This window comes from Parambassis ranga, chromosome 24 (genome assembly GCF_900634625.1).
Source record: "Parambassis ranga chromosome 24, fParRan2.1, whole genome shotgun sequence".
Classification (NCBI taxonomy): Eukaryota; Metazoa; Chordata; class Actinopteri; family Ambassidae; genus Parambassis; species Parambassis ranga.
Window position 1 is genome coordinate 15,329,467 of NC_041043.1, and position 68,598 is coordinate 15,398,064.

General features: G+C 45.2%; 6 protein-coding genes and 1 long non-coding RNA gene across 8 annotated transcripts in view; 5 read left to right on the plus strand and 2 right to left on the minus strand.

The window, feature by feature from the left end:
• The first annotated feature begins 338 nt into the window (after positions 1–338).
• dse (dermatan sulfate epimerase) lies at positions 339–15,275 on the plus strand. 2 transcript variants are annotated; one of them, XM_028396587.1, is made up of 6 exons: positions 339–508; positions 2,959–3,425; positions 6,778–7,031; positions 9,890–10,129; positions 12,528–12,735; positions 12,917–15,275. In XM_028396587.1, the coding sequence occupies exons 2-6, from the start codon at positions 3,004–3,006 to the stop codon at positions 14,661–14,663; spliced, it is 2,871 nt and encodes a 956-aa protein (XP_028252388.1). In that variant the 5' UTR covers positions 339–508; positions 2,959–3,003; the 3' UTR covers positions 14,664–15,275. The 2 variants fall into 2 exon arrangements, with proteins under 2 accessions (XP_028252388.1, XP_028252389.1); XM_028396588.1 differs by lacking the exon at positions 339–508 and having other exon boundaries at positions 3,289–3,421.
• A 970-nt stretch (positions 15,276–16,245) lies between these two features.
• LOC114428300 (uncharacterized) lies at positions 16,246–17,685 on the plus strand. The gene is made up of 3 exons (XR_003669569.1): positions 16,246–16,463; positions 16,976–17,470; positions 17,545–17,685. It is a non-coding gene; the product is annotated as an uncharacterized LOC114428300 (long non-coding RNA).
• An 818-nt stretch (positions 17,686–18,503) lies between these two features.
• Positions 18,504–19,959, plus strand: LOC114429104 (vicilin-like seed storage protein At2g18540). The gene is made up of 2 exons (XM_028397952.1): positions 18,504–19,270; positions 19,544–19,959. The coding sequence occupies exons 1-2, from the start codon at positions 18,504–18,506 to the stop codon at positions 19,956–19,958; spliced, it is 1,182 nt and encodes a 393-aa protein (XP_028253753.1). The 3' UTR covers position 19,959.
• Positions 19,960–21,750: 1,791 nt separating this feature from the next.
• LOC114429105 (probable serine/threonine-protein kinase kinX) lies at positions 21,751–39,736 on the minus strand. Its single transcript, XM_028397953.1, has 30 exons — positions 39,443–39,736; positions 35,910–36,119; positions 34,243–34,293; positions 33,410–33,535; positions 33,311–33,337; positions 32,616–32,642; positions 31,888–32,510; positions 29,832–31,197; positions 29,592–29,723; positions 28,987–29,196; positions 28,856–28,912; positions 28,398–28,436; positions 28,226–28,267; positions 28,080–28,145; positions 27,934–27,975; positions 27,795–27,842; positions 27,601–27,654; positions 27,476–27,523; positions 27,085–27,384; positions 26,962–27,009; positions 26,836–26,877; positions 26,677–26,709; positions 26,517–26,567; positions 26,371–26,418; positions 26,252–26,293; positions 26,055–26,165; positions 25,631–25,666; positions 25,513–25,539; positions 23,087–23,131; positions 21,751–22,975 (listed from the first exon to the last, which is right to left on the minus strand). Exons 1-30 carry the CDS (start codon positions 39,456–39,458, stop codon positions 22,824–22,826), a joined length of 4,119 nt encoding a protein of 1,372 aa, XP_028253754.1. The 5' UTR covers positions 39,459–39,736; the 3' UTR covers positions 21,751–22,823.
• Positions 39,737–41,414: 1,678 nt separating this feature from the next.
• On the minus strand, positions 41,415–45,729 carry LOC114428963 (uncharacterized). The gene is made up of 6 exons (XM_028397776.1): positions 45,657–45,729; positions 45,506–45,537; positions 44,389–44,586; positions 44,096–44,301; positions 43,981–44,008; positions 41,415–42,344 (listed from the first exon to the last, which is right to left on the minus strand). Exons 2-6 carry the CDS (start codon positions 45,531–45,533, stop codon positions 42,121–42,123), a joined length of 684 nt encoding a protein of 227 aa, XP_028253577.1. The 5' UTR covers positions 45,534–45,537; positions 45,657–45,729; the 3' UTR covers positions 41,415–42,120.
• A 1,241-nt stretch (positions 45,730–46,970) lies between these two features.
• On the plus strand, positions 46,971–56,529 carry znf512 (zinc finger protein 512). Its single transcript, XM_028397416.1, has 16 exons — positions 46,971–47,209; positions 48,420–48,539; positions 48,641–48,696; positions 48,806–48,855; positions 48,962–49,518; positions 49,596–49,685; positions 49,828–49,929; positions 50,072–50,196; positions 50,428–50,514; positions 51,563–51,661; positions 51,741–51,908; positions 51,983–52,183; positions 52,274–52,375; positions 52,465–52,527; positions 52,799–52,897; positions 53,029–56,529. Exons 2-16 carry the CDS (start codon positions 48,440–48,442, stop codon positions 53,752–53,754), a joined length of 2,625 nt encoding a protein of 874 aa, XP_028253217.1. The 5' UTR covers positions 46,971–47,209; positions 48,420–48,439; the 3' UTR covers positions 53,755–56,529.
• An 877-nt stretch (positions 56,530–57,406) lies between these two features.
• The window catches only part of gtf3c2 (general transcription factor IIIC, polypeptide 2, beta), a 22,020-nt gene continuing 10,828 nt past the window's right edge, over positions 57,407–68,598 (plus strand). The window contains exons 1-11 of the mRNA XM_028397415.1: positions 57,407–57,689; positions 58,240–58,322; positions 59,147–59,735; positions 59,839–59,960; positions 60,908–61,116; positions 61,193–61,278; positions 61,437–61,514; positions 62,914–63,015; positions 63,158–63,385; positions 63,504–63,615; positions 63,699–63,816. Coding sequence (XP_028253216.1) covers positions 58,298–58,322; positions 59,147–59,735; positions 59,839–59,960; positions 60,908–61,116; positions 61,193–61,278; positions 61,437–61,514; positions 62,914–63,015; positions 63,158–63,385; positions 63,504–63,615; positions 63,699–63,816 — 1,669 coding nt within the window. The 5' untranslated portion in view covers positions 57,407–57,689; positions 58,240–58,297. The remainder of the gene's footprint in view (positions 57,690–58,239; positions 58,323–59,146; positions 59,736–59,838; positions 59,961–60,907; positions 61,117–61,192; positions 61,279–61,436; positions 61,515–62,913; positions 63,016–63,157; positions 63,386–63,503; positions 63,616–63,698; positions 63,817–68,598) is intronic.

Consider the following 68,598-nt stretch of genomic DNA (forward strand, 5'->3'; position numbering starts at 1 on the left):
TTGCGATCAATCATTACCTTACATCGTCCAGGGGTCCCATAATCTGTCCCTTGCCTTTAGGCTTTGAATTTGATAATCCAGATAATCCAGGGTGTTCTATAAATAAATACATATTTATATAGTTTCACTTACAGGATGAGAGCCTCACTTTTATTTCTATTATTATACACACAGATAGACCAAAAAGCATGATGTGTTTGACGTGTGCATGTTGTTTCAGAGCAACGTGTCTGTGCTGCCTGTCAGCCGAGCTGAGAGGGGAGGAGGGCGGCCACTTAATTCATTAGGTCCCCTTTAAGTCTCCCTCCGCTCGGCTGCCCCTCCTCACTCGCCAGCATGATGACGCTCCCTCCGCAAACACACACGCACTCTTCCCTCCGCTCTCAAACTTTGCTCGTCCTTAATCAAGAATAATCAATAAAAAAACGTATTGATCATCTTTCTCGACGCCGTCCTGACAGAGCAGGAGATGACGGGGACCCGGGGATCTGATCGGCGCTTCTGACAGGTAAGCAGCGTTTTCTCTGCATGTTTTTCTAACTTCACTTTCACCCCCCGAAGTCTCCTCGACAGGAACAAGGCTACTTTTGTGCGCAGATTTCGCTTATCAATACTATCGATGACTGATGTGCCAACTGAAGCCGGCATATCGAGTGGAAAATAGCTTCCTTTAAGCAAGACATCGCATAATAAAAGCGACGGGGAAAAGTCCATGATGCTAGCTTAAAGTTAGGAAACGAAAAGGCAGCATCTTCTTGAAGCAGGAGGGAGGGACGGACACAATCACGACTCTTTCTGCTGGTTTGTGCTGTTTAACCTGCTAATAACTTCACTGACACGTAGAACTGTTTATTTTACCGGCACCACGTTGTTTTGTTTTTAGCCGGTAACACGGAATTAGCTTGTTTAAATGGTTTTATTCCACATTTATATGAAAGAATAATAACACAACATTAAGTTATATGTTTTCGGTTATTGGTAATTAATACAAGAAGAACAAGAACAAGAGTTTTAGTTCAGGAAATTCAAAAGTACAGGAAGACTTTAAAGTGTGCTGGTTATTAGCATAAAAAAAGGAAGAGATTAAGCTAATGTTTATGAAATGATACTGAAATGATTCTTAAATATGTAGAAGAATTAGAACATCGTTAAAAGTAAACGAGTAAATGAAAATAAGTGACTATGTACCAAAGTTGTGTTATATACAGTATGTTTTATTTCAATTAGCTACATTTTTTTTTAGCTAGGAGCTATATTTAGCTGGTAGCTTGGACGTTTACGAATCTCTCGTTGCCAAATCTCGCGAGAGTACAGCGCTAAAACGCAGACTAACGTCAAACAAAGTCAATTTTCCCCTGATTAGTTTGGTTGAAAAACAACAATGTTGGTGTCAACATGTTCAGAAGATTTGTAATTTATAACAAATGGGTCAAATATTTCTAATCCGGGAAGAAGAAGGAACAGAATCAGTCAGAATCTGAGATCACGTTCACGTCTCCCATTATGAGAAATGATGAAAAGATGTAAAAAAGTAAAAAAAAAATTACACAGATACAGGAAATAACCGCTCCGCTTTGACAGCGTTGTCTTATCACAGATCATAAAAGCGGTTTTGCTGTGTGAAGGATTTCTTGCTGCACAAAATGTTTTTACATTTGTTCCTTAAAGAGCTTATTCTCTGTAATAGTCGGGTTATTGTTGAAGGAACCCATAAGATGATGCCGATGATCTCTGCTCCACCCTCTAGAAAGGCGAAGTCATGACCCAACCAGTGGACCCCAATGGAGCATGAACAATAGTTCAATGGCAAATGCAGCATCATTAAATATTATTCTGGGAAAATAGAAGATAATCAGCTACAACGCTGGAGTGTTAGTGTGTGAAAAAAGGGGGCTACTGTGTGTTATTAGTATGCTTGTATCTTTGATCATATTTAGCGTACAAAATCATACAAGGGGTGCTCATTTCTGACTAATATCTAGCTTAAAATGTGTTAGTATTAAAGATATTTGTGTGATGTTGTGCGAGGGCTACAAAAATGGGTCGTTCCTGCAGCAGTGATGTATTCTAATAGGTCACTACAATGTCACACCACTTTTTGTGAAATAACCTGCAGCAGGTTGTTTCAGATCAATCTACCTCAGGAGAAATAGCTTTACTCTACTGAATTAGTCGAGAACTGTCTTGATGGTTTGGTCTCAGCGATGAGTCTTCCTCTCTGCTCAGAGGAATGTGACACCTCATGGGGTCAAATCGTCAAAATTAACTTAAGGAGGAAACGCAGCTTTACATCCCAGCTTGAGCTTCTCTTGTTTATCAAATACAACACATGTAGAGCCGTTAGCATGAACTCCGGTCTAGACGTCCTTTTAAATCAGTACCAAATGCTTTTCCACCAGTGGGCTTTGCCAACACCTCCTCCAGGTCATGGAATGTACTCTCACATGTTCAGAGCGGAGACGCCGGCCCGCTCGTGCCTCTCTGTTAAAAGCAGCAGAGCTTGTTTCAGTGGACCAGACTAATGTCACTGCCGTAATGGGTCATTTATGACCTCCAGGCCTGCTCGTCTGGCCACCTGGGTGTGCATGGCTAGACTTGTCTGACAACAGAAATAAAGGCAGAAGGTAACGCAGCGTGCAGAGGTGCAAAGATTTTGTGGAAGGAGTGTATCGTTCTTTTCTTGGGAACTGTGACAAATTTAGATAAATGTGAATCATCCGTCTTTGCTGTGACTCCAGCTTTATCAGGCAACACTGATCAGCTCCAAACAGTGCTGCTCAACAGTGGCGTCCATCAGTATGGAAAGCCTGCATCATCAGGCCTACAGCTGTATCTAATTATTCAAGGAATGCAGGGCTTTTGTGAAAAAGACTGTGCAGAATATGGGCTGGCTTTCCTAAATCCTTCTCCCCCCTCCTCCCGCCCCTCTCTCTCTCTCTCTCTCTCTCTCTCTCTCAGCTGAGCTCCTTCGGCAATGCCACAGTTCCCCTCTCTGATGAGACGATGAGAACCCACACTCGTGGGGCCCCTACAGTCTTCTTCATAAGTCTGCTGTGGCCCCTGCTCTCTCCTGCGGTCGCAGCGGAAGTGGACCCCAGTGGAGGAATTCCCTTCATGGGAGGAAACTACGATGGTCACCCCATGCTGTACTTCAGTCGAGGGCACGTGGAGGAGCTGCAGTATGCTGCCGCGGGGACTCACCGGGACATGGCGAAGAGAATCCGTGAGGCCGGAGAAACCATGCTGGAGCACCCAGAGGAGTACCTGCCCCCCTGGAGCCCCGCTGAGTTCAGCGCCCGCTGGAACGAGGTTTATGGAAACAACCTGGGCGTGCTGTCCATGTTCTGCCTCCTGTACCCGCACAGGGCCGGCGCCATCAACCTAGCCAGGGACTACATGGAGAGGATGGCGGCTCAGCCTAGTTGGTAGATTTTCTGTCTTTTATTATTTCATCTCTTTAAGCTCAGATTTTCATTTCGCCTGGTTCTCTTCTGTTCAGGGGTTTTTTCAGATGGTATCTCATATCTCATTTCCTCCCCCATGTATTCATCAAGTGGGCATTAATACTAAGTCCTTCCTTTCAGAAGCTGTGCACCCACCTCCAGAGTGTTCTCCTCTTTCTCTCTGGTAAAGATGCATTGCTGTCCGATAAGTCTGTAGTCCAGGAAATATGTTTAGCAGCTGTTTGCTGAACATGCCCCCTCCCACCCCTACACCCATGCAGTGAAAGGAAATGAAATGTTCAGATGTGAGCTGAATGGGTTGAGACTGAAGCTCAGAATGTAGGTGACCTGAAGAAGGTTACACACATTGTGTGATGTTCTGTTGCATGTATTGCTGTTTATAAGTATCCAAACACAGCTGCTCATACTCAATAAGTCTTAATTTATTGTTGTCCCTACTAACCATGTAGAATGAATTGCTGTTCTGTCACTGCTGGTTGTTAAGGGAGGCAATCATAGCGTCCTAGCTGAGCTGGAGAGTGCAGAAAATCTATTGCACGCAGGGTGTTTCAAACCTTGCCACTGGCTTTGGGTTTCTGAGGGTTAAACATTTTACCTTCCCGTTGGAATTATTATATAACTGAAAGCATTCCTCTGCCATCATCATGTCGCTCCCCTCTGACTTCTCCTTACTCTGGGCTGTGACTTGTGGCGGCTTCCTCACATGCTAACTGCTACTTGCTAGCTTTCAAACATTCCTTCAGAGAATCATCGTGTTTCCTCTTCTGTGCCTGATTTGACTGTTAGAAGTAGGTGAGTGAGAGATGGGCAATATATATTGATCAATATATGTGTCCAAAACTGCAACACAGACAACCACAGGGCGTCTAAACTGTGTATGTTGAAATGACTAATTGAGTCCTCCATCATGTGAAAGTGCAGCTTTAATCCGGCTGCTTCCTCTGCGCGGCTGCTGCTGTGTCGCCTCCAGCCTCAGAACACGAGGAAGGGGATTTTCCAGCGGCTTGTTTCTGGGGGAGGGGGTTTTACCCAGTGTGGCCTTAGTGCAGTTTGCAGGGCATTTTTACACAAAACGCGTGCCACAGTGCAGAAACGAAAAGCCACTGAGCATGTGTTTTCACGTCTTCAGAGCACACTGTGAGTTTTCTCGTTGGCCGCACTTTTATTATGGTCACTGAACCTCTTAGGGCTTCTGCAGAGTGGCTCCAGGAATCAGTCAGCTGTGGTATTCATGACCTTCAATTATGTCTGCAACAAGTCTGGGAACCACGTTCCGATGAGACTTTCTACTTTGTGGCAGCTTGGTGCCTGCTTCAGGTTTTTTTTTTCTCTCTCTCTCTCTTTTTACACAGTCTGAGCAAACATACAGAAGTGAGGCCTTGTGTGCTTTGGCATAATTCAATATACAGTCCAACAGTGACTTGGCAGTCAGGTTTTTTTTGCAGGTTTCCTTTTTGCCATATGGACAAACTGCGACTTAAAGAAGCTGTTATTTTCATATAAATCTCAGCTGCCACTTAACATGTGGGAGTCGTGTTTTAGCATCCAGCTGATATGTTCTATCGTGTGTGAAGTGACACAGCTGAGAGACTCATGGGAACCTGAAGTCACACCAAAACTAACTAAGGCTACGTTCACACTGCAGGCTGAAGTGACCCAGATCCGATTTTTTTTTTTTTGCACGAATGTGATCTGTATCTGATATCGTCATGACCGATGTCCGATTTTTTTATATCTGACCCAGGCCACTTTCATATGTGGTCCTAAATCAGATACGTATCCAATTTTTTTGCAATGCAACCTCAGTCTAAACGGTTATATATCCGACTTTTGCGTCGGGAAGTAGAGCCCGACTCCAACACGCTTGCTCACAGATGAGGGAGATGTCGACTCTCTTGCTGTGAAAGTGACACAGAAAGCCGCTCGCAGACGCATTCAAAGGTTCTCGTCATTATGAAATTATGAATGAAGTCAGTGTCACTAAAAGCAGTCACATGACTATCCCACCACTCTGCACCCACACACATCTCTGTACAGACGCTGCAGCTGCTCCTCTCTTCCTTCTCAGCGTTCTTCTTAATATTATTTGGTTGTAATTATGTTGGCTACGATCGGACATTAGCGTAAACAAAGCCACACAAGCACACACTGTGTGACGCTGTGTCCTCTTCTGTGCATGCGGGTCACTTCAGGGCCGCAGTCCGTTCACACAGGAGAGTGGTAGCAGTCGCATATTATTTTGTAAACACCAAAAAATCGGATTTCACCAAAAAATCCGAATTGAGCATTAAGACCTGCAGTCCGAACAAAGCCTAAGGTTAACATTGTCAACATAACTCACACACCCTTTAGAGAATGTGTAGGATTCTAATATTATTAGTTGGTTCCTAAGATAAAGATTAACTCTTAATTTCCATATGGAAATTAGGGTGTTGAGGCAACATTTTGCAAAAAAATAAGACAATATATACACAGCAACAGTTTGAAGTGCTCCAGAGATGAGGCTTCAGTCCAGGCTGGTGAGCACAGCTCTGACAGATGAATTAAAAAGAACTTGACTTCCTGCAGGAGTCTGTTGCTGAAGCTGCTTCTCAGTCTGTCCACAGTGTTGTGGAGACGGTGGAATGGACTGTCCATGATTGTCAGCAGTTTTTCCAGCATTCTGTTCTCACCACCTCCTCCAGGAGGGCGAGTTTAAAGGACTCCGCCTTTTTAATGAGTCCAGTCTGTTGGCGTCCTTTGCTTTGATGCCAGCTTCAAAGAAGATGGCGGTCGCCATGACAGACTGGTAAAACACGCGGAGCATCCCGCTGCAAACAGCGCAGGACCTGAGCCTCCTCAGGAAGTACGGTCTACTCGTGCCCTTCTTGCATTCTTCATCATCACAAGGACAGAGATCTGAGTGTGTAAATGAAGTCCTGATAGAAACACCTTTGCTGAGAGGTGATGTCATGTGTCTGTGGAATTAATGAATGTACAACAGGTTTATGTCTTTGTAATGACCCTGAACAGGAGCGTTATGAAACACCTTTTCATCAGCAGTCTGCAGAGATTCTGCCCATGCTTGTTCTTTTTTAGCTTCTCTTTTATTGCTGCAGCTGTAATTTGGTGTGAAACGCTGCTTTATTTTTACTTTCAACGTGATTAGATATTTTACAGCTGCGTTAATGCTAATTGAAAGGCTTTACAGAGGAAAGGTGTTAAGCCAGAACTTTATTGAAAAGACTAAAACTTTCACAGTTGCTTACCACCGAATGTTTTTTCCACATGCGCCTCACCCTGACTTTTTGGCTCGCTGCGTCTTGTTTTGCAGGCTGGTCAAAGACGCACCGTGGGACGAGGTGCCGTTGGCGCACTCGTTGGTCGGGTTCGCCACTGCTTACGACTTCCTGTACGAGTACCTGAACAAGGATCAACAGGAGCGCTTCCTGCAGGTGATCGGCAACGCGTCGCGCCTAATGTACGAGAAGTCCTACGTTCGAGGGTGGGGGTTCCAGTACCTGCACAACCACCAGCCCACCAACTGTGTGGCTCTGCTCACAGGAAGTCTGGTTTACATGACCCAAGGTAAGTGTGCGGCGATTTATGTCTTTACAACGTAAAAGGCTGTGTCTGTGCTCCTACCGGCTGCAGAGCCAAGAACTCACATTTGGCAAAGAAGTCATAGAAAACATCACAACTCTGCATTATATTTATGTGTTGTTTTTTCTTTGGGGTCATATTTTTGTTGCCTTTAAGCTTTTCATCAAAAACGGGGAGGCTATGTGCCAGCTCAGCCTCATTCCACCTCTGCGTGGGAGAAGTTTAGAGTTAAAACCTGGAGCTCAGCTAAAGGAATTTCATTAGTCTGGATTTCACTGGGGAGGTTTAGTCTCACATGGTCTAAATGCTGATTCAGAGGCTTTTCCAAAGAAAAGGTGGGTTTATTGTAAAAACAAAACAAGTCATGTTTGAGATGAGCACAAGATTTGGAGACAGTTGCTGTCTTATGTTGAATTTTCCTCTTTTAAGTCACATTTACTTGCTCTGGCTTGCCGCTCACTCACTCACTCACTGCCTCCCGGGCCCATCGTAGGGGAAACACTCCACAGTTTATTTAATCCAAACATGCTTGTTCCGGAGTTACAAGCAGCAAAGAAGCCGTTCTATGACAGTTATCATAGTGAGCAATTGGTTATCGAGTGATTTCAGTTACTCAGTTGTGTGTGTGTTTGGTTTCTTCTTGTCAAAGATGTTTAGTTTAGCCCTCTGACCCTGTGTCATTTTTATATTTAAGCTATTCAAAAAGCTAAAAGCTACTTTGAAGGGGGCCCTTCATGTTGATGTTATATTAATTCTACATGACTATTAGTGTGTTTCTTAGTTTGAGTGAACTGATGTGATGTGGAGACCTTCTCTGTACCAGCTGAGGAAGTGAAGGCCTGCCGTGCAGCTTGCTTTGCTTAGAGGATTTTGAATTCTGGTACAAATGATCTGGTCCTGATGTGAACTAAATGACGGCTGGATTACTGAAACCCGCTGCGGTCACAGTGGTTTTATTTGGGGCTGTCTTTTTGTAGAGGCTTTGTGAAGCCTCAGGAGTCTTCCCACCTGACCTCCATTTGCTTTGTCTCATTCTGTGTGGAGCTCAGGGGAAACGGTGAGCGTGCTCCGGCTCTGCCACTGCTTGGGTGTTTTGTTTATGACACATTTTATTTGCTAAAGAGGGGGCTTTACAGGAGACGCCATGCAGAGATGATAGCTTCAAACCTAGCAGGGGTGAGAAAATAGCCTTTTCATAGATTGCTAACACATGATCTGTGTTTGCACCGATCAAACACAAAAACACTCATTTCAGCTGCTTCATTTAGCAGCTTTACTCAGGCGTCATGTCTAATGATGTGCAGAGAGCTGACACTAACCCGTTATCATAGATGGATCACTCATGGAAACAAACACCTCAAGATATTCGGATGTTTTTCTTTTCCTCACCAGTTTTCTCTAAGCAGAGAGCTGACAGTTTGGGAATTAGTTTTTATTTCGTGTCCTATGGTGAGTTATCATGTTGCTACGTTGACTAGACCCATCATGTGTTTATTTAAAGTAAATATAGTGAGAAATAACATTGATTTGTGTGTTTAGATCAGAATATTTTTCAGTCCAAATAATCCAGCTAATTTTATTTTATTTGATGATAAAGCCTCACAGCTCCTGCGGCCATGTACTGCCAATGATTAACACCTCAGGTGAAGTTCATAATACAACAAACAGAGGACGTTACCTCAGAGGAATGTGAGCAAAGCGCAGCTTTGAAGCCTGGCGTCGGACTTTGTGAGCACTGTTGGAGCGCTGGTTTTGTAAATGTGGTCTTTGTGTGTGCGCAGAGTTCATCTTTAATAGTAAATACCTGCTCTGTGTAGACCAGCGGTCCCCAAACCAAACACCACACTCTGTGTGCGTGTCACTCTGTGTGTGTGATCCACTCTGTGTGTGTGTGTGTGTGTGTGATCCACTCTGTGTGTGTCTGTGTCATCACTATAGGCTGTTCCATACTCCGCGAGACAAAGAGCGCTCCACGGGTGGTAAGAGAAAAAGGTCTTTTCCGCACTGAGGTACCATACTCCGCGAGACGCGTGTGCGCAGAACTCCTCATACTCCTCACTCCACTAAACTATAAGGAAAGACTTTACTGAGTTTTTTAACACACCACAAGGACGTGTGCCATGGCAAGAGGGCATTATACAGAGAGGGGGCCTGCAACAGCGTGAGATGTCCGGCGATGAGTTGTGAAAATGCGACATTAAAAGTAACAACAGCAAAGATTCAGTGTTTGTGCCTTTATGACCACATTTGCACATCTACTGTGTTCCAATGTGCCTGCGATACTTCAAACTGTCCGGTGATGAGCTGTGAAGATGCGACATTAAAAGTAACAATAGCAAAGATATACAGACATTGTTAACGAGCCTATTATGCCCGGGTATGTAGGAGTATATAGAATGGTAATAACAGTCACCATCTGGTATGTGTGAACGGCTGTCTGGAGTTATTGGTGACAAATCACCCTGACTTGCCTTTCTTTCTTTCTTTTATTGCTCATCATGCAAAACCGGTATGGTCTTATCTAAATCTGTTGAATCAGTGCTGTTTATACACCTACCTATATACCTGGACGGCCACAATAAATTCCGACCAATCACAGCATGGTTGCCGCACAGCCTTGAAAGACAAAGTTCGGCCCGGACCCTGCGCACAAGAGTGCGGAACAGTGGGCAGTCAGAGACAAAAAAATGACGTCATTTTGTGGGCGTAACGTCTGCACGGGGGGAAAAATGTCTTTGTCTCACGGAGTATGGATCCAGCTTATCACAGAAGGATCGTGTCTCTCAGAAGCAGTATGACATCATGTGGGAATCTTGAGCTGGTCTGTGCTCCCTGTCTTCCAGGTTACCTTCAGGAGGCCTACCTCTGGACCAAGCAGGTCCTGTCCATCATGGAGAAGTCCATGGTGCTTCTGCAGGATGTGACAGACGGCTCTCTGTATGAAGGAGTGGCCTACGGGACTTACACCACCCGCTCCCTGTTCCAGTACATGTTCCTGGTGCAGCGTCACTTTGCCATCGGCCACTTCGACCACCCCTGGCTGCTGAAACACTTCGCCTTCCTCTACAGGACCATCCTGCCAGGTACCTCTCCCACACACTTTTTTAAAGCTGTTTATGTTTTTATGAAAATGATACATTTGGCTGCCAAATACAGAGCAAGTCAACAGTCCATGAGGAAGTGTTTACTTAGCTATGAATGGCCGTCCCTAATTCTTCCTGCCAAAACCTTGATTCTATTAGATTAGGCATGAAAATCTCCTCAGGCTGCCACAGTGGAGAGAAGCGTCTCCTCTGGGCTGGATATGGGTTATGCATGCGTGCAGTTATTACCTTCCTGGATGCCTTTCAAAGCTGTGCTCAGACCTGCAGGGATCTGTGCTGTCCGGGGAGTTCTGTCTGAAGGGTCAGGGGCAGGGCAGCAATCGGGTGGGTGAGGGGCCCACCAACCCCAGTTTTTCTGTTCTGTGGCTGCACCCTGAAAGCACCTCTAATTATATCAGCGGGGAAAGCTGCAGAGCCACAATAGAAGCTTTTCTCCTCGCAGCAGACACAAAGACAAGGCCGGATTATTTTAAACTGCCCAGATGATCGCTGCTCCCTCACTGGATGTGTTGTGTTCTCTGTGTGTGTGAGAGACGCTCACAGAGCTAACACACCTTGTTTGTTTACCTTAGTAGTTGCCAGTGTTTTCTGTTTTGTTGAATGAGCCTCACGATGTATGGCAGCTTTCATCCAAACTTTTCTGGGAGTTCTTGGCATAAATGGCTCTTGTGGCTCCATGTGGCATTTCCTTGCATTACAGAGAGATGCATTAAAAACAGTGTTATACAGCCTGAATGGCAGAAATGTCTGCTACCACAACTAGTGAGTGTCGCTGGTTTAATAAGAAAATGTTGCTGATCTTGATCTTTTCTGGATCTAGTGGTTATATTTTTTAGTATTACCGTATTTTCACGACCATAAGGCGCATGGTATTATAAGTATGCTACGCTAAAACATACGTAAATAACAAGGTAACGGGAGCAAAAAAGCGAGTTAAGTCGGACTTGATTACAACAATGTACAATAAACAGGAAACAACTGTGCGAGTTAAAACTTGCAGCTTCCCTCTCATCACTGTCAGAGTCACTGTCGCTGTCGTTGCCGGCTGGCTGTTCGGAAATTATGCCGGCTTTCGGAAAAGCTCGGACAACAGTCAATGCAGAAACATTAGTCCACGCATCCACGGGCGTAACTTGCCCGGCGCTGCCTCCCAGTAAAGCTGTGCTCGCCGTCTGCCACCCATGGCTCCCACGCCGCTCACAACTTCACTTTGAACGCCGTGTTTACGCCAATGTCTGGCAGTTGGAGTTCTTTTGTTAACCCTCCCGGGATTACGGCAAGCTCTGAATTCATCTGCTTCACCTGGTGTTTTACACCGGCGGTGTGACGGGCGCGCTTGAAGTCGCAGATCAGCAGGGACAGTGATGGTCTCTTTACATAAGCCACTCTCAGCCCTTTAGATCGGCCTTTCCTGCTGGAAACTTTTCTTTTGGCAGCATCTTCCTCTTACAAATGACCATAGGCGGAAGTTTCTGCCCATTACCATAGCAACCAAGAACAACAGTGAAAGCCGACGCTGCCAGCATACGTAGTTTACGTATCACGTCCCCTGTGTCGGGTACTCAACCCATACACAAGGCGCACCGGATTATTAGGCGCACGGCTGACTTTTGAGAAAATGTTAGGCTTTTAGGTGCGCCTTATAAAAATACGTTATATCCTTTTTATCTCCAGTCTGCATTGTGGAGTTCCCTCAGCTCTGCTAGAGATGATTTTATCGTCCTCTCTGACCTGCATTCCAGGATATTTAGATCACAGTGTTTCTTTACATTTACAAACCAACCAACGATTTATATATAGTAATATATTGTACCTTTGTACAGCGTTCATCTGAGATAGAAGATCTCAATTAAATATGTATTATACATAAAATATGTATTATATGAGCAGCGCCCACACCTTAACGTGTGGTAAAAATCAGTTTATTTACAATTTCACAATCAGTAATTCAATCAATCTTTAAATGATCAGTTTATATATTTAATAACTCGTTTCCACAGATTAATTTTATATTGCAGTGAACAATAAGAAAGAATGTTCCTGCTGCGAGTTGTGTTCGTGCTGACAAATGATTGAGTGTGATTACATGCTGCAGTAAGTGTAGCTGGTTTCTAAGAACCCTCAGAGCAGCGGAGTGAACGGTATTCCTGACATCATTACAGACAACAAAACAGCGTCAACACTCGGTGTGGGACTGAGTGGGGTCACAGGGGTTCGTGTTGGAGGGACACTTTTATTGCCCTGGGTAATGCTGAATGTTGATAAATGAAGTGACACACACACACACATGCATCTGGTCACACAACTCATGCATGTTTGTCTTGTTATTTATGATGTGTGAGAGTCAGACGTTTTCCCGTCTGTGTTTTCTCACCAGGATTTCAGCGCACTGTCGCCATCGCAGACTCCAACTATAACTGGTTCTACGGACCGGAGAGCCAGCTGGTCTTTCTGGATCGCTACGTGTTGCGTAACGGCAGTGGAAACTGGCTGGCAGAGCTGATTCATCAGAACAGGGTGATGGAGGGGCCAGGGCAGGCTGGGAAAGGCCAGCGCTGGTGCACTCTGCACACAGAGTTCATCTGGTGAGCTTCCAGGTTCCAGGATAAGAATATAAGCATGCAAAACCTTTATTCCAAGGTTAAAACCTATACCTACGGTGTGGTCAGAACTGTTTGTCACAGTTTTTCTAGGCTGGCAGGAGGAGCTTTGTGTGTTTATCTTATGTCAAACATTTTCAGTGTCTGTCTCCATTTTGTCCTGCAGGTATGACCCCGACCTGATCCCCAAACCCCCTTCAGATTTTGGAACACCCCGACTCCACTTCTTTGAAGACTGGGGCGTGGTGACGTACGGCAGCGCTTTACCTGCAGGCACCAACTCCTCCTTCCTCTCCTTCAAGTCTGGGAAGCTGGGTGGACGCGCCATCTTCGACATCGTTCACAGGAACAAGTACAAAGAGTGGATCAAGGGGTGGAGGAACTTCAACGCCGGTCACGAGCACCCCGATCAGAACACTTTCACCTTTGCACCCAATGGTGTCCCCTTCGTCACCGAGGCACTGTACGGACCCAAGTACACTTTGCTCAACAACGCCGTGTTGTTTAGCTCAGGCTTTTCAGGGAGCTGCTTCAAGCCGTGGGCCGGACAGGTCACAGAAGCCTGCGACTCCAAGTGGTTGAAGTACAAAGTCGGGTATGCGGCTGATGCTCAGGGACGAGTGGAAGCTGCTATAGAGAGACAGGGAATGGTCTTTATTCGAGGGGAGGGACATTCCGCTTATAACCCAGAACTGAAGATCAGGAACTTCCAGAGGAACTTGCTCCTCCTTCACCCACAGCTGCTGCTCCTCGTGGACCACATCCACCTGGATCCAGACAGCCCAGCGAGGGCCGTGAGTGCCTTCTTTCACAACATGGAGCTGCCATTCCAGAGTACAAAGGTCGACGGTGTTCATGGGGCGTTTGTGTTGCACGGAGAGGACCAATATAAGATGTTCTGGATGGATGACACGAGCCACAGTAACAAAGGGGTGCTGGGTTACTGGAATTACCCCCGAGGGTACCCCTATAATGGCTCTAACTATGTGAACGTTACAACGCCGCTGAGGTACCCTCACACCAGGGTGGCCTACATTTTCTTTGGACCGGGTGTGGATGTACAGAGCTTCAGCCTGCGTGGAGACGATCAGAGGGTGGATATTTACCTGGCCACCAAGGACCACACCTACACCGTCTACCTGCTGACCGGAGAAGTGACCAGCAAGCCTCTATTCGCCATGGTGCTACTGGACCACAAGAAAGTTGTATTCGAGAAGGCGGCAGCCGCGGTAGACGGTTCGCCAGAGGAAGTGGAGGAATACGTCAATGTGATGGAGGACAACCTCCAGCACGTCAAGCCCGTCTTCCAGCAGATGGAGAGGCACATCCTGGGACAGGTCCTCAACACTGCCAGCTTCCGTAAGACTGCAGAGCGCCTCCTCCAGTTCTCTGACAAGAGGAAGACGGAGGAGGTCATCGAGAAGATGTTCGCCATGTCCAAGAAACAGGGCAAGGGTAAAGGGGGGAAGAAGGTGAACCTCGGGGACAAACTCTCTGAGAGTCTGCCAGACATTTTTGCACAGATCGAAGTGAATGAGAAGAAGGAGAGACAGAGGACTTCAAAGCGTACATATGAGGACAGTCCGGAGGAGGGGGACGCAGACTCACGAGCCTTTATGGATTACACAGATGGCCGCAGGAACAGAAAAGGCGGCTTCGTCAAGGGCCGTAAATTCAAGGAGGTCCACATGGTGGCCACAGCAGGGAGCGAGAGTCTCCCCAGCACTGCTTCCTACATCAGACTGTTCCTCCTCCTGAACACCGCCACCTTCTTTTTACTGCTGGCTGTGCTCCTGACTCGCTTTCAGAGGGGGCGGAGCCTGCACACACAGAGATGCTTCTACACCATCCTTCTGATCGACTGCTTCATCCTACTGTACCTCTACTCCTCCTGCTCTCACACACAGTGCTAACATCAGGAGCATGTGACACCCCACACTTCACTCTGAGCCAGGTCTAATGACAGAATATTAGAGCCACTGTTTAATAAAACTGTTTTTTAGACTCACAAATTGGACCTTAACGGTTAGACAGCACTCTTCAACCTGCAGCTCCACAATAGTAAGAAAAAAAGGAAAACAAAGGATGTGTTTTAAGTGGTAAGTCAGTGCTGTGGATTTTCTGATGCCTACATTTTAAACCTTTATTTATGAAAAAAAAAAAAGATTTTATGACATGTAACTCGAACTCTTTGGCTGTTTGTGTAACAGTGGCTCTAATCCTGCTAAGATCTACCTAATGGGTGTTTGTTTAGGGAAGAAAAAAAAACAAGTGATTCCAAATAGGAATTGATGAATTGATCGGTGAGACGGAACCAGGCCACCTCTGATGTAATGAGCTTCTGTGGAGCTTTAGAACTGAGTCTTTTGTTCAGAGGTCCCACCTTGTATCACGGTTGTCACCACATCTGAGATCGGACATGCTACATACAGCATATAGTGACACATGTAAATGTATATATGTTAAAGCAAGATATATTTTTTGGTCTCTTTTTTTTTTTACTCTTTGTAAATAAAATGACAACATGACAGCAGAGGTGTGCGGTCAGTGTGTGTGTAGTGATTTGTTGGATGTCCATTTACTTTGGTTTCTATGACAACGAGTAAGATATGTGCTGACCAGAAAAGGTCAAACTTGCATGAATTTTAGAATATAAACATGTTTTTCTTGCCTCCGAGATGTTTCGTTGTTGTAACATCCACATGGTGAATGTGACTGGATACAAATAATGAACAGTAATAAGAGCCCTCCATGGAGAAACTCAGTGGGTCTTATGTTTCAGTGAGTCAGGGACCCTCGCTGTGTGCAGGGCTGTGATGTAACTGTGAGGCATCACTGGCTGGCCTTTTGTTGACTTCAGGCTCCTAACTTCTCACAAATTATGAGTAGATAATCATTTCCAGATGTGCTCCGCTGCAGCTTCCTTTATATGAAATATGACCTGCGTCGTCTGCTTTAAACGCCCATTTCCTGCACCAAACGCATAACCAGTGAAACCTCACTGTGCCAAACAGACAGATGCTCAGTCAGTCTGACTGAAACCGCTCCGATTAAACTTTAAAAAGAGGTCAGCCATTTCCTGGAGTTCCTTGTCGTCCTCCTTCAAGGGTGTTAGAAAATGAAAGGCTGCCACCTGCTGCACGTTTCTGCACATCTCACATCAACCTTCATGCATTTATTCCATCAGTCATAGCCTCACCTTCTCATGATGTGTGTACATTTTTTTATTGCACATTGTCCTAAATGACAGAAAATATCTGTCAAGGATATTCAGGGGGCAACAGTGGCGCAGTGGGATAGCAGGGTTGTCCAATAACCGGAAGGTTGGTGGTTCGATCCCAACTCCTCCCTAGTCACTGTTGTGTGTTCTTGGGCAAGACACTTCACCCTAGCCTGTGGCGCGCCTTGCTAGTCATTGTATGACCCGTAACGTAACGAATTTCCCTCTGGGATTAATACAGTATCTAAAATAAAAAAAAAAAAAAATAAGTCTTTCAGACTCTGACAAACACTCTGACACTGTTTTCCTCTTGACTGTTTACTTCAGTGATGTGAAGAGCTGATCGCCTCCATCTGAAGGACCAGGGACTCACTGAAGAAGAGAAGGTTCGAAGCAGTCCTGACATCCGTCCTCTGGAAGTTTCTGCAGGAACACACTGGGACATCACCACTCTTTAAGACTCTCTGATGTTTAACCCCTCCACTCTCATACAGTGAGTGTGACTCGCATCATTTTAACACCCACTTTAACTGGGCGGGTTTCTTACAGCTCCTCCTTCCCTCCAGTCCATCCTGCTTGGTAAGAAGTCGGTCTGGGACAGGCGGCGGTAGCTTTGGATGCTGAACTTTCCGTCTGGGCCTCTGTGTAGTAGCAGTAGTTCCACAGCGCTGTGGTGTCACAGAACCAGGAGATGTTGATGGGTGAGGGGGCTGAAGTTAGAGACCAGGCACATGAGCTCATTGAAACCCTGGAGCAGGAAGCCTGAGGGTTTGCTGTAGGTCACTGAGGCTGTAGATCAGAGGAAGACAACAGAGAAGCTAAATGATTCATAAAATATAAAATAGCTCACCATAGACATCAGTGATTTCAGATGAGTATGTTGACCCTTTGTCCTCAGCTTTGGTCAAAGTCACTCTGCTGCTCACTGAGTAAGAGCTGCTCCCTGTGTGCTTCCATGCAGGACTGCTGATGTAATCAGACACTGTCTCTCCATCCTTTGTCCAGCTCACCAGGATGTTTGATGGGAAGAATCCAGACACCAGGCAAACAGCTCGGAGTCAGAGGGCTGCACAATCTTCACTGATGGTGGGTACATGACTGGAAAGGAGAGAAATATGGTTCATATATTTGTATTATTGTTATTATTTTTAGCACTTTCCCCTGAGATACAGACTGCACCTCTGTGCTCTGGTTTTTACATAACATTTTACATTGTTTGTATATTGAGTTGTGTCTTTACTCAGCCATACTGCAGATATTCAGGCCATCATCACACCGTCTTCCAGGCTGAGAAGAGCTTCAGCATCAAAGAAAAAAAGCAAAAACATCACCTGGTGCCAGCGGTGACAGGGGGTTGGACACCTTGGGGATGGATCTGGGTGGGTGAGGGCTGGCAATGTCAGGGTCTGCCTCTGTTTTCCAGGCCTGTAGGCGATGCGGTGAAGGGCTACAAGGGGCGTCTCCAGCAGCATCAGCACCTCTACTGCTTCGGCCATGGATGTAACTATGACCCCCTCCTGTACCACTGCTGCTGTTGGAGGGTGCTCCTTCATGTTCATGTTCATCTGTTTTAGGAAACGCCACCACCAGAAAACGGCTTGATGCAGAAAGATGTGAGACGAGTGGTTATCGACACGACTTGAGAGCAGAAGCGGCTACAGAGTGCTGCTGTGGTGGGCACGGTTCTTCCGTACAGGTAGGCAGCTTTCACCAGGCTACGTTTGCTAACCTGATGCTAACATCATGCTAACAGGCTGCGATTGGCAGATTTCTGCGTTTCAAAGCAGGTTTTATTCCATTTACTGGTTTTTCTAAGCTCCTCTCTGATGATCAGACTGATCAGACAACATTTGTTGTTTATATTTGTTATAATGACGTTACGTGTTTTTCACCTGTAAATGAGATCCGGCTGATGCAGGTCGCGGTTGCCGACCACAGACGTCTTCTGTGAACACATACTGCACGTCTCTGTGATTAGGAGGCGTGGCTTCAGGGTGGGCCCAGAGAGAAGGTGGTGGGAGTGTATTTTCAAATTCTGGCTGTTACTGAGTTTTCAAGATCTCCTACCCTACATTTAACTGTACACTTCGTCCACTCGGCCATGACCCCAACACATCTGCATTCTCCGCCCATCGTAGCGTCCTCATGGCAAACACGGAAATGACGCAAGCATAGAACGTATCTGACGCTCTGGAATTCAAACGTGTTTTGAAAGGGGGCGTGGCCTTTTGAAAATATGACAGCACTAATAATAACGACATCATAAACTGTCACAGGTCAATATGACCTGTGATGATGTCATAAAGTGCCCTTATAAAGCCTATATATGCACCTCAGGTATTGATACATCATTGTTCACTGGAACACTTACAGAGCTACACATAGCGAGACTCGGAATTGTTCAGGACTTTATTCACAATCTTCTTTTATCACCACAACACACAGCAAAAAGCAAAAAACAGTGAGACGCACTCAGAGATTTCTGAACAAAAAGGAAGTCATCAGCACACTCCCGTCAATGAGCCTTCAAGACATGGAGGAGGAGATGAGGCCGCAAATGACTGAAAAGATGGAGCGCCAAGAACGAGAGAAGCGCGAAAAGATGGAGCGCCAAGAACAAGAGAAGCACGAAAATAAAGAGCGCAAAGAGTTAGAGAAGCGCCAAGAAATGGAGCGCCAAGAACGAGAGAAGCGCGAAAAGAAAGAGTGCCAAGAACGGGAGAAGCGCGAAAAGAAAGAGCGCCAAGAACGGGAGAAGCGTGAAAAGAAGGAGCGCCAAGAACGGGAGAAGCGCGAAAAGAAGGAGCGCCAAGAACGGGAGAAGCGCGAAAAGAAAGAGCACAAAGAGCTAGAGAAGCACGAAGAGATGGAGCGTCAAGAACGAGAGAAGCGCGAAAAGAAAGGACAGAAGCGTCCTCCATATGAGGAGTTGGCCACTGAAGTTTCCACACTGGAAAGCCAGCTACAACTGGTGAACAAGATTGTGGAGGAAAACAGCTTGACCACTACACTGGTTGAGGAACTAGAGAAACAACTTGCAGAGAAGACAGCAGACATCATCCGTCTTCAACAGTCTCTGGTTCGCCAGCAAACAGAGACACTGGAGTTAAAGTCAAGGTGTGACCAGGTCACAGAAGAAAATGAAAACCTCAGAAAGGCTGCCGAAGAACATAACCAATGTTCCAAGTGTGAGAAGCTGGCCAATGAGGTTTGCACTCTGAGAAGTGACCTAGAGAAGGTCAATGGCCGCGTCCAGGAAAAAGACAGTAAGATCAACCAACTGTCAGAGGACAGGTCCTCTTCAAAAGATCAGCTGAAACTTTGTCAGGAAGCAAAAGAAAGCCTCAAGAAAACGCTGCCAGAACAGTTCAAGCAACCTAACAGCAACCTTGTTTCAATGGTGCTTCATCAGAGCAACATCATCGATGGCCTGTCTGCTGAAAACAAGGATCTCTTCGACCAACTGTCCAAGGGCAACGCCAAAGTCACACAGTTGGAGGACGAAGAGCTGGAAAACAATATTGAGCCAACATTGATAAGTTTACACCAGTCTCTGACTCTGAAGATCTCTGACTTAGAAGATCAGCTGAAACGTGAGCAGGAGGCAAAAGAAAGCCTTCAGAAAGAGCTGCAACGAAACAGCAACCTTGGTTCAATGGTGCTTCATCAGAGCAACGTCATCGACGCCCTGTCTGCTGAAAACAAGGATCTCTTCAACCAACTGTCAAAGAGCAACACCAGGGTCAGACAGTTGGAGGATGTAGAGCTGGAAAACCAGAGTGAGCCAACACAGAAACCTGGACAACCTGGACAGCCTAGACAACCTGGACAGCCTAGTCCGCTTAGACAGCCTAGCCAGCTTAGACAACCAGGACAACCTGGACAGCCTAGACAACCTGGACAACCTAGACAACCAGGAAAGCCTAGCCAGCTTAGACAGCCTAGCCAGCTTAGACAGCCTAGCCAGCTTAGACAGCCTGTACACTGAAGATTAGGGGAAAGTTCTACAGAAAATTAAGTAGACCTAAGTCTTTGAATGTAACCTGTTTTTTCAAAAAATGGGAGATTATTTGTTTCTGAAGAGCCGTTTTGAGGCTCGGTGGGAGGTTCCAAAACTCCAAATATGGACAAAGAGGGGGAGCACGAGCGGAGTTTAGGGTGGGCGGGCGATCGTGGAAGCATCGTGGGCGACTCTGCGACTGTCTGTCGCTCAAGCAGCAACGGCCATAGTTATGCGTAATTTTAAGTCCGAATACAATTGAAACGAGTGAGTTGTAAAAAAAATTCACCCCCCCTACAATTACACTAGAAACACTAGAAGAGAACCTATAATTTGAGAGCAGAGTGTTTTTTTGTACCAGGCTGTAAACATGTTCATTTCTGCTGTGAAGTCGGCCATTTTAACATGGGAGTCTATAGGAAATTACCCGCTTTTGGAGCCAGCCCCCAGCGGCTGCAGCGTGAATTACAGGTTTTGACACTGGGCTTCAACTTTGAGCCCCGAAGGTTGCCGCTTGATCAAACCAAACAAAAAATGTTCTTTATTTGTCATCTCTATGTACCAGGATTTTAAGAGGACCCATCAGTGTGGACCCAGACTGCACAACACATTCACATTGTGGTCTCAGCTGGAAACAAAAAACAAATGTCAATCTGCGCCGAGCACAGAAATATACTGCGTTATAATCAATACTTGAAGACACAATAAATATCTGCAAATGTTTTTATTCAGCTGCACTGTGGTGAATCACACACACAGCGCTCTGCTCTATGATACATGCAAACATACAGCAGTGAAAGCCACTGCAACCCAACCACCACAACACACAGTGTCCTCATTCACAAAGAAGCAGAGAAGTGTGAGACCTGACGAGTGCAGCAGATGAACTATCAGCATCCGACTGACTGTTTAGTGTCACACAGCAAAGTGACCCTTGTGTGGAAATTACAAGTCAAAAAAGAAAAAAAATGCATCATCATGCAAAAAGGATCCTTCTAAAACAAACATTAAAGCGTCTTCAACTTTCAGCCGCTGATCACCATTCATTAAATCCACAGGGTTCCACGGACCAACACAACCCACTGGTGCCTATGTGAGGCCCCGCCGGAGCCTTCAGTGGCCCTTCAGTGTAAATCAGAGAAAACGTCTGTATGCCACACATTCAACACACACACACACACACACACACACATGAACGACAGCTGTTGCTGTCCTAGACCTGAACCTGAAGCAGGACTCTGAGCTTCATGTGCGGCTGTTGTGGTTTAGTTCAGTGTAGTGGTTTAGTCGGCTGTTTGCAGTCAGCCTGACTGAGTCTGTGGCCCTGAAGTATCACTTGTTGTTCCGGTGAGGACGGAGCAGCTATGAAGCAGCGTGTGCAGCAGTGATATTCTTCTTCGGCTCTTTACATTTGCTTAAAATGTCATTCTCTGAGCGAGCGCTCGGTCTCACACAGCCAAGTGATACGTGCAGAAATGAGCCCAGAAAGGACAAAACCTCCAAAACAAACTGTTTGCTGTGGATAAACCCAAACACATGAACATGTCTTCAGCTACCAGTAAAATCCAAATCTATAAAGTGTCACTGATTCTCATGAGTGAACGTTACATCCATTGTTTTCTATAAATTGTGCTCACTTGAGGAGCCAGATTTTCACTCGGTCATCATTTCTTAGCCCCGCATAGTAGAAACCATCACCTAGAAACATCATGTAGAAACCTTAGGGCTCAAAATGTCTGCCCAGATCGATCCCCCCCCCCCCCCCCCCCCCCCCCCCCGATAGGTGTTAAAAAAAAAACATCGACTTTGTGCGTCACCTGTTAATCCAGGTTAAAACTGCAGCTCAGTCTGGATCGTGTGCCGGGAATAAAAACACTCTTTGGCTCCTGTAAGGTCAGGTTTCCGTTCAGTAAGACGAGAGCAAAATGGCCGGATACGGCTCCGTTGCTAAGTAACAAAGCCAGAGCTGTGAAGAGTTGAGGTAAATGAACATAAACGGCGAGCTGGTGATCATCATCATCATCACAGCGTCTCATGAGTTGGTCACATCAAAGTAGCTGATTCCCCGTCTCTGAACTTTTTGTTTAAGTTTCTGATGAACTAATGAGGCAACTTTAACTCTTAAAAGGTCGTCGTCAGCGGGGATTATTTACACCTGACATTAAAACTAACACTTTATCCAGCATTCCCTTCTTTTTGTTTGCAAAGATGCATGTGTTTCTTCTTTTCAGGCAGTATGTACAGCACTTTTATTCAGCTTTCCATACTGGCCACGTCATCTTTAGAAGAATATGCCAGAAAAGTGTGTCAGAAAAAGCCTTTAAATGAAAAACTATGAGTCTGCACTGGATATAACACGAGTAGATGTGAAGGTGAACCGGCAGCCTGATAAATCTCAGGGAGCATCTCTTCAGCATGCGGCGGTGCATTGCTGTTCAGAGACGGGGACGCAGCAGGGATCAATGTGGGAGCTCCTGGGATTTGACCCTCCAGCATTAGCATGCTAATCTGTCGCAGCTAAGCAGCAGAAAACAAGCTCGTCAATAGAAATCATTTCTTCACAAATGTTTTCATAAATACGTCACCTATAACATTATAATGTAAATGTAAAATCCAAAGGATGTCATGGAGAGAACATGGAAACACCAACTGGCCTATGTACATTATGACAGATTAAGGATGCATGCTGAGAGATTAACGACAATCCCAGGAGCTCAACCACTAAATAAATACATCAATAAATTAAAGACACTATAGTTTTTCTGTCTGTGGTCGTCCTCTGGCCGTGCCACAGATTCAGGGAACATCGCCCCCTGCTGGACAGAGAGCTGCGGTGCGATCAGAGGTGAGGTCTTATTGCCCTGCCGCCCTGGCCGCCCTCTGCTGCTCCAACATGGACCTGAGTGCCGGGGACAGCATGGTGGGGGCCATGGCTGGGCTGAAGGGGCGTAAAGGGTAGTGAGCATGTTTCCCTGGGACGTAGACACACTGGAAGTATCTTTGGCCTGTAAGGAGAATAAAACGAGCACATAAGGGACAAATAAGTCTGTATTTATATATCAGACTATGAAGAACCTGCAGAACCAGTCTGGGACTGTACTTTCAGCCTGTCTCACCTGGTTTCTTCTTCTCTGTGATGTTCTCTTCAGTCTGAGGCTCTTCTGCAAAAAACAATCAAATAAGCTGAGATATAATGTTCAGCTGTATCATGTGAGGAAGAAAGCAGAGTGTGTGCATGCATAAGAGAGGGAAAGGACGGTGATGTCTCTGTAAAGAAGACTCTGCACTAAGTTTAGAGAAATTTTACATTTACGCATTTAATCTGCAAACATTTGTGAAGAAGCCTTTCAGTAACTGAGGGTGTTTATTATGGAGACATGGAGAATATGGAGTGGAAACTTCACGTAGTTGATCAAGTTGATCACACATGAATTAATTTCACACTGAACTCACAACGGCTTCATTTTTAAATCTGATGCTGCAGATTAAAAGAAAACTTTGATTTTCCTTTTGTTTGGGTGAGTAGTATGCCAAACCACAAGGGGGCAGTGATGTTTTACTTCCTCTTGTGTTCCCTCCCTGTGTGACTACCAAGCGGCAACCTTCGGGGCTCAAAGTTGAAGCCCATGCGGAAGTGTCAAAACTTGTAATTCACGCTGCAACAGCTGGGGGTTGGCTCCAAAAGCGAGTAATTTCCCATAGACTCCCATGTTAAAATGGCCGATTTCACAGCAGAAAAGAACATGTTTACGGCCTGGTACAAAAAATCGCTGTGGTCTCAGATGATAGGTTCTCTTCTAGTGTCAATTGTAGGGGGGGTGAATTTTTTTACAACTCACTCGTTTCAATTGTATTCGGACTTAAAATTACGCCTAATTATGGGCGTTGCCGCTTGAGTGACAGACAGTTGACGTATCACAGCGTGAGTTTCCTGCTTCCACGATCGCCCGAACCCCTAAACCCCGCTCGTGCCCCCCCTCTTTGTCCATATTCGGAGTTTTAGTTGACGTGAAGCTGCCAACATGGCGGCGGTCATCACGTCCCGGAACCTCCCACTGAGACTCAAAACGGCTCTTCAGAAACAAACGGGTGACGTCACGGAGGCTCTGTCCATAGTTTTTACTGTCAATGGTGACTACCTGCCCTGCTCTGATTATGTTCACCTGTGTCTCCTGTGTCTTCCTTCTTTGTTTTCTTTGTCAGTTTGCATTTATGTTCTTTGGGTCTTTTGTTTGAACTTTGCTTTTGGGTTTTGTTTAATGTCTCTGTCTTTGTGGTCTGTGTGCTCTTTAAACTAAACTTAACACAACACATGATGCTACACAATCAATGGAACTCCTAAACTATCTTTAACTTCAGCCCTTCAAACCAAAGAAGTGATTTTTCTTAGAGAAAGAGGAGGTTCTGTGTCAGAAGTCAGGAAAATGTGAAGTCACTCGGGGCAGTGGGAGGACAGGGGAGGGTGTTGATAATCCACCGGATGACTCGATATGAAGTGAACGCTAATACCCCAATTCAATGTATTTGGGTTCATGGATTGAATCAATCCACTTAAGTATTATTGTTGCCGTATCCATCAAAGGCCGTAATCTCCTCCAGTAATTTCAGGCAGCCCAAAAGGCCAGTAATCTGCTCTCAATCAGCTCATCTCATTAAAAACTATTTACTTATTAATGTCATTAAAATGAACGTCTCTTCATATTGACTGAACCGGTGGAAAGATGGTGGAAATGAACTGAATACCTCAGGCCTTACAGGAAGCTCTTTTCCCAATCTCTATTAACAACAAGTATTAGAGATTAAACATGAAGTGTGTCATTTAACTTAGCTGCTCAAACAAACACTGAGAACTCATTTACTGATTCATCCACAAGGCTTCATCAGTTCATTCAAATGCCTGCAAGTGTTGCTCACACTTAAGTGACAGGATATCACTCCTAAAGTGTGTAAGTAGCACTGTTGGCTTGTGAATAGGTCCAACTGGCTGTAGCTACTGCTCTCAGTGTAAACAGTATTGTAGACCATACTGTTTGATCCTTGACTCTGTCACCCTACAGCTAAGGTGTAAGTAGCACCCTTGTTTATTTCTAATTAGCATTTTTGCTAACACACCCCTGGGTCCTTTGTCTCTCCCATGCTATAACCACTGTGTAAATAGGATCCATTTTTATTCCACTACTTGTGAACACAGGTTTTGGCCATTTACACCTGGGTCGACCTCTTTATAGTGAGGGTGTAAATAGCACCATTTGATATTCCATCCAAACAGCAAATAGCATTGTTGGCTGTAAACACATGGTCCTATATATATATATACACAGTCCATGGCTGTGCCACTCTGTAGTCAGGGTGTGAATAGCATCCTTGGTTATTCTGCTTTGGGTGCAAATTGCATTCCTGTCTATGGACACCAAGGAGTGACCATAACACTGTACATGTGGAAAATACTCCACTAAAGACCTGATGAAGCCTCTTAAAAATCTGCAGACAGTGTTTGTAAGTCTTCAAGTCTAACTGGAAACATTCATGTGTTCACACTTACGAGCCAGTGGTGGTTGCTTCCCTTTATCTGTCATTTGAGAGAAAAGAGAATCTGATCAGTGTCAAACGCACACATCAAAACATTCCATTCACTTCCTAACATCACTCTGAATCTGTACCTTTAGTCTCTTTGGCAGATTTCTTTTCAGCCTTGCCTGTGAAAGAGGAGACATCCCTGTTACAACCTGTCAAATAGCTCGCTTTACGTGTGGTGTACATTCAATGTTCCTGCCATATTATTCGCCTCTCAGTGTAATACCGCTCAACGTCTTTTTACAATAAAACCTCACCTGGCATGCAGTATCCTGCCTGCGCCTGAGTCCTCATTCTACATTTCCTGACAGTACTGTAGAGTACTGAGTACTTCAAGCACTCCAGTCCTTGTCTCCTGCAACTTTATATCCACTGTGTAACTAACACCACTGATTATTGTTGAGTATATACATACACCTGTGTCCAAAACAAGGGTGCAAATAGCACCATTAGCTATTTCATCCCAGGTCCCTTAACAAATGTGTAATGACAGCATCGGCGCTCAGTCACCTGACTCTGGTCTGGCAGGTTTCTTGTCTCCAGCCTCAGAGGTCACGTTCGCCTTCCTCGCAGTGTCCGGTCTGCTCCTCAGTCTGATTGGCTGTGGACGTGGTTCTGCTTCTGGTTGACACAAATGACACTGAACCAAACTGTGGTGCAGCACAGACACGCACACAAACACTAGGAATGCCTGTACGGGGGTTCACCTGTCTTTGCCGTCTTCACTTTGCTCTTGACGGGCGACGCTGCTGAGGTGCAGAAATCATTGGTTTCTGGTCATAAATGATGTTTGACTTCATGCAAATGGAGGAACCTCAGCTGTTACCTGTCTTTTCTGGAGCTGGTTTCATCTTCTGTCTTACGGCTGCTGGTGCTAACACAATGAGAGAAGAGGATTTGTTTTCTTAGTCCAATATAAGCTTCTCCTTCACACCAAAGAGGCGGAGTCTGAGTTTTGAAAGATCTTCTGACCTGTTTTACTTCTCCTGGGAGCTGCAGCTTTCTCTTTCTTTGCAGCTGCCTCTGCACAAACACACACATTATATTTAGTAAAACTGTGTGCGTATTTTCAGCAAAGCCTGCATTATTGTTCACATCATTGTGAGTGTGAGCACGTGTAAACATGAAGTACCTTTCTTGGTTTTCTCTTCAGCCGCTGCTGCCTCTGAGGGGATAAATGCAGAGAAATATTCATCAGATTTAATTTTCCTTAGTTCAAGCGTTCATATAGCACATAGTGTGATTGTACATCAGCATTATGTTGCTAAGTGCTTAATGGATCTAACAGTACCTTTATCTGCAGCAGCAGCAACTTTGCTTTTCTTCTTTTCAGCTGCAGATGATGATGATGATGATGATGATGAGCATTAATGATGGTTTAGAAATACTTTGTATGCACTCATGAAATAATCTGTACCTTTCTTGGTGGACACAGGCTTCACTTCTTCCTCGACAGCCTCTGATTCTTAAAGGAGAAAATTATTTTTTTTATTTTATACAAATATTTTACAATTCAATAAACAATAAAACGTCTCCTCACCCTCAGCTGGTGCTGCAGCGGCCTCAGCATCGACAGCTGGAGCTTCAGCAGCTTCAACAGCTGCAGCGGCCTCAGCTTCGGCAGGTGGAGCTGGGACCTGGGGCTGAAGTGGGGCCTCTTGTTCTGGGTGCTCGGCCGGTTGTTCTGGCTGAGCTGGTGCTGGCGGAGGCGCCATCGCCGGCTGCATTGGTGGATATGGCTGATAATGAGCAAACAGCGGAGGTGGAGGTGGCTGCTGCTGATACACAGGCTGAGGGGGAGGAGCTGACGGGTGGACGGTCAAGACGGGAGCAGCCGGAGCTGAAAATAAGAACAATGTAATGTTTATCTTCCCAACTCAAGATGAAGGAAAATATGAAAGGAACAGCTGATGTGGAAGAAAATGGGACACCTGACACGGTTGGAGGAGGGTACGGACTGTCAGTGACAATGTGATGAACTGAAAGACAAACAGGTCCGGCAGGTAAACAGCAGAGGACACACATCCACGCAGCACACTGTGGTGATGTTACTCACCATACCAGCCAGGTGGCGCTGGGCAGTAGACCGGTGCAGGTCTGCACGGGCCGACTGCAACAAAATAAGACCCACATAGGAAGTTAATAAGAGCTTAATAAGAGGTTAATAAGAGCTTAATAAGGGGTTGATAAGAGCTTAATAAGCGGTTAATAAGTTTTATATTGTAATGATAAAAATGTGCTGGTTGTTACCGTCTTGGGCAGATTCTGTGACCTGTTCTGTGTGTTTGGTTTCTGGTTCTGTCAATAGAGTTAGCATCAATGATCAGTGATCATTACTGTTGATTATTGATAATACTTTATGTGACGTATGGCAGAATGGAACACGTACCTACTTTTGGGGTCTTGGTCTGAGTCTTCTTCTCTTTCTTGGCTTTTGGGAGTTAAACCATTAAAATCATGATAAAACTGTAAATGACAGACAGCTCTCCTGGTTCGTGAACTCAGCACTCGAGTGATGCTAATTTTACATCGTACCTTTGAAAACAGGGAACTTCCTGATCCTCCTCATCTTTGTCTCCAATCCTGTGATTCTTGGAAGAGCTGAACACGATGCAGGTGAATGTTAATAAATGCAGCAGGTTTTTTTATGACAATGATGATATAAAGAAGATAAATGTTACCTTGGATTTTAGGCTTGTCAGAAGACGTCACAGCTTTTGGCTCTGGAAATAAAATGCATTAAAAAAATGGCTGCTCAGCGAATTAAATGAACTCTACTTCAACACATCACAATGCTTCATTAAAGGTAGTTTGGTGGTTTTAAATTCTAATCATACAAAAACTTCATGTTACCTTTTTTCCTTCTCACTGCAGAAACTCTTCTGGGACCCTCTGGAAAATTGAATAATTTAATTATTTAATTCATTATGTACTACAAAATGGTGAACTTCTAGAATGTTACAACTGACAGAAGGACACAAACCTGCATCTACAACACCATCATAAAATTAAACATCATTTTATTACAAGGTCCCAAAAACCTGCAAAAAAAGGCGTCCCACATTTCTTAAACCGCCGTGCTGATCCAGGGCACTATGACATGACATAAAACTACATGACACAATAACGCATGATGAAATGCAACGCAATACACAACAGGACAACACGATACAGCGTGACGTAACAATCTTTTGATAAGACAGTAAGCTAAAGAACGATACGATACGATACGATACGATACGATACGATACGATACGATACGATACGATACGATACGATAAAAAGAGTAACATTAGAGGACGAGCACCAACCTTTTTTCTCTGCAGCCTTGGACTCTGTGGCCTTTGCTTCCTGCACGCAGGTACACACTGAAACCACAAAGAATAACATTAGTGCTACTCTGAACTCACAATAACACAACGGCCCGCCCACCCGCTCTGACCCGTGCTGTCAATCTCCGGTGCCTCCTCTTCTGGCTCAGGCACCGGTTTGATCACATCCACCGTCGCCTTCTCCTCCTCATCGTCTTCTTCATCATACTCCTCTGTCTTATCTTCAGGTTCTTCTACAGACTTCTGGGACTCGGCTGTTGGCTCTTTGTCTTCTCCTTCCTCATCTTCCTCCTCCTCAGGAGCAGCAGGTTGACTAGAGACTGACATGAGAAAGTGGCTCTAATACAGATTACAGCATTATTTCTATGGTTACTATTTTCAGTTTTGTTTTATTGGATGTTCCAAGTCATGTGACGCAGGTGTACTTATAGATTTAAAGGCCAGTTTCAGCTGATGTGAGACTTGGTTAGCATGCACCTCCAGATAACATCCCTCCTTTGTAAGTTGTGTTTACAGCTCATTACAGCAGCATTGTTATCATCTTCATCATCTTCACCTACAGCCCCTGCCTTCTCTTCTTCTCCCTCCTCCTTGTCATCATCTTCATCAACCTCTACTGCAGATGATGCTGGTTTGTAATTGTTGCTGCTAATAGCTAAACAGCTAGCAGCAGCTAGTCTGTGTCACCAGTGTCTTTATTAGTAATAAACCTCACCACTTTCAGCCTCTTCAGTCTCATCTTCCTCATCATCATCATCATCAGGCTGTTTAAGCTCCTCTTCTTCCTCATCCTTGTCTGCCTCAGTCTCTGCTGCCTCCTCCTGGACAGAGACTGTAGCTGCAGCTGCTACAAATACACAATGACAGTATCACCACACTCTGTGATAATGATAATGATAAATGATAAACACCTGTCAATCAATCAGTAATTCTTGTAATCAATGCTGGACTTTACCTGCCAGCAAGACTTCATCAACTCCATCATCATCCTCCTCGTCTTCATCCTCATCGTCGTCTTCATCATCTTCTTCCTCAATGGTGATGGACTCAGGTGAGATCTCAACGTTAGGCTCATCTTCATCAGTGATCATTTGATCTTGATCAACAGTGAACTCAAATGAGCTTGTGTCAACACCTTCATCATCATCATCATCTTCATCTTCATCATCATCAGAGGTGTCACTGAAGACAGATTCTTCATCTGTTTTCAAAGCAATGTCATCATCTTCATCACCTAAGACTCCACTGTCTGTGCTCTCAAAAAGAGGAACCTCTTCCTCCTCCTCTTCCTCTTTTTCATCAACACCATCATCATCTTCATCATCATCGATGCCCTCTTCAGTGACATCATCAAGTTTGGCATCTTCAACGAGATCAGAGAGGACGTCTTTGTCAAGGTCGCTGTCAAAGTCTTCCTCGTCATCTTCATCGTCTGCAAAGTGTTCCGAAGAGGCTACAGAGATGTCCTCGTCTGATTGGTCCAGATCATCGTCATCCTCATCAGTTTCCTCGGTAACTTGTACGTCCTTTTCCAGGTCTTCATCCTCATCATCTTCAACAGCAGGCAGAGGAGGTAGCTCTTCCTCTTCTGCAAGTTTCAGAACATCTTCCTCTTCATCGCTAACAGCTCCAACAGGAGGAAGATCCAGGTCATCTTCACTGTCTTCTGCAATGACATCATCGCTGTCAGATGTCACATCTTCAGCTTCATCCTCCTCCTCCTCCTCCTCACTAGAAAGAAGTTCTGACTCACTGACGTCTGAGGTGTCGGTGAACTCATCATCACTGGTTTCATCTTCCTCTTCATCTTCCTCTTCATTTTCATCAGACAGAGTTACATCTTCATCGCTGTCTTTGCTGTCAGCAAGAACATCAGATCCAGAATCAGGAGACGCAGCCGACTCTTCATCCTCTGAGCTGGAGATAGGTTCAGGAGAATCTTCATCTTCATCTTCATCTTCATCGCCATCTTCAGCATCGTCTTCATCATCTTCAGCATCTTTAGCAGCTACAGGTTCCTGAGCAGACTCCTCTTCATCTTCATCATCTTCACCTACAGCCCCTGCCTTCTCTTCTTCTCCCTCCTCCTCATCATCATCTTCATCAACCTCTGCTGCAGATGATACTGGTTCTTTCTCATCTTCTGCTGCCTCAGCAGCTTCCTCCTCCTCGTCTTCAGTTTCTGCCTCTTCTTCAGCTGCCCCTTCCTCCTCTTCTTCCAGCGTTAATGCCTCCTCCTCCTCCTCCTGAGCATGTTCTGCTTTCTCTTCTGCAGCTGCTTCTGCCTCCTCTTCCTCGTCCTCAGCTGCTCCCGCTTTCTCCTCCTCCTGTTCTTCTTCCTCTGTGACTTCTGCCTGCTCTTCCTCCTCATCAGCTTCCTCTGTCTCCTCCTCCTCTTCCTCAACTGCTCCTACTACTACCTCCTCCTCCTCTTCCCCAGGTGTTTCTGCCACCTCTGCCCCCTCCTCTTCCTCAGCTGCTCCTGCCAACTCTTCTTCCTCCTCTTTAGCAGGTGCTGCCTCTTCCTCCTCCTTCTCCTCCTCAGCTGCCTCTGCCACCACTTCCTCTTCTTCAGCCGCTGATTCTTCCTCCTCCTCATCTTCAGCTGCACCTGCCACCTCTTCCTCTTCTTCCACAGCTGCTGCCCCCTCCTCTTCTTCCTCTTCATCTGCTGCTCCCTCCTCCTCTTCTTCCTCCTCCTCAGCTGCTCCTGCCACCACTTCCTCCTGTTCATCTGCTGCTCCCTCTTCCTCCTCCTCCTCCTCCCCCTTTTCTTCCTCCTCCTCAGCTGCTCCTGCCACCTCGTCCTCTTCTTCTTCATCATCCTCCTCAGATGCTCCTGCCACCTCTTCCTCTTCTTCAGCAGCCGCTGCCTCCTCCTCCTCTTCCTCCTCCTCAGCTGCTCCTGCCTCCTCCTCCTCTTCCTCCTCCTCAGCTGCTCCTGCCTCCTCTTCCTCTTCTTCTGCAGCTGCTGCCTCCTCTTCTTCATCTTCATCTGCTGTTCCCTCCTCCCCCTCTTCCTCCTCAGTTGCTCCTGCCTCCTCCTCCTCATCCTCCCCTTCCTCCTCTTCAACTTCTCCTGCCTCTTCTTCCTCCTCTTCAGCAACTGCTGCCTCTTCCTCCTCCTCCCCATCTTCCTCGTCCTCATCTTCAGCTGCTCCTGCTATCTCTTCCTCTTCTTCAGCAGCTGCTTCCTCCTCTCCCTGTTCTTCCTCCTCATCTTCAGCAGTTCCTGCCACCTCCTCTTCTTCTTCCACAGCTGTTTCCTCCTCCTCTTCTTCCTCCTCCTCCTCCTCTCCCTCCAACTCTTCCTCCTCCTCCCCCTCCTCCACTTCCTCCTCTTCAAATACTCCTGCCTCCTCCACTTCTTCCTCGTCCTCCTCCTCCTCTCCTTCCACCTCTTCCTCCTCCTCCTCTCCTTCCACCTCTTCCTCCTCCTCATATTCCTCCTCATATTCCTCCTCATATTCCTCATCTTCATACTCCTCGTCCTCATCCTCTTCTACCTCTTCATCTGCTGCATACTCTTCCTCCACTTCATCTCCTTCTTCCTCTGCTTCCTCCTCTTGCAGCTCCTCACCTTCCTCTACAACTTCAATCACAGGTAATTTCTTTTGGGCTTGCATCCCTACGACTGAAAGAAACAGGACGAAGCAGGATGAAGTATTCTTTCTTTTGTAATCATATAAGGTCATCGTCCTCATAATCTAAATGTGAAGCAGTGAATGGAGTTACACACCTTTATTTCGAGATGGTAGAAACTCGCCTGTATGAAAAAACAGAAAGAAATTCAGAATCAGCGCAGATAAATAACACAAGAACTGAGCGTGCTCTAATTCAACAACCAACAACTTAAGTTTAGGTTAGTAACTTTAGGGTTTAGGTTAGTAGCAGCAGAGAGTTGGTTAGAAACAGACAACCTTTCAATAGGTTTATTATATTAGAGCAGCTGAATGATTTCTTCTGTTATTACCTCTATTAGTCGACTGTTACAGGGGGCAGGACTCATCAGTCATCATCCAATAAATATGTATAATATAATACCTTTTGTTTTCTTACTCGTCACCTCCACTTCCTCCTCCTCCTCCTCCTCCTCCAACCAACGTGCATCTTTGAGATGGTTCACAGATAAAGTCAGCCAGCAGAGTAATAATCACGTCTCTGATCCATGTTTCAAAAGTCCCTCAGCCACAGATTTAAATAAAACTGAGAGTGTTCTCTTTGACTTGTCTTCATACAGTCAGAGCAAATACAAATACAGTACATGTGTTGTCCTTAGTCAGCAGAATGCCACTTTATAACTGCAGGAAATTATAATTACACCTGAAATGAGCAACACATGTAGTGCAGAGCAACACAAAGAAGCAGCAAGCAAAGCTGTTCGTACATCAGCATGAACTGTGCAACAGGAAGTACATCCAAAAGCTGCTTTACCTTTTTTCCTCACTGCATAAAGAGATCCTGGAGAAGAAGACGAAGACATTACTACAAGCACTGAAACCTCTGCATGTCAGCATGTGTGTGTTCCTGTACCTTCATCTTCATCAGGAGCAATCAGGTTGGCTGCAAACTTCAATATGACACCAATCACGTTCGCTGACTCCTCCACCGCGTCGTTCACCGCCTTTATGGGGTCTGAACCAATCTTAGTGATGCCTCCTGGTGGAGAGTGAATGTACGCACACACACAAAAAACAATGTTTAGTTTGAGTGGAGAGCTCCTGGATGGTGATGACACATCCACATGTGCTTAGTGCAGACACAGCTGTCATCCCCCAAGACTGAAGGGAAAACTGGTTAAACTGGAACAGAGGCTCACAGGTAATCCACCTTCCAGCTTAACCGCCTCACTGGACCTTCTGCAGAGCAGCAAGCAGTCCAAGCCCTCATTCAACAATCTGTAATCAAACTGATACAAATAATGTTTGCTTGAAGATTTAAAAAACGTGTTTAACTGCATGTGATTTTTAATTTTGGACTTATATTTGATGAAAGAGGGCCTGTGTTCTCTGAACACCTGCAAAAACCCTGGCTGCACAAAGCCGAGTATACACAATATGGACAGGAGAGCTAATTTAGAGACACGATGCCTGATGTTTGTGCGAATCTGTTCAAGTTCAAGCATTCCAAGACATTTTTTTCAATCCTGCTGTTGATTTGTCCAAGATTTTTTTCAGGAAATAGGCAGGAAACATTGAAAAATACACATCACGGTACATCCGAACATCTACAATACTGACAGCACTTTAGCAACCTTCTTCCTCTGAAGGACCACTGCTAACATTAGCAGGCAATGTTAGCTGGTTAGTATATATTGTAATCAGCTGCTTTGCTGAGGGGTTAGTAGCCAATAAGGTGCATCTTGCCTCTACGCCCTGAATCCTTTAAAACCTTCCTGATGCCAGGAGGTGGGCGACCTGGTTGGATGAGAAACACAGTAAGCAAAAACTTTAAGCACAGTGGGTGAGGCAACAACAAAGAAAGAAAGGAAGTGGGTGCATGAGGAGGGACGGGTGAGTTAACATGTTCATCATGGGATGATGAGGGATGAGGGAAGATGTCACAGACTATGAGAGGGTGCTCAGTTTGAAGATGAGGTGATTGATTGGATGTGAAATCATATGATAACAAGCCTCCTCCCACATTTACACAGAATGGCAGCCTGGACGAACAGCCTGGGTGTTGGAGGTAAACAATGATTAACAGAGGACCCAAGACTGAACCTTAAGGAACTCCACTTGTAACAGGAGAGGATTCTGAGCTGGAGATGTTAAATATCTCAACATTCCACCTTTAAAATGGCAGATTTTTCTCCTGAAGTCAAGGACCCAGTGAGCTGACAGCTTAGGCCCTGTTCACACTGAAGTTAATCCAGCTAGAGTAGGATTGTATCTGTATAGCCTTTAAACTGGATACGTTGAGACCTATTTTCAAATCTGGCTCTCACACACGTGTGTCCACGCTCAATCCATCTTAATCTGGCTTGTTTGAGGTCCTCCAAACCGCTAGGTGGCGCCTCGTAGTATACAGTCTGTCTGTTCAGGCCACGGTGGAAAATAAACTCGGGGAAAAGCTGTCGTAGTTCGACGGTTGTTTACATACGGCTTTTGTACGCGACCCGGACACTGTCCCGGTGAACCGGAAGTATCACGTCGTAGCCGGATTCGCTAGCTGCATTTGCATTCAGACCTGAGCCACATTTGAGCCAATCCAGCTAGATCCACCTCCGAGAGGTGGATTGAAATCAAGCTGGATATAGCCGGATTCGCGGTGTTCACAATATTACAGTATATGCAACGAGAGCTGCTCATCAACGGTCATAAATTAGCAGGTAAGGGAGGGATGAAGGGGATTGTTTATGGGGTTAAACAGATGAGTGGTAGAAGTGAAATTACATATTCATGCAGTGCTGTGTTTTTAATATAATGGAGTGAAACTAAGCCTTCGCCTACAACGTAACGATGTTACTGAATCATACAGAGAAGTCACGTTAGTACAGGTTTATACCAAAACATGAGGCGCCTCCACTGTAGACGGTGTTACGTGACATTTAGGATCAGAGTGAAATAAACAGACTGATAAATAAATATGTTGCATGTGAACAGATGGAGGAGGAATGAGCCTCATTTCTGCTTATTTTCATCTTTTACCTGGAACACCTGCAGCAGCGGTCCAGCCGACCTCCTTGTAATGCTGCAGGATTAAAGTGTGTGCTGGGAATAATCTGGTCAGATTAATGTTCTGCATGGTTAGACAGCAAACTGTGACCCAAAAGGCTTTTTGTAATGTTATCGTACATAAAGATAATTTCCAATTTGTTCTGATCTACAGACATCTGATCCTTAATTCCACTGATTCTTTATTTTTTTTGATTATTGTGACCTGAGTTTGGAGTCTCGGGTATCAAATGATGTTGTGGCTGGACCTAATTAGCCAAAGTAGCTCAAATAATGCTAATGGATGAGCCAGAGCAGCCACAGGTCTGTGTTTGCTTCATGATCAGTACTGGTTAAATGAGGTGTTACTTCTGTACCTGAAATGGTCTTGTAGTCTGTTAGATCAAACATGATGACGAAAACACAAGTCCAGGTAATAATGAGAGCCAGGACTAAGATCCAGGCCAGCGGGGAGCTGAAGGTGGAGTACAGCTCATCTGTAAAGGTTTTCTTGGACGTCCGCGCAGCCGCTGACCCAACGTCTCCGTTCTTACTGTCGATGACCATGGTGGTGGTCAACGACCGCCCTGAAGGGGAGAAAAACAGGACAGACAATGATTCGGGTGGACAGCATTAAAACAAACAAATCATGACCTTACTTCTTACTTCTATTCTCTAAAACAGTTTTTTTAAAGGCAACAATTCTTTGACTTAGTGTTTTGCAAACACATTTTAGAGAAATGATGGAGTATGTAAATTAATTTTCTGGTTACAGACTCGTAAGTTAAAGGTAGGGGAGGAGATTTTGAAAACTCAGCGAGAGTCAGCCAGATTTGGAAAGTAAACACACACCCCTTTCTCTCGGAGCTCACCCCGAACCCACGCCTCCCAATCACATGGACGTGCATCACCTGAAGACGAGCTGCGGTCTGTGACTTCGGCCATCATGCACGTACCTCTCTGGTGCGCGCAGAGCAGGAAGAGAGTGACAACCAGCCAATACTCCGCGCAGGGTCGTTTGATGTTTTTAGTGTTTTATAGCTTCCACAGATGATTCATATTCTTCGTTTTAATGTGAAACTGCCGAACTAATTGGTTGCTATTGGATTGTAAAGAGAAGTTACACTAATTTAACAAAAAGTGCATCAGAATGAAATCTCGTAAACACAAGATTGGATGACATCCTGCTTTCATAAAGTCAACAAGAAACAGGCTGGGGAATGCAGGTAATTAAAGCTAGCTTAGTTATCTTGTATAAAACAAGCCGGAGTGATAAAGCTAGTAGTGGCTAAATTATAATGAATCCACAGGCTACGTTGCATTTTAAACCATGTGTTTTTAGTCTTTTGTTGTTGACTGTTTGATGAGGACACAACATAAAGAGTTAAAGAGTCACAGTCTGATGGTTAAAGTCACTGCGGCTGCATCAGAGCACCTGCTCGCTCTCTTCAGCCTGCTGTTGGCAGCTACTGTAGGCTGCTGTTACTGCTGACTCAAACAGCTTAGCAGCACACACACATAGTCCCTGTTTAACCACAGTGCTTTGATTCCAACAGGTCCTTTCCTGCAGAGCTGCTATACGTTTCAGTAAGTGTGACTAAATACATCTTTTTTTCATATTGCAATAGGTGCTCCTCTCCTGAACCACAGTATGATTACATTACATGCTGAATATGTGCACAGTACCACAGCAAAACTAACCAGTGTATAAGTAAACACACTCACAGTAACGTGCAAAACAATACAATAAAAGTCAGTAAATATGTCAAATTCAATATATAAAATAACCCCTGCATATGAGTCTAACTGTTATGCGGTAGCTCCATGGTTCAAACTAAGATCAGCAGTGTGTGTCGAGGCTAAAAGTGATCACCAAACAGTCAGAGGTAGCAGCTAGCTGTCACCCAGCTCAGCTTGCAGCTAAAGGAAGAACATCTTTTGAAAGTAACAACAAACAAAACAGCTGCTGTATTATCAGGATGATCTGAGATACACATGTCCAAGTTATGATTCTATATAAACAAACAAAGATTCTGAAGTGTGTAGTAGAAGTAGGGAGCACTGGCTACTAGGCAGGCGGGCTAACAACAAGACATAAAGTTTATGCAGCACCTGAAATCCACAAAAACACAGAGGCCCTTAAATATGTGACATCTTGTGTAATTTGTCAGTCTAGTGATGGTGTCTACTGACCCACAGTCACAGTGATCCTTAGAAACCCTCGTCTTAACCCATGGAAAAATACACAGAGGATGTGACAGTTGCCTTTTTCAGAAGAAACTCTCTGTAAATGGCCTGATCGTCCATCCAGGCACAATTCCTCCTTTTATGGCGGACCCTGTCTTTGCACTGTTGCTCTCACTCGGTATCCATGACAGCTCGGCTTAGTGCAGTTATTAGGAGCCACTGGTTGCTGTTAGGTCAGAATACAGTGAAGTGTAGTCTTAACATTTGCCTAATGAACGCACAGCGCTGAACTAAGCAGAGTAGAGACCTTTAAAAGTCGGATGGGACGAGCGGACACAGCGGACTGTACATTTCCTAGAAGGTCGCGCTGAACGTGAGGAAGTGGCTCAATACTAAGAAGACACAAGCAGAATTTACAGTTTTGTTCCCACTTTTTCTACCTAGTTACTCAATTTGACCATTCTGTGCTTTGTAAACAGACTTTTAGTTGTAGTTAGTGAGCTGTTACCCAAAGGCTTGTGTGCCATTCGTTCATTTGATGTGCAAAGGAGAGACTGAAACTGTAAAACTGACTGAATAGATCATGGTAATAATCATGGTCTCCCCTCGTCCTTTCATATTGCGACTCATAATGATAGTTCACTGCCACTCACCTCAGTCTGTGGACAATATGTAGAATCATAATAAAGTAATTATGTTTTCAGATCAATAGCTAATTTAAGCTCAGGGTGGACTTTGTTTCTGTTAAAGTTGGTCTATGGTATCGATAAGTCGATGAGGAGAGAAGCACTCATCTTCATTGTGCTCAGGCTTTGTGCACAGCTCTCTTCCACCCAGTCCCGTCCTCACCAGGAAGACATAACATGAGCGTTGTGTACGTAGTTCTCCAGCTGATCTCATGGGGGCAAATATTCATCACAGAAGTCGCCAAAAATGATGACTGTGCCAGGGGTTTGTGTGTTTTTAGAAGATCTTCATGTAACCCCTTACTCTGCCTAACATTAATCAGCTGATTTTAATGCTAAATGATTAAACATTAAACTCAAGAGCAGGTGAAAACAAAGCAGCTCACTGAGTCAGGGCGGCTCGAACCTAGAAGCATCACCCCCCAGCCTGCCTCCTATATCAGTCCCATCACAGGATGATGTCGGACAAATCCAACATCATCCGACTGGACGTGTCTGTCTGGTCGTGGTTACATTTGTGTTAATATATATTTAACATAAATATAATAATTTGTCACATCAGGTGAATCTTATCTTATTATTGACAAAGTCTGGTGTTTATTCTTGAAGATGTTTTAACCCAGACTAGGATCTTTCCTGAAACCTGAGCAAGTGGTGTAAATACCTAAAGAAAATGCAATCCATTAGTTTCATTAACCAAACCCTACGGAAATTGGATGTATGAGGAATTCCTTACTGTTGGTTTACTCCTCCACTTTTGCACGCGCCCGTATAATCCCAAGAGGACGTTTAACCGTCCCTAATACTCATGCAGGCTCCTCACTGGTGTGTAATCATCCATCCTACAACTGCTGCCCCATGTTTAACCAGCAGGTTCAAACAGTATCACCAACTGGGTCAGCTAGTGTGGTAAACAGGAGTCAGTGTTGGTCATATACAGCACCGTACGGGGTCTATTACAAATAGCAGTTACAGGATAGCAGCATATTTTTAGACACTTCCAGCCACAGATAGCACAAACACAAACCCTACGTTACCTTCAACTTCAGCCATTGTGTATAAAGTTCCAACAGTTAATCCCTGGTTCGGATTACGTTGCCATGTAAACCAGTCGTTCTCGTTAGCTCCTCTGCAGCATTTAATCCCACCGTGCTGAGGATATGTGGAAAAAGTCTTCTGGCCAACACAGAAAGTCTGAAAGACTCACAGAGCTGACGGATGAGGCCGAGGCAGACAGACGGAGACCAGGGTGAGTTGGTCTTTGCCCTTTGCTGGGCTGCGATTGTAGATAGTGCAGCTAGCTTGCCCCCACCAACACCACCTCCAGACAGAATTAGATCACCCACAGGGGGCTGACGGGCGATGGAAGGGAAGGAGAGATTGGAAGGTAACTCAATCTCAGCAGCCACCAACCATTGCTGCTTGAATCACATGATAGTGTAGACACACAACACATAAACAATGGATCAAACTCGACATGTGGAACGTCCAGATCTTTTTATTTACGTGTTAGGAAAAAAGTCTGAATCTTATCATGTACAGTTCCATTCACACCATGTTTCAGAGCCTCGGTCCCTCAGAGTTATTCTTAGAACGGCACGCTGCCACTGGTATTCTGCTTCGCCTTTTTAGGCCAGAGGCGTGACCTTAACCCCCCCCCCTCCATGTTAACTAATCCCTCTCCTCCAGACCTCCACCCTTCAGAGAGTGAGTAAACTAGAATGGCTGCCAATGTGAATGGAATCTGGTGTGTTGTCAGGGAAACACAAGTAAACAACAGGACCAGAGGTCTCTTTTTTCAGTGGCAGCGACAGAATGTGCTTCAAACCAGCCACATAACACAACATGCAGGTTGCGTAGAGAAGATTGAAGCAAGGCGTCTGGACTTGTAGAGTTTTCTTGAAGACATGTCGCTGCTCATCCAAGCAGCTTCATCAGTTCTAACTGTTTGGTGGGGAAACATGGTTTATATGTGGTTGCAGACCTCAGTGGGTGGGTCTGGCTAATGACTATGACCTTTGTTCTTGCTGTGAGTATGTGCAAACTTCCTGGGAATGGATGGGATCACTGCATTGTATGTGGTAGAAAAATTATGTCTGAGGCCACCACCTCTGTTAAGGGAAGGTTCTTCCAGCTTCACATAGATGGCTTCCTTGACTCCTCTTTCAAACCATCTGTCCTCTCTGTCTAAGATGTCTTCAAGAAAACTCTACAAGTCCAGACGCCTTGCTTCAATCTTCTCTACGTATTATGACCTGGATGACTGAGAATCTTCATCAACATGCAGGTTAGGTCGATCAGTAATATGAACTGTCGGCCCTTTTCAGGCATCTAATTTTTTTATTTTAAGACCTTTATTTTGATTGCTGTCTGGATGACAGATCTGAATCTTCCATCAACTCACGACAAAAGAAACTGCTTTGAAGGATGTTTCCTTTTATTTTCACTACAACTACATTTCAGCTTCGACTATTATAGTATTCACACTCTCCAGCTTTTCTGAAATGTGAATGAATGCATAGGGCCGAAGAATTCTTTTATTAGGCCCTGTTCACACTGGAGAAAGTCAATCCAGCTAGAGTAGGGTTGAATCCAGATAGCCTTTAAGCTGGATACGTTCAGACCTGTTTTCAGATCTGGCTATTACACATGCGTGTCCACGCTCAATCCGGCTTAATTTGGCTTGTTTGTTGTCCTCCAAACCACTAGGTGGCGCCTCGTAAAATAAAGAGTCCGTTCAGGCTGCAGTAGGACCGTGTGTGCGCATGTGTAATGCATTTTTTGTTTTTTTTTGTCCCGTGTCGCTCGTTCTTTAGTTTTTGTTTGATTTAAAAAGCAGTTTATTCCTTTGTAGCCCTGTGGAAAATAAACTCGGGGCAAAGCCGTCGTGGTTGTTTACATACGGCTTTTGTCCGTGACCCGGACACTGAAGTATCACATCGCTAGCGGGATTCACTAGCCAGATGTAAGCCAATCCGGCTAGAAGCTGAGCGCACACAGAGAAGCACACACGGTTAATTCAGTTTATTAACTGGTTAGCTACATCAGAAAAGGTGTTATTTTTATTTCAGTTCAAACTCTTGACTCCACTCCTCCAACATCTTCTTGTCCTTCACTCTTGTCAGACTTGTGTGTGTCCACAGAACACAGTCACATAGCATGGCTGAGCTAATGCTACACACTCTCAACACACATTTAAACATGCACATGTTGACACCATTAACACTGACAAAGTGTTTTATATATAGATAAATACCTGTAACAGAGAAACAATAAAGACTGTATCATAGCAGAGCGTTCATAAATGTCATCATACAGACTGCCTGCATGCCACACCATAGAAGAAGAAGACCACATGCACATTTCTCCCATTAATTCCTCCAGACTCAGGTCTGTGAGCTTATTGTTACACCTTCAGAAGTGAGGTTCAGTGTGTATACCTGAGTCCTTCCTGTTGGTTGTCACAGATCCAGTAGGTGCTGATTCTCATCATCACTTTTTTATGATTTTATGATTTCTTTAAATATTTGTCCCAGTAGTTTGGCAGCTTTATGATTATGATGCTTGAATAAGTGACTGAATAGTTTTAATAGGACACTGTTATACATTCAGTGAGTGAAGACAGTTTAGATTTGAATTAAAATCAAATAATTGAGTGTAAAAGGGGGACAGCTCACTTTCTGGCAGCGCCGCTTGTTGGTCGTTTTAAATGTGTTTAAATGTGCGACGTGTTCTTTGATTTGGGTCGCATCTTGTCATTACTGGCTGGCAGTGGGTCCCGAAGCCGGACCACTTGAGGACCACTGCTGTAATTGTACATTGCCAGGCTGTGGTTTTGGTTGTATGGGTGCACACCTGCTGTGGCAGCCACCATGATGACCACCATGACGCTGAACACAAGAACAGCAAGACACATAACTTTCCAACTGGTAACGGACCCTAAAAAAAAAAAACAAAGAGAACTTTTATTACTTGAACAGGACATCACAGTGATCATCCTAAAATAAGATCATCCTTTATTAGTCCCACAGAGGGGACATTTCTTACTACTACTGCTGTAGTTTCCCAGTTTTTGGCAGCAGTCATACACAGACAACATAGATGAAGCTCTTAGCGCAAGTTCATCACTTCTTCCAACCGCCTCTCCCTTTTCCTCCTCCTCACACTTTACCTCTCCTTCTCCCTCGCCCCTTTTCTCTCTCTCTCTGCCTCCCACTTTAATCAGGTGGTTAATATAGAGAAACTCCCCCTCCAATCAGAGGCCGAGCCGTCCCTCTCCTGTCCAATCACAGCTCAGCAAAAATCATTTAAAAGTTTTCCGTCTCCTCTCCAGCTGTCTTTCAGATCGATTTCGGCAACCCTCCTCCACCCCAAGCTCCACCAGTTTCTCAACAGCGCAAGGCCTCTTATCCCCTGCTCTCCAGCTCCTTCACCACCTCCAGGTCTAGACCCAGGGGGGGGACTCCTGTTAAAGCGGCCTCATCTCCTGTCCTTGCCCCCCTTTTGGTTGTTGGTCATCACGTCAGGGTCTAGAACGCCAAAGCACATTTCATTCATTCATTGTACTTCAGTAAATATTTTTCTCATCTAATCATCTTTGTGTCTCCTCATTGAAATCCTTTTATGTGCTCACTGATGTAATGGTGGCATCTTAATGTGTCCACTGGAAACACATTTACCTAAACCAAACAATCACTTATGCACCACTTCCACAGGCAGAAAGACTCAATGTCCATTCCTCAGTCATTCTGCTGGCAGCTTTATTTATTCAGTCCATGTTCAGGCAAACAAACAACAGACAAAACTGTCCCTGCACTGGTAAAAAACCCAGGTGCATTCTGGTCAACTAGTGTCTACATACCTATATAACTTTGGTGCCCCCTAGTGATGCTAAATCGCAGTAATAAATGAAATAAAGTAAAATAATAACTAAATAATGTAATGTAAATAACAAATTTACATTAAATAAACATACTCAATAATAACCAAATAATAAACAAAATAGCTCCTACAGATACTTTATTGATCCGCAAGGGGAAATTCAGGAACTTCGCCTCTCTTTGATCTCCATCTTATTGGCCCATCCTTCATGTTAAAGGTAGGGTAGGAGATTTCATTCTGATGCACTTTTTGTTAAATTAGTGTAACTTCTCTTTACAATCCGATAGCAACCGAAGAATATGAATCATCTGTGGAAGCTATAAAACGCTAAAAACATCAGCCAATCCTCCGGGTGGACCCTGCGCGGAGTATTGGCTGGTTGTCACTCTCTTCCTGCTCTGCGCGCACCAGAGAGGTACGTGCATGATGGCCGAAGTCACAGACCGCAGCTCGTCTTCAGGTAATGCGCGTCCATGTGATTGGGAGGCGTGGCTTCAGGGTGAGCTCCGAGAGAAAGGGGCGTGTCTTTACTTTGGAAATCTGGCTCTGACTCTCACTGAGTTTTCAAAATCTCCTACCCTACCTTTAAGACCGATATCTGTCTAATAATGTCTTTACAATAGCATCAGTGCTCCCTGGAAATGATGCACAGCTGTGTAAACACCAGAGGAAAAACAATGGAAGTCATACTTACAGTCCCAGATGTTTTGCCAGAAAGCACTCTGACAGGAGAAGAGAAGCAGGTGAGTTATCATCATCAAACAGTGACAACAGCACCGCACTGTATGGACCTGATATCACATCATTACCTGCATGGCGGGGGAAATTCCCAGGAACCTCCTGATGTCATGCCAGGCGATGTCATTTTGGTTACAGTACAGGAGTCTCGTCTCATAAAACAGACAGTCCACAGTCAGCTGGACACTGGGGCTGTCCACCACTGTCCTGCTTTCAGCTACAACCTGGCGACGGTTGAAGGTGTGATGCATGACCACCAGGATTATTGGTTTATCCTCTGTGAGTACAACAACATCACGTGAGTGTCAGCAGATGAGTTGGACTACACACACACACACACATGTGCAGCTGCTGCTTTTCGTACCAGGCGCGTTCTCCAGGGCATCACGGACGTCTACCGCAACTCCCGAAGCGACGGGACAGAAAACCACCACGTAGTCACTTTGTTCAGGAGAGTCCACCTGGATCTGGCCCCCAGCTGTGAGCTTATCCACAAAGGACTGATGGACTCCGTTTGTTTGTCCTTCTACCATCACAAAGAATTTCCTCCAATTCCCTGGAGCTAGGTGAAAAGAATATATCCAGTCTTTACTGAGCCACAGCACCTGAAGCATCACACACACCGCATCCTTCATCAGTGCAGTCAGCTGTATTTTTAGCAGCCCAAACGTTTGATATCAGTTGTCAGATCTTGGCTATCGTCGGCCATCGCTTAGGCCCCGTTCACACTGGAGAAAGTCATTTCAGCTAGAGTAGGATTGAGTCCAGACAGCCTTTAAGCTGGATGCGTTCAGACCTATTTTCAAATCTGGCTAGCACACACTTAATATACACGTAATATACAGAGTCCGTTCAGGCCGCGGTAGGACCTCGTGTGCGCATGTGTCGTGCGTCTTTTTGTCCCGTGTCGCGCCCCGTGAACCGAAAGTAGCACATTGCTAACCGGAAGTAACATGTTGCTAACCGGAAGTAGCATGTCGCTAGCCTGATTCGCTAGCCACATTTGCGTTCACACCTGAGCCACCTGAGCATTCACACATTCACAATCCGGATCTAGCCGGATTGGCTCAAATGTGGCTCAGGTGTGAACGCAAATGTGGCTAGCAAATGTGGTTGAAATCAAACTGGATACAGCCGGATTCGAGGTGTTCACACTCAGAAAAAAAACATCTGGATAGGCCCGAATCCCGCTTTAGCCAGATTTTTTTCCCCAGTGTGAACGGGGTATTAGATTATTACAGGATTATTGCTGTGAGGCAGTTAAAATCAAAGATGCTCTGACACAGCCGACAATGCCTCACATGCTCTGCGTATACACTTCCTGTGTCTTCAGTTGATCAATATTGCTGCATGTTAAATCTTATACTGTGTATAGTGTGTTTTCTTATTATATTATATATTCACTTAGTGAATCTCAGCTCTGCTTTACTTTTAATTGTTTTTAATAAACATGTGATGGATGCTGCCGAGTTGAAACATACCCTGATGGACGGGCGCTCCCTGAGACATGTCTCTGTGGGAAGACAAAGAATAACCGTTAGAAAAATGATGCAGCCACATCACACACGTTTCCAGTGTCAGCAGCTCAGACCTGGGCAGAGATTAATAAAAAATAAAATGATTGTTACTTACTCTACGGCTTGATATCGTCCTGATGATAGAATAAGTCCCTCGTCAGGCAGAACGGCGCTCCTCTCTGCCAGTTTGAAGCACTTTCACTTTCCATTAAGGCGTGACATGTCTTCTGTCTGTGCACTTGTGATCTTCCCATTTATAATAGAATAAAATAGAATTTTATTGTTGTCGTTCAATGAGATACAGTTTAGCTGCTAAATAAAGATACAGTAAAAAAATCAATTTACATTTTATAGGAAATATCTGTCCATGCTCCCCATGCTGTAATTACCACACTGCTTGGCCTGACTGCTTGGACTGTGCTCCCCTTGGTTCTTGTCGGTTCGTCTGTTGTGCCACCCCATGTTGTTAGTGTCTCCTCCATGTTCCTCCTGGCTGCAGTACTCCTTCGTCCTCCTGTCTCCCCCCTGGATAACTTCTGGTTTGTTTGGCTTTGATTTCTCTTTCTCCTTGCTTTAGTTTTCACGTTTGTCTTGGATTTGTTTGGTTTGGACTTTGGCTTTCAATAAAGCTCTTTTTTGTTAAACTTTGATTTTTGTCTGCGTTTGGGTCCTGTGGGTCCTCTTTCCTTTTATTTTGCTCACAAAACTGAGTCACATTTACACAGTGGTGGAAAGTAACTAAGTATTTATACTTCGTTACTGTACTTAAGTAATTTTTTCTGTATACTTACATATCTTGTTCCATGTGATGAACACAGTGCTGGACTGATGTGAGGTCAGACTCTGCATGGAGGTGGTGTCACGCTGCCAGCTGTGTTTCTATAATGAGCCTCAGTCATGATGCCGGTGCTCTGGCTCAGTGAGCTAACTAGTTAGCTGCTGTTTACTAACACAGGTCCATCCATTAATATCTGATGAACATGAATCATAACATGAATCTACAGCAGGAACACTGACACAGTAAACATGCTGAATGCCTGTTTGTTATCAGCAGCCTCTCTGTTCACTTGATGCCCACAGCCTGCCTCAGGACACACAGACCTGTCCATAGCTGCTTCTGGACTGAACATGGACATTAACTACACATGCTCCATTTTCATTTGAGATGATTGCTTTGATTATTTTAACCTGTTCAGATCCTTTGCAGTGGAAATCAATCATATATATTCAGTGTGTGAGTACTTTTACTTTTAATACTTTAAGTACATTTAAAAGTACTTAAGACTTTTATATTTCACACGAACCAATCCTCAGATTTCCCACTAACAGTGTGTGGATGGAGGTTTTTCCCACATGCCCTGAACGCAGCAGCAGATGCGGGTCTTATTTGTTCTCCGGCAGGAGGGCGTTCCGCGGAAGAACACGCAAACACCGTGAGCTGCTCAGTAATGCCGGCGTCCGTGTGCGCGGCTTCATATCCAGCGGCCGCCGCAGCTTAGGGTCCGGGCTGGTTGTTTCTACCGCCGTGTTTGGACATCCGGATCGGGCCTTCCTTGATGTCCGCCTTCCTGGTGGTATCACTCCCGGGGGGAAAGGCGACAGAGGAGGCCAGCCAGGCTGGAAGACATGGAGGCTGCCGTCCTTGCAGAGGGAGTGAGCTGTAGGACGGTAGGCTCCCTCTCTCTGTCTCTGTCTCTGTCTCTGGTTTCTGCCTCCGTTAAAAACAATGAGATGCAGCCTGATCAGCTCGTGTTGTGTCTCTGTCTCGGTTGTTAGCCTGCAGCAGCTCTGCTTCAGTTTTCAGACGTGTGTTTTTTTTCTGCACATCGGCGTCAAAAGACATTTTTTTTAATGCTCACACACACACACACACACACACCGTCTAAATGTCAAGCATGATGAAGGTGCATGCACAGGGTGAAGTCTGCAGGACTCAAATATCAATATCTCCAATGTGCATATGAGGTACAACTTCAGAGACTGTCTGAGCGGAAACTTAACAATAAAACACAATAAAACACACAAAGGACCAACACAAAATACAACAAATAGTTATTCAGTATTTATGTCATTTTCACCACAAATCTCTATATAGAGAAGAAAGCTCAGGCTCTCTGAGGACTTATTATCTCTTATGGAGCAAGCCTCTAGTGGCCATGTGGAGAACTGCAGTTTTTTGGCTCTGTGCTCTCTTCTTTTTTTTAACCATTAACTGTAGTCGTTTGTACGGAGCCCGTCTGATGACATGGTCAAAAAATAAATAAATCAAGGCCACGAATTAGTATTATTATTGATGGGGTGCATGGGAGCGGGCTGTGCCCGGTCAGGGAGCACCCTTCCCAGGCAGCAATGAGCGTCCCTCTCTGGGGAATGTGCTGGAACACTGGGGACCTCCAGGAGTGCAGGGCAGCGGGTGCCCAGCCCGCCATATCGCTTTAATTCCTGCCCGTGTTGCGCTCCGGCACATTCCCCAGAGAGAGGGACGCTCATTGTACCTGCTGCCCGGGAAGGGTGCTCCCTGGCCAGGCAGCCCGCCACCATGCGCCCCCGTCAGTAACAATACTAATTCGTGGCCACGAATCAGTATTTCGTGTGCGCGTTACACATATCATGGCCACGATTTATTTACTTTTTGATGTGATCAGAGGAGCTCTGTATGTTTGAGTGTCCACAATAATTAGTGATGTTTTTCTGTCTTTATCTACTATATATTTAAGGGGGCTTTGTTTAAAGTCTATGGGGATTGACTCACTGTTGCAGCCAGCCATCTAGTGGCAGCATGAAGAACTGCAACTGTGAAGTTTGAGCTGCCTTCAACCTTCAGCTGGTCCCCATAGATTCCTATAGATATTTGATGTTATTGTTTTGTTTTTATTAGTGGTGATTGGCACTCCTGGTATGGACCCCACCCACACTGGAGGGGATATGTCACCACTGTATGTGCCAAGAAAGAGGAAGCCTGTCCAGCCACACCCAAAAAGTGCAGTGCTATGTCCAGGTAAAGGACTCTGCAGCCACCCTCACAACAACAACAACAACAACAACAACAACATGAAGCCACATCGTTTCTTTAATGTTTGTTTTCTGTCTCTCACACAGTTGTTCAGCGATTGCCAGATAAAGCCTGTGAACTGAACACCGCTGGTTACTCACAGGTGAGGCTGGACTCATGCATCCTGCTGCGTGTTGTCACTTGGCAGGATAGGCCTGTGCTCATATGATGGTGGACCTCTGCCTCACAGTTCTCTGCTTCACTGTTTTTAGAATGAAGCCCCAGAAGCAGTAAAGATGAAAAGAAATTACGGAAGAAAACGGTAAGAAAGTCGCCCAAGATGCTACGTTTCCATGACAACCTGAGTAACAGATTCCGAGACGAAAAATGGCGCTAGCATCGTACGTTCTCTGGTGATGTGTTTTTAGGTACGCGGACCTTCAGAGTGTTTCCATAGGAACAGTAGATTACCCGACCACCAGCTGCTCGGTGATGTCATCAGCCAGCCTGGCCAATGGGGCGGACCCGGGGTCATTGGCTCCACCCACCACGAGGCTCCCACCCAGACTTGTTGGGAAGGACGTGTGGCCTCAAGGTCCAGAGGCCAGCAGGGAGCAGTCCCAGCCTCAGGACCAGAGCTGGAACTCCAGCAGGGATCGAGGCACCGACGCCTGGGCCCCGGGCAGAGACCGGCCCCAGGAACAGGTCTGGAGCAGGGACAGAGCAGGACACTCTGGTCAGGAGCAGGCCTGGATACCAGGAAGAGACAGTGGTCAAGCCGGACCAGACCAGGCCTGGATGACGGGTCGGGAGCGGGGACCTGAACAGGGCTGGGTGGCGGGCAGAGATCGGGGACAGGATCAGGTCTGGAATGGAGGAAGAGACCGGGCCTCATCGGGGCCAGGGCAGGGGTGGAGTGCAGACCGAGGCCAAGACCAAAGCTGGAGCAGCACGAGCGGGGACCGGGGAAATGTCTGGAGACCTGGTAAGGAGTCACACACACTACACACAGGATTTATGGGTATTTGTGGGTCTGTGGACTGAGTTTGTGTTGTTTTGTAGACTTGAACATGAAGAAAGTTCAGCGAGCAGACATGGAGCGAAGCCCCTCTGTCAGTACCTTCCCTCAGCCACCAGAGGGCAGAGACTCCTGTAAGTTTGACTCATTTCAGGTTTTTCTTTCAGTGCTCATCATAAAGCCTCCTTATAAATGATCAGTGTTTATTCATGTTGAAAAGAATTCTTGCAGAGGAAAATGATGAACAGCAAGTTAAAATGCTCTGTAAACCTTCAGGTTCAGATGCAGCTGGTGTCAGTGAGGCCTCCACGGCTCAGATTGAAGATCAGAAGCCTCCGATCCTCCCGGCCAAGAAGGAGCCTCCGAGCTACCCACCAGGTGAGAAAAGACACTCAGTGTCATCATTTATAATATCACATTTACATTGGTATCATTTCTGTTGATAGCTAAATATCTTTATGTAATATTGTCATATTTTGTATGATAAAAATGGAGATATATCTTTGTCGACGTCAACCAGGAAGTCAGGAGGAGCGTTGGCAGCTCCAGATTGTGGCCAAAGGCAGAGTCACCTGTCCGAAGTGTAAAAGTGTGAGCAGGAAGACTGTGGAGGGGCTGAAGAAGCACATGGAGAACTGCAGGCTGGTGAGCTCAGCACTGATGGTGCTGCACGGAGTCCAGATTTATATGATTTTTAATTGATTATAGGACAATTTAACAAGCAGCGTCTCTCGTAAGAGAGAGATCATGGTAAAAGTCACCTTCCTGTTGGCCATCACTGAACACATGACATAATCATACAGCCTCATACTTTAGTAGGAGGTTAGAAATATTAACCAGGTGAAAAGATCAGTCATCACGTCTGTATGTCTGCAGCAACCGTTTACCTGTCAGCACTGCGGGAAACAGCTCAAGTCTTCAACGGGGATGAAGTATCACATCATGGCCGACCACAGTCACTTGGTGAGTCTCTGCAGGTCACGGTGTTCCCTGTGTCAGAGTTTTATTTAGTCACTCGGTTCTGGTTCTTTAACCCTCGGGCGTCATTGTGGACTTTTTTAGGTAATTTTTGCCTCTTTACCTGGCCACCATTGTGTCTGTGTTGGTGCATATGGCACCATTTTTTGTAACAAAGACTCTCTCTAGACACATTTTAGAATTCAAATTTACATTTTTCAAATACATCACCAGAACATGGTGAAACAAATTTACCACCCTTTTGTGTCATTAGTGGACAAAAACGTTCACTTTCAAAAAACTGCTATAAAAACTTAACAGATTCATATTTTTTTCTGCTTTTTTTCTGCATAAATATGTTAAACAACTTCAGCCCTGCGTAAAACTGCCAAACATTAAATCATTTTGAGGAATTTAATGGCTGATTTTAGTGGTGAACCGTAGAAAATGTCAAATGTAACTATTTTTCTCACAAATGAAACTCTTACATCAAGAAATCCATGATTATATTTTGTTATAGCTGTGATATTAAAAAATGTAGTATTATTATGGGAGTTAATGGGAAAATACCATTTAAAACTGCTGCTACACAAAAACTAATAATGCACCAAGCTCAATATTTTGTCTAATATGACAGATTTAAAAAAACAATGCCTCAGCCACCTAACTTTAGTTTTGTGGAAAATGACTCTTTTCTTTTTCTTCATGAAAAATTACTGTGACATCAAGTAATCAAACTGGCATTTAATGGGTTAAATTCCTCAAAATGATTTAATGTTTGGTAGTTTTAAGCAGGGCTGAAGTTGTTTAACAGATTTGTGCAGAAAAAAGTAGAAAAATATGAATCTGTTACGTTTTTATAGCAGTTTTTTTTGGAAGTGGACGTTTTTGTCTCGAATGACACAAAAGGGTCATGAGGGTTAAAAGACCCCCGTGTTCTGGCATTGGACCGTGTTGAGGACAGAGTCATGGTGGCAGGTTTGCTTGGTCAGATGTGCATGAAGGTGCCTGCAGGCTGTCGGAGAGTTTAATTTTCATTTCCTCCTCTTCATAGCCCTCAGCTGATGACGCCAAAGACCTGGACGATCGCGCCATCAAAGACAAACTACGAAAAATCCTGAAGAGACTGGGCAAATTAAAATGTTCTAAGGAGGTAAAGGATGTCGTCTGGTGACCGTCTGTATTTTTTTAAAGAAAGAATGATGCATTTTTTTTCTTTTTTTTATCTCTAGGGCTGCAATGCTGCCTTCACCAGCATCATGGGCTACGTGTACCACATGAAGAAGTGCGGGAAGGAGGCCTCTGAGCTGGAGAAGATGCTGCTGAACTGCTCTCACTGTGGGAAGACCTACAAATCCAAAGCAGGGCTGGAGTACCACCTGAAGTCCGAGCACGCTCCTGTGAGTCTGCTTTCAAATCCTTACCTTTAGTTTTCCCATCTCCACCAACTCCAACCGCTCTCTCTGCGTCACAGATGCCACAGAAAACCACCGAGGAAGACGAGGTCCTGAAGGCACAGAGGGAGGCCAACCCGGAGAGGACGGCTAGCGGCCGGGTGCAGAGAGCCTCGGCCCAGGTGGCCAACTTCCACCTGGCTGAGATCGCCAACAACGAGCTGCCCAAAGACTGGCCCAAGAGGAAGTTTCAGTCCGACCTGGTGCCGGACGACAAAAAGGCAAGATCCAGTTTGTCTTTAAGGGAAAAAGCAGAACGTTAAAGCGTGTCTGACTGAGTCTTTGATCGACTTCCTGTTTTTTTTTTTCAGTTGAAATATGCGCGTCCAGGCCTGCCCGCCTTCAGCCAGGAGGTGCTGAGGAAGTGGAAGAACGAGGTGAAGCTGCAGAGGAGAGTCCAGTGTCCCAACCAGGTGGAAAGAAGACGTTATTAAACTATTCAGTGCAGATTTTGTACTTTTTGTCAAAGTTTATTCATAAATGATTCGTGTCCTTTCTTCAGGGTTGTGGCTCCACTTACACCAGTGTGTCTGGACTGAAAGCTCACCTGGGACTCTGCACAAGGGTGTGTTATTTCTTTTAAATAAAATCTGGAAGAAGGTTCCCGGCTCGTGGCTTCCTCCCACAGTCTAAAGACGTGCTTAGGTTAATCTGTGACTCTAAATTGCTCGTAGGTGTGTGTGTGGGTGTGAATGTGAATGGTTGTCTGTGTGTGTGTGTTGCCCTGCGATGGACTGGTGACCTGTCCAGGGTGTACCCCGCCTCTCACCCAAAGCTGGCTGGGATAGTAATCCAGGGCTTGATAATCTCTGTGGTCTCTTTTAATGTGTTGTCAGGGCGACTTTGAGGCCGGAAAGTACCGATGTCTGATCTGCAATAAAGAGTTTAACTCTGAGAGTGGAGTCAAATATCACATCAACTCCGTGCACTCACAGGTAAGGACGTGTTCTCACACCTCTAACCTTCACTGCACTGACTGAACGGACAGGAAGGTGGACGCTGAAAGGCCACCTGTGTTTCTCAGCTGTGACTTTGTGTTCCTCTCGTGTCGTGTGTGTCTCCACAGGACTGGTTTGTGACCAACAAGAAAGCCTCCAAGAAGTTTGAGAAGTTTCTGAAAAACCAGTCCAAAGACTTCGCCCATAACGCTGACAAACAGGTTGTGGATCAGTACCACCACCACCATCATCACCACCACCACCCCCAGGTGCTGCATCATCATCCACAGCAGCAGCATCATCATCACCTCCATCATCATCACCATCAGCAGCAGCATCATCAGCTGCAGCACCAGCCCCTGCAGCACCCCCTGCAGCCGCTGCACCACCTCCAGCACCAAACCCAGTTCCTCCACCCGGAGCGGCAGAACATCCATCCGCAGGTGGACTCCCAGCTTCAGCCGCCAGTGCTCCACTACACCCCTCTGGAACCTCCAACATGGGTGGACATGGACCGAAGAGGCGGCATGCTGGAACCGGAGACGGCGCCGGACGACATGGACCTGGCTGTCAAACCCGAGGAGGACGGCGGTGTGATGGAAGAGGTTAAGAGGAGAGAGAAGGGGGAGAGAGCGGGGGAGAGGGGGAAGGCTGGTGGGAAGCAGAAGGATTGCTTTGCTTTCAACGGGGGCGGAAACGGCAGCAGCAGCAGCAGCAGCAATACTGGCAGCTCATCCAGCGAATCAGAGGTGGAGCAGCATGACAGGCAGAGACAGATGGACCAATGGAACCTGAAAGGTCCGGGCGTCATGGAGTCCCTCCCAGAGGCTGCAGATGGACAGAGTGATGTTTAACCAGGCTTCTTAAGTCTAAACTGACATAAAACATGAAGACGAAGACGTTTTCCACAAGACGAGACGGCAGCTGAGACCTGAAAGTTCTGGAAGCTGTTAAATATGAGACGATACTCACATCTGGTTGTTGCTGTATAACCCCAAGAAATGTAGTTCTAATGTTTCAGTGTGTGAACGTCTCGTTCTTTTTGAAACGTTCGGTAAACTCTTCTTGTCCTCTGTGTTTACGTTAAAGGGAAGCGTTACTGTAACCTGAGGAGTGGAGGCCACAGTTTAAAGCGTCGGTAGACTCTCTCAGAGACATGTTGTGCCTCTTAAGTATGATTTGTATAACTTCATACTACTCATCACGACTTTTATCTACACTAACACTTTGGCCGTTTGGTAGGAAAAAATCCTCACCGACCTCACCTCTAACTGCCTGTGTCGTATTCTCGTTCCAGACTCGGGTTAAATTAGATTTACTATCTTGTGTATTACTGGCAGTGAACGCAGCTTTGGTCGTCGCTGGTGTTAAGCCGCCATCTTTGAACAAAGCTGTGAGCGTGTCTTATGTCGTGTTTCAGTGCAGTTAGGTCAGTTTATACAACTAAATAAAAATATAACAAACACTCACAGAATGTACTTCCCCTGAAAGTGTTTGTGTCGGATTGTTGTGTGACGTACGGCCCGTTAAATTGGGAGGGTTGTGGGTTTCTGTGCGTTCCAGGAAACAAAGAAAGAAAGAAATGTGAGTTTTAGATGCATATTGTTGTCTCTTAAAGGACCAGTGTGTCTCTAGTGGTGAGGTGGTAGATGGAGGTCTAATGGAATTGACTCACTTTTTTGAGCCACCCTCAAGTGGTCACTTGAGGAACTGCAGTTTGCAGAGCTTTTCGGTCTTTGAGGTTGCTGCTTGAGCATGAGTAGACCTGAATTTTCCCTGTGGGGGACTAATAAAGGATTATCTTGTCTGGGTTATGCAGGTGTCTGCTTCGGCAGACGACTAGTCACCTGTGCCGACACCCACCTGGGTCTTAAAGTGACCACGTCCTTTGCAATAATGCAAAATTCTGTAAGCGTCCACTTGAGGAAGTGCAGTATTTGTTTTTGATCTACTGTAGAAATATCGCTCCAGTCCAACTTCACCTACCATTGATTCAAAGAGCTCATTCTAAGCTTTAAGTTACCGACAACTGAAATACATAGAGCTCCATAAATTCTACGCTCCGCTCCTATTTAATAGATGGAGTTTCAAAGCAAACCTCCACCCACTGAGACAGTCTGTGAAACTTTGGCAAAGACCTTTTATTCTAACATTTTCATGCTCAAAATGTTCAATTTACAATGTTCCCCAACGTCTATCAGCAGGGAAACAAAGGAAAATGTGCACTTCCTGTTCCTTCACAATAAGAGCGCCTGATTCCTCTCAAAAACTGAAGTGGTGTTAGAGTGCAGACAGGGCGGATGCATCCTCTCCTCCTCCTCACCCACACTGATGAAGGAACGCTAACCGTCTTAGCATATTTAACCGATAGCATGTAGCCTGTATGTACCTAGTGTTTACTGTCAGTCATTCCTTTGTGATGTTAAAAACAAACACTATTTTGTATATTTTTATAATGTTTTGCATATATGAATGTATTTAGTTTTCTTTTAAGCCACATAACTGAAAGAAGAAGATTGACCCTTTAATCTGTCCCATATCTGACTGTTTAAAGTGCTTTACAGGTCATCGCCCTCCATCAGATGCCTTTTTAGACAAAATCTCTTAATACATGGGAAGTATTTCAAAAAGATTGTTTACATTTTTAGTGTTTTATTAGTCGTTATAACAATTTAGTGCAGTATATGTTGTAATTATTGAATGATTGACAGACGCAGCTAGAAAAAAGTACACATTACTCACCAAAAGATTTGTGTCAGAGCTGTTGCGTTGGATTTCATGCATAAATATATAATCAAATTCAACGTCTTGTAACCATACTGCACACCACTAGGAGGGCGTTTTATCTTGTAATTTGCAAACAAATGAGCAAAACATGATATGATATGGGGGCAGCAGTGGCTCAGTAGAGGTAGAGCAGGGTTGTCCAATAACCAGAAGGTTGGTGGTTCGATCCCAGCTCCTCCCTAAGTCATTGTTGTTGTGTGTCCTTGGGCCAAGGCACTTTACCCGCACTGCCTCCAGTGCACTCACTGGTGTGGCAGCCTTAAGCAATTTCCCTCTGGGATTATTAAAGTTCCTAAAAATAAAATAATGATATGATGCCATTTTGAAATGCTTCCCATATCCACTCGTGCTTGTGACCAAATCTTTAAATCGCCGTGCACTTTGAGCAGTCTGATGGCACGCGGTGAGGCAGACTGTCGCGCTGCAGGCCTTCTTCACAGCAGACATGGTGGCTCCTCGCAGCTGATCTGCTGCTCTGCAGCTCCATGGTTTTACACCTGCTGTGAAAAAGATCCGAATGAAGCGTTTAATGATGATGATGATGTAAACTCTGTCTTCCTGCTGTCTTCCTGTTTTGACAACGGCATCTTTAGTTGAACCAGAAAGCTGTTTTTATTCCCCATTTTGGCTAAAAAAAACCTTGGATTTGACTTCCTGAAGGGACGGGATTGTTTCCTCCACTTGGTGTAATGCTGGAAACTGACATTATTATTGGAGCCCTGTGAATCCATGACAGTAATGAAACCATGTCTTGTGACCTCACCCTCACCCTCTTATATTATCAAGGCCACGAACCATCTTTAAATTTTGTGCAACATAATTTCTATTGAAGTGAAACGTCTCCACTGACACCACATTAAAATCTGTATATTCAATATGTTTTTAGAGGTTATGTGCTGCTATTTTATAGCACTAGCAGTGTTATAACAACTGATCATTAAAGGTTTAACTCATGGTCAGCCTTGGTGCTTTGTCCTAGTGATTTTAAATCCTCTGGCCAGAAATGATAATCTATCTATCTTGTCTCTAAACTTCTGAAAATATTTTTGATGTCTTCCAGTTGCTGGAGAAGTGCAGAAGCATACACACTGCAGATCGACTAGAGCCTGCCTCCAAAAGTGAGTCGATCCCCATAAGATGTTCATGTTGAAATGAACAACCGCCCATTCACTTCAGCTGCACCTGTGTTCCAGCACTGCTAATGTTTGGATTAAATTAAACTGACCCATGGTGCCACTTCATGGCATTGGGTGTTTGATGTATGACAACAAATAATTCACATTGGCCACCTGAACTGTACAAATTGTCTGAAATGTACAAAGTATAAACAAAAAAAGAGGCAGTGGCACAGGAGCTACAGCACCACCTAGTGTTTGGTGGTGTAATTACAGAGGACAACAGGCTTTACAAACCGTCCGCTGCTGCATTTATCAAAGAAGTGAAGAAGTGACAAAATAATTTATTGAAAAACAGAGATGAAGACACATATAAAGAAACCATTACTTTTATCTTTACTGTAAAACTTTATTGAGTCATTTGTGAACTTGATGGTAAAATGTGTCTCTTTCCTGCTGTTATGTTGGACATTTTACATGATTGTCTGTGGGGATTTTGGAGACAGGTCCTTTTTATCACCGTAATAATAATGAGTTAATTGCTGTGCTGTCAGTCTGTGTCATTCTCCGTTCCGCTGATAGGGGGCGGTGCGCTCCGCCACGCTTGTACAGTAACATGGCGGTCTGATGTCAGCAGAATGTGGACATTTAGCAGCCTGGATCCGTGGAAACAACACGGGGCGCGTTCGTAAGTCACCATCCGTAAAAGAAGAACAGGTGGATCAATATGTCCGGTGTGTCTCTGACGCTCCGGTGATCTTCCGCGGCATCGTTCCGGGCAGCAGAGTTTGGGATTCGATCCCGGTGGCCGAGTCTAGCCTCCCGTGTTCGGTACGAGGTTGTTCAGCCTTTGCCACCGGGGGAAGGAAGCTGTGGTGGCACACTGGGTGAGCTTTTAACGGCACCATTAGTTGGTCAGAGTTCGATTAATAGCGTTATAGATAACGTAGCGCTTCACGCCAATCCTACTTTAGCCGGTTAGCTTTAGCATTGTGTGTTAGCATAACAGCTTGTAGCTCCCTGCAAACATAAACAGGTTACGGGAACTTATCATTTAAATAACTTCCTGCTTTGTGTGATATTAAATGTTCACATATGCCGAAGTGATGAAGAACTCTTAACTGTTAAAGACGTAAAGTTTCGGTGTTGGTGTTGCACATGTACACTTAGTAACAGGAAGCGGCGTCAAACATGAGACATTATTGAACGGGGTTTGGTTTGTCACTGTCAGAGGATATCTGTACCACACGCCTGCAGTGTGACTCCTTTTATCGCTGTTTATTCTTTTAAAGTCCTTATTAATACTTAACAACAGGAGATATTTAATTTACAGTGAATCAGTGGGGGAAACTCTGAGGTACGGAGATGATGAAATATGACTGCAGTGTGTGTTAGAGTGGTTGTGTTACAGATGCTGTGTTTGTGTGTTTGACTCAGAAGCTGACCCCACACATGAGGAGACACCTGACAGGACAGCACCAGAAACTCAGAGCTGATGGAGCCCGCTGACTCTGGACAAGGTTTGTTTACATAGAGTAACATTAAGAACTGAAGTGCAGTAAAATAAAGTGTAAATAAAATCACCAAGCATTGGCCGGAAGAAGCTTACCAGGTCCAGGTCCTGACATACACCAAGCAGCTACATTATCCATCCATCCATTTTCTTATCCGGGGCAGCAGCAGTCTAAGCAGGGGCACCCAGACTTCCCTCTCACCGGACACTTCCTCCAGCTCCTCCGGGGGAATCCCGAGGCCTTCCCAGGCCAGCCGAGAGACATGGTCTCTCCACCGTGTCCTGGGTCTTCCCCTGGGTTCTCCTCCCAGTGGGACATGCCCGGAACACCTCCCCAGGGAGGTGTCCAGGAGGCATCCGAACCAGATGCCTGAGCCACCTCAGCTGACTCCTCTCGATGTGGAGGAGCAGCGGCTCTACTCCGAGCTCCTCTCGGGTGACTGAGCTTCTCACCTTATCTCTAAGGGAGCGCCCAGCCACCCTTCGAAGGAAACTCATTTCGGCCGCTTGTATTCGCAATCTCTTCTGTAGATCTCTTCTTCACGAGCTACATTATTGAAGGGTAAATATGATGGCGAGGGGTCGAAGGTCAGGGTCACCGTGAGCTCAGGAAACATGTTTTAACCATATGTTCAGAAGGTCTTGAGATAATGTCTTAAAATTCGGTACTAACACCCACTTTGAATGACTGATTTGATTGTGGTGGTCAGAGGTCAAAAGTCACAGTGAATTCTAATGCGTTCTTTAGTTGCATTCAAGAAACTCTTTCATTTAATGTCTTTGTATGTAGATAAATGTAAATGTATGAAGTAATAATCACCTACCTTTCAGGGCAGGAGAAGCCGCCAGAGCTTCGTTTGGATTTGACTCCCAGCTCGAGAGGACGACAACGGCGGAAACATTCCAGATATCTGGATTATGACACTGAAGACATAACGCCGGAGGACAAACAAAAATCACCTAGAAGGAGCCCAGGAAGAGGAAGAGGAAGAGGAAGAGGAAGAGGAAGAGGAGGGGGAAGAGGAGCTTCTCAAAACAAGAGGGGTAGAAAGGCCAAGGCTGCCACTGAAGATGAAGATCAAGAGGCAACGGAACAAACCGCATCCGAGTCGGCTGAAAAATCTGCAGCAGAAAAGCCAAGAGAAGAAACATCAAGCGCCAAGAAAACGCCGTCAAAAAAGACTCCTGCTAAAAAAACTGGTTCTTCAGGTGGAGACCCTCCAGCTGCTGAGGGTGTAGATGAAAATACTGTGCAGCAGGAAAATGGGACACCGAAGCCGAAGAGAAAGTATGTTAGGAGGCAGCCTGTTAAAGACGTGGAACCAGTCACAGAAGAGAAGGAGTCAGAGAAACCTCCAGCTGAGCCTGAGGAGGAGGAGACCACACCAAGAGGCCGCTGCAGGAGAGGAGCTGCCAAAGCGTAAGGCCGATGCTCCATAAACATACACTTCTATCTGTAGGAATGTTCCTAAATGACTGTATGTCCATTCTCTGTTCAAATTAATGCACACAAAATCTTCCAGGGCAATGAAGTACCTCCAGATTCTGGCCAAAGAGGTGCTCAATCGGCCCAGTGATGAAGCAGACTCCCAGCCAGCCAACAGTGACAACACCGGCTCAGAACAGAAGACCAGAGGAGGCAAAGGTGCAAAGGAAATCTGAATCTGGATGTAGATTTTTAATGCACTCTGTAAAAGTAAAATGTCACACGGTCCTTGAATGCATCATGTGTGATCAGTGGTGGAAAGTAACTAAGTATTTGTACTTCGTTACTGTACTTAAGTAATTTTTATGTATTCATACTTTACTTAAGTAAAAATAATAGTGCATAGTGCATACTTTATACTTTTACTCCATTCCATGCTGCAGCTGTTACCTGTACTTTCTCCTCCACTACATTTCTACAGTGTCTGTAGTTCCTTGTTCCATGTGATGAACACAGTGCTGGACTGATGTGAGGTCAGACTCTGCATGGAGGTGGTGTCACGCTGCCAGCTGTGTTTCTATAATGAGCCTCAGTCATGATGCCGGTGCTCTGGCTCAGTTAGCTAACTAGTTAGCTGCTGTCTGCTAATCCATTAATGTCTGATGAACATGAATCATAACATGAATCTACAGCAGGAACACTGACACAGTAAACATGCTGAATGCCTGTTTGTTATCAGCAGCCTCTCTGTTCACTTGATGCCCACAGCCTGCCTCATGACACACAGACCTGTCCATAGCTAATTCTGGACTGAACATGGACATTAACTACACATGGTCCATTTTAATTTGATTATTTTAACCTGTTCAGATCCTTTGCAATGGAAATCAATCATATATATTCAGTGTGTGAGTACTTTTACTTTTAATACTTTAAGTACATTTAAAAGTACTTAAGACTTTTACTTAAGTAGGATTGTTGATGTAGCACTTCTACTTTTACTTGAGTATATATTTTGCTGGGTATATGTTCTTTTACTTAAGTACCAAGCCTCAGTACTTCCTCCACCACTGTGCGTGATGCATGGTTCATTCAGAACCATGAATGATTAACTGGCCCACATGTGACTGAACATGTGACAGGAAGTGACCTTTATATCCCTGCAGGATGTCGCGGTCGAAAGAGGAAACGTCACGACAGCGATGCCGCTGAAGATGAAGACTTCGTGCCAGATGCTGAAGAACAGGAGGCCGTGGAGATGGAGGAAGATGATGACGAAGATGATGATGATAATGAAGCAGAGGAGTCGGACCTGGACTCAGACACCGGGTCTTATGTGAAAACACCTGGGATTTATCGCAACAACAAGAGCAATGTTAGCATTCTTTTCATATTTGAATTGAGATTAGACATCAGAGGAATTATTTATAATATCGCCTTTTCTCTTGCAGGCACCTCCGCACAGCAAATCCCAGAACGGCCTCAGCGCGACGGCCATGAAAACCGTCTGGGACTCGACTGAGACCACCAAAAAATTGTAGGTAGCTTGTCTCACTGCTGCCCTCCTCTGTTCTACCACAGATAAAACCTGCAGCTTCACTAACTCTGCAGTGCAAAACAACATTGTAAACACACACTGTTGACCAGCTTGCATGCTTTTTTTAGCCGTGTGTGTCTGTGTGTGTGTGTTTTCAGCCGCGAAGAGCACTACAGCAGCTGGGCGTTTCCAGAGTGGGTCCCTTCCAGCAGTGACTGGGAACCTGTGCCACAAAGGTGTGTTTCTATAATGTTAGCATTCAATGAGTTAATCCAGATATTTTGAAGAAGTATTATTATTTTAGTATTTTATTTAACACAAATGAAGGTTTTCTTGATCTATGATCTGCCCCAGAGATGTTACTACAGTGCTGCTGTGTCCATTGGCTACATATCCCACCTACTGGGGCGGCCATGTTGGAAAAAGTCTCCACCCACTTCCACATCTAACCAATAGCATGGATGCTCCTTTAGCTGCTAACTAACAAGCCATAAACCACATGTGGTGAAAATTTCAGTTTTAAGTTGGGTCTGTGCGCCGTCCACAAACATGGAGGAGGTGGAGTTAATGAAGTGTGCGGCAACCAGCCACCAGGGGGCGATCCCGGTGTGTTGGCCTGGGCTTTGAGGAGCCGTTATGTCCTCCGTGTTTATACCAAGCGGCAACCTTCGGGGCTCAAACTTGAAGCCCATGTGGAAGTGTCAAAACTTGTAATTCACGCCGCAACCACTGGGGGCTGGCTCCAAAAGCGAGTAATTTCCCATAGACTCCCATGTTAAAATGGCCGACTTCACAGCAGAAAAAAACATGTTTACAGCCTGGTACAAAAAACCACTCTGGTCTCAGATGATAGGTTCTCTTCTAGTGTCAATTGTAGGGGGGGTGAATTTTTTTACAACCCACTCGTTTCAATGGTATTCTGACTTAAAATTACGCATAATTATGGGCGTTGCCGCTTGAGTGACAGACAGTTGACGTATCACAACGTGAGTTTCCTGCTTCAACGATCGCCCACCCCCCTAAACCCCGCTCGTGCTCCCCCTCTTTGTCCATATTTGGAGTTTTGGCGGACGTGACGCTGTCAACATGGCGGCGGTCATCAACATCCGGGGTCCACCCGGAGGATTGGCTGATGTTTTTAGTGTTTTATAGCTTCCACAGATGATTCATATTCTTCGCTTTAAAGCAAAACTGCCGAACTAATCGGTTGCTATCGGATTGTAAAGCGAAGTTACACTAATTTAACAAAAAGTGCATCAGAATGAAATCTCCTACTCTACCTTTAAAGTTCTTATAAAAGTGAAGGAGAGAATAGATGTCAGCAGGTAAAGGTGAGAAGATGCATCAGTCCTATTAGCTCCAGATAAAACATGAGAAACAAATGCGATGTAAAAATACACTCTGCATATTTGTTCCCCATAAGTTGATTTTAAAGCATCGCTTTTCAAACAGATAACTAAAATCACGTGCTAGCAGCCCTTTGGAGTCAGAATAAAAAGTGCTATCTGCTGAGAAAAAGGCTGCAGCAGTCACGTTTCTGAAGGAAACTATTCTGCCTGCAGTTGTGCAGCATGAGCTGTATTTTTTGGATGATTAATTATCCAAAATATTAGTAATTATGTTTCTGTGATTTAGTGATTTGGAGAAATACCTGCCTCAGGAGCGTCACTCAGTCGCTTTCAAAGTGTTCAGAGAAGGCCTGAAGAAGGAGGAAACGCCACTGCAGACACTCAGCAGGTGAGACTGATCGTTTTCTGAATAATCTGTTAATCTTTTACATAACAGATGTTCTGTTGTTGTTTTTGGCTCATGTCTTCAGTGCGGGTCGCTGCTTTGGGATTTGTAGTTTTCATTGTCCTTCCCTTCATGTAACGGACAGGTTCCAGGCTCTGCCGCCTCACACGGAGCGCTGGGACACGTGGCTGTTTGCAGGCGGACCGGTCTGGGCCCTGGAGTGGTGTCCCACCCCTGACGGAGCTCCCGCCACACAGTACGTGGCTGTGGCCTGTCATCGGCGGATGGATGACGTACACTACGCCAACGAGACTTGCACAGGACCTGGACTCATTCAGCTGTGGGACATCGGCAAGCTGGAGTACGACCGCAGGTAGTGATGAGGATATTAGAAGGCTAATTATTTTATTTAAATATTTTATTTTTTGTATTGTTATTGATCAATGACCCTCTTATGTACGGTTCTGGTTTCTCCACCTGTGTCTCTGCAGACCAGTCTCCCAGCCCTCCTTGGCCTACGGTTTGGCTCAGGACAGCGGCTTCATCTGGCATCTGAAGTGGTGTCCAGCAGGAGGCTGGGAGCTTCCCAGCTGTGTCAGAAAGGTAGGGCATCTTTTTTTAAAACGAATGTGTTGCTGCCATGTAATCTGAAAACACTCATGCTTTTGACCCTCTCCACCCTGAAGGCTCCTTTCCTACCCAGACTGGGTCTTCTGGCAGTCGCCACCTCAAACGCCGTGGTCACCATTTACAGCCTGCCCCACCCTGAGGCTCTGCACGCCAACAAGAAGCTTCCAAACTCTGGTAAGACTGCACAAATAGTTCCTTTAACCCATGCACAGGACTAACCTGACCAGATCCACACATCCACATTGTGATCAGCAGGGGGCAGCATTGGCTTTCTAAAGACAGAAGACTGCAGTAAAGCAGTGTGTTTTTGGTGGTTACAGCAAAAATGAAAAACACAGTGTGAAGGCTGTGTTGGTACCAAGGACCTATTATCACTATTCTTCCAAAAGAACTGTGACTTTGAAGGCCTGTGAATACTAAAACAAATCACCAAACTTTCCCCAAAACTCAGCCCCTATGGACCTTTGCCAATGTGCCAACAATCTGATATGGTTATAGCGCCATCTGCTGGTCACAGTAAATGCCACTGTATTGGTTCTAGAAGTCTTGAAAAGTTGGAGATGCTGTTTCATGAATATTCTGAGGTTTTGTCACACGCCATGGAGAACAGCACAGCATGGCACATTTCAATGTTTCGCTGCAATTCATAACTCTTTTACTTTTACACACACTGATGTGACTATGTAACATAAAGTGGCTCAGTGGCTCCCCCAAGAATATGTGGAGGTTCTAGACCGAACAGCTCCTGGTCCTCACCAGGTTTAACCCATTGACAGTAAAAACTATGGACAGAGCTTCCGTGACGTCACCCGTTTGTTTCTGAAGAGCCGTTTTGAGGCTCGGTGGGAGGTTCCGGGATGTGATGACCGCCGCCATGTTGGCAGCGCCACGTCCGCCAAAACTCCAAATATGGACAAAGCGGGGGAGCACGAGCGGGGTTTAGGGGGGCGGGCGATCGTGGAAGCAGGAAACTCGCACTGTGATACGTCTGTCACTCAAGCGGCAACGCCCATAATTATGCGTAATTTTAAGTCCGAATACAATGAAACGAGTGAGTTGTAAAAAAATTCACCCCCCTACAATTGACACTAGAAGAGAACCTATCATCTGAGACCAGAGTGTTTTTTTTGTACCAGGCTGTAAACATGTTCTTTTCTGCTGTGAGGTCGGCCATTTTAACATGGGAGTCTATGGGAAATTACTCGCTTTTGGAGCCAGCCCCCAGTGGTTGTGACGTGAATTACAAATTTTGACACTTCCACATAGGCTTCAAGTTTGAGCCCCGAAGGTTGCCGCTTGGTTTAACCTCAAGGTATGAATGTTTAGAGTTAGGGAGTTAAGCTTATTTGTTTGGCACTGTACTTAAATAGACATAACAGGAAGTCAGGTTCACATGACCAATGTTACCAGTTTCACAAGGAGAGGAGCAGAGACTGCAGCATTTCAGCAAAGGGCCCAGTCATTGGTTGGAGCAGTAATGTTTCCAGAAACATCAGCAACAAGTGTTTCTAGTAAGAAAAAAAACCAAAAAAACCATTTTATCACTCTGCACAAGCTAATGATCCACAATTGTATCTGCAGTCTGTCTGCATCATTTCAGTGAATGTGTGCGTCCACACCACTGAAAAGGCTGTAGTACGTATGCCAGGCCTATGAGTGGCGCTGTAACGTTACCACAGAAACACGGCAAAAACAGAAAAGAAGACACGGGGTACACACACACAAAACATAGTGAATAATAGTTAATATTTACTGTCCACTTGCTGCTTGCTGTGTTAGAAGAGGAGCAGACGATTTTGCTGTAAAAGCAAAAACAAGTTCGGTAGTTTGTTGTTATTGAAGTAGCTGTTTAAGCACTGGCCTCATTAGCCGGGTTTTACAGGTGCTTATACACAGCCTGATGAACTCAACATTAAGTATGTAATCAATCAAACGGCTCCTTATCCATCACATCAGACCTCATTAACCGGACCTCCTCTGAACCCTCACTCCTCTCCCGTGTGTGTGTGTGTGTGTGTGAGTCCATAAAACTGCTGCATGCAGCTTTAACAATGGCCGTGGTTAATGTGAGAAAACCCGCGTCACAGCGCGCTCTCCAGGAGCGTGAGTACATGCTGACATTATGGATGATGGAGCCTGTGGTCCAGTCTATTCAGATCACTGCGTCAGCCGCCTCTGGGCCTCTGCCGATAGAAGACTGTATGAATGAGATTAATGGCCAGCTTATCTGGCACATCCATCACACACACAGACCTGTGTGTGTGTTTATCTGTCTGTGTATGCCCAGCAGTACAGGCTAATCTGATCAAACACAGCACACGCCTTAGAAATAAATGCCTACGTTCATACATACATGCCTCGTCTGGTGGGTTGTAGCTTCTCTGTAGCTCGACGTGACACCAGCTCATGTGTGTTTGGAGGATTTTAACAACATGTTTGGGTGTAAATAATGTTGTTGAACCTGATTTTGTATTCCTCTCACAGTCCACTGGTAGACATAAACAATCAATTCTCCTACGTTAACTTAATATTTATTTATGTCCATTATTAATTGTATGCATCACACCTGCGATGGCTGCCTTCCCTCTGGATTTACTCAGCCGCGGAGCTCATGCACAGTCGGCTGTGTTCATATTTAAATCAAATACACTGCAGGCTGCGCTGTGCGTGTTTTACACAGCTTGGTTTTACAATTTAGAAAAATTTCCAGCGGGTGCACTTGAACATAAAGTGCCGTATAAAACTGACATTTCTATGATTGTTTTTTTTCTTTTTCTTATTTTGCTTCATGACCTCTGCTTTCCATTTTATTTTGTAACCATGGATCATTGGGTCCAAAACTCCCATCAGCCCCCTGCTTCCAACCATAGGGTCATCATGAGTGGATAGAACGAGCAGAGCACTCACGTTTGGAGATAATTGCACCAAAACACACACACACACACTGCTGAGGGACACTTGGACCTGAGGTCTGAGTTCCTTATTAAAACTCAATATTTAAATTTGATATATTTTAATAGTGGCTGTAGAGAGGTGTGGGATTGATGATCAATGAGCCGGTGTCGGTCCTGTGTGACCATAGCTGGATATGTCTCAGTGTTATTCACATGAAGTGAAAGGGTTAAAGGTGAAATTGGCTTGGAGGGGGTTAAGGGGTCTGTGTGTGTGTGCCCTGATCTTTTCCCCACCTCTGTTTGATAATTATTATCAGTCTTTTGTCCATCCAGTCGCCAGAATGAATGATCAGGTGAATGAGAAGCGGAGGCTCCAGGATTGGAGGATGTCTGGTAGGGGGTGGGGGTGGAGGTGGGGGTGGGGGTGGCTGGAGGTGTAGAGATGAAGCGTGGGAGCACAGGGGGGACAAACAGGAGAATGTGAGACGACGCGGTGAGCTCACATAATTTACAGCAGCGTTCTCCATCAGACAAGGATCTATAATTGAAATGACAAAGAAGATGCATCACCGAGCCAGTTGTTAGTGTTGGAAGCTATGAATTTTAGGTCTAGTAGCTGACACTGCTTGTATCCTCACTCTGTCAATCATCAAGGACTTTGTTGGGATTGGGTGGGGAAGGAGGAAGAGCTGAAGGGAGGGAGGGGGGGCGGTCACATGGAGGCCAAGTTATGCTGTTTTTTGTTTTTTTTTTAATCCTTTGCCTCTTTGATCGGTGTTTTTAGAGCTTTAGGGAATTGTGGGAAACACCAGAAGGGGTCACTGTTGATTGTGCGCAGAGATTGTTGCGTTTGTTTGTTTTCCGTTTGTGGAACACGTATGTTTGTCTTAGGGCTGCAACGATTACTCGAGTACTCGAGTAATATTCGAGGGCAAAATGCCTCGACAACTAATTTAGTACTTGATGACCCGTTTAGTGACGTCATCGGGGATGATTCTCTTGTGGCGTAGCGGGATGATCAGCGTTTTGGGCAGAGGAGGTCCCGGGTTCGAGACGTGGGTGAACCGCACACACACACACGGTTTTGGCGCCGGGCATGGAGGTGGTCGCATGCCGAAGCATGCTAACGTCAATGGACTCTCTGGATTTTCTTGAAGTACATTGTTGTATTAAGATTAAGATTAAGATTAACTTTATTAATCCCCATGGGGAAATTGAGTTGTAGTAGCAGCATATTACCAACCAGCTATGGGTGAACTGGTTAGCATGCTAACTTCAATGGACAGCTTCACAGACGAGAGACTAGATTCTTCATGAACTCATTAGAGCGTCTTGTGGAACAGTGGTGTTACACGACAGCACCTTCTGAGCATAGCTGGCTAGTATGCTAGCATTCCCGTATATTTTGACCACACAGCACAGTGTGTGTTTTTCCATGTTGGACGACGTGTCCTCACTGACAGCTTCTAAGGCAGGGGTTCTCAAAGCTTTGATAGCTGAGGGCCAATTTATGAACCCGACACTGGACTGAGGGCCGCCAATAGACAAAAATGAAAAAAGAAAAAATAATTACACGTGTAGCCTAATCATTTTAATGACCCAGTTGCGTCTCTACAGTTTATTGGTCTGTATCCAGTAATGTGCAATAAACACATATGGGGCTAAACCTGAGAAACATTGTTATGCACAAAAAATCCCCGGGGATTAGAGCTGGATATTCATGGTATTTTTATATTATTATAACGGTTTCTGGTATTTTACAGGTTTTTCCCCCTCATGCATGAAGTGATGAAGTGTTAACTGCATTGATTGTGAGAAGAATTACCCTAGAGTTACCCTATTCCAGGTCATGAGAATTGTACAAAAACGTTATTATTTAATATCCAGTAGTATCGTGAGTACTTGAGGCTTTTCCCTCAATTACGATTAAAGAACGATCATTTTTATTGTTTTAAAAATAATTACAAATAATTTGGGGGGGGGTAAATTACACTCAACTTCACTCGTGGCTTCGAGTGAACGCAGACTAGATGAAGGAGGCGGAGTGACGTGACAGAAGCCT

Excerpts from the sequence above, each read along its gene's own strand:
- znf512 (XM_028397416.1), top strand. The coding sequence starts at position 48,440 with ATGGACCCCACCCACACTGGAGGGGATATGTCACCACTGTATGTGCCA. Across the intron at positions 48,697-48,805 it reads ACACCGCTGGTTACTCACAG|AATGAAGCCCCAGAAGCAGT; the intron begins GTGAGGCTGGAC and ends CACTGTTTTTAG. Across the intron at positions 51,662-51,740 it reads AATTAAAATGTTCTAAGGAG|GGCTGCAATGCTGCCTTCAC; the intron begins GTAAAGGATGTC and ends TTTTATCTCTAG.
- LOC114429105 (XM_028397953.1), bottom strand. Across the intron at positions 27,524-27,600 it reads AGCGCCACCTGGCTGGTATG|TTCATCACATTGTCACTGAC; the intron begins GTGAGTAACATC and ends TTTGTCTTTCAG. Across the intron at positions 26,710-26,835 it reads TGCTGCTGCTGCAGATAAAG|AGGCAGCAGCGGCTGAAGAG; the intron begins GTACTGTTAGAT and ends TTATCCCCTCAG.
- dse (XM_028396587.1), top strand. The coding sequence starts at position 3,004 with ATGAGAACCCACACTCGTGGGGCCCCTACAGTCTTCTTCATAAGTCTG. Across the intron at positions 3,426-6,777 it reads ATGGCGGCTCAGCCTAGTTG|GCTGGTCAAAGACGCACCGT; the intron begins GTAGATTTTCTG and ends CTTGTTTTGCAG. Across the intron at positions 7,032-9,889 it reads TCTGGTTTACATGACCCAAG|GTTACCTTCAGGAGGCCTAC; the intron begins GTAAGTGTGCGG and ends CCTGTCTTCCAG.
- LOC114429104 (XM_028397952.1), top strand. The coding sequence starts at position 18,504 with ATGGAGGAGGAGATGAGGCCGCAAATGACTGAAAAGATGGAGCGCCAA. Across the intron at positions 19,271-19,543 it reads CTGTCAGAGGACAGGTCCTC|CTTAGAAGATCAGCTGAAAC; the intron begins TTCAAAAGATCA and ends GAAGATCTCTGA.
- LOC114428963 (XM_028397776.1), bottom strand. The coding sequence starts at position 45,533 with ATGTCTCAGGGAGCGCCCGTCCATCAGG. Across the intron at positions 44,302-44,388 it reads TGCCCTGGAGAACGCGCCTG|AGGATAAACCAATAATCCTG; the intron begins GTACGAAAAGCA and ends TTGTACTCACAG. Across the intron at positions 42,345-43,980 it reads CTGGCAAAACATCTGGGACT|GGTCCGTTACCAGTTGGAAA; the intron begins GTAAGTATGACT and ends TTTTTTTTTTAG.